Source organism: Pinus tabuliformis, chromosome 8 (genome assembly GCF_031772625.1).
Source record: "Pinus tabuliformis cultivar Carrire ecotype Pingquan chromosome 8, CPIR1, whole genome shotgun sequence".
NCBI lineage: Eukaryota > Viridiplantae > Streptophyta > Pinopsida > Pinales > Pinaceae > Pinus > Pinus tabuliformis.
The window spans coordinates 1,788,753,722-1,788,825,810 of record NC_142294.1 but is presented as its reverse complement, the minus strand read 5'-3'; the positions used below and the strand labels follow the sequence as shown (position 1 = coordinate 1,788,825,810).

Here is a 72,089-nt window from a genome sequence, read left to right as displayed (position 1 = left end):
ACTTTAGGCTAGATTATTCTTCTTGAGTTTATAAATGGTTTTTTTGTCAACATTCTTTCTAAGTCAACATTTTTTTCTTGGATTAGTTTATATGTATTATATGTAATAGTTTTGTATTATATGTAATACTTTAGTCAACATTTTTTTCTTGGATTATTTTATATGTATTATACGTAATATGCACAGTCATCCCATACAAATGCCCCAACTGTAGGCAATCATTGTATGAGGAGATTTATTATACATGGTTGGGCTTATGATAGACCATGTAGCCCACCCAAAGTGCATGTTACACTCATAGATCCTGCCTACAATGCCCATCAAAGTGTTAGAGGCAGTGTTTCTATCTTTGTTGATGATCATGCTACCTCTAGTGGACCTTCTTCACCCATTTCAGGTACACCTCCTATATTTTTAAATCCTCTTTAAACTTTATGTGATTATGTCTTAATTTTTTTTTAATTTCTAAATTGTCTTCAACTGATTTGTTTGAATTTAATGTATATATTATTATGCTTCTAATTTGTTAATTATATATGTCAATTATGTTTATGATTTGCAGGCCCTCAGCAGGCTGAAGCTAAGGATCAAAGTGTAGCATCGATCCCTCCATGGGGCGATGCTACATCTCATATCACATTAGAGGATGTTATGACCTGTCATACATGGATCACAAAAGAGATACATAACATCCTTGCCAATTCATTGACTTGTCGTAGTTTGTCTTTGATGATTGATATCATCAATAGGTTGATCGAGACATACCAGAGGTCATGCATGTTAGAAATTAATTAGCAAAGAAATGAAATACTCAAAATATTTTGAAAACATGAATAAAAAATGCATAAAACAAGAGAGACCCAAATATATGTGGTTTACCCAATTTGGGCTACATGCACAGAGAAACAACAAGCCCTTCCTTTTTCATTATCCAGCAAAATGAAGAGATACAACCTACAACATATCCACTGTAATTTCCTCTTCACTCTCACACAATCTCCTCTCACTTTCTCACTCAGAATAATAATACACTATCGAAATGCAATTCCCTCATATAAATTGAGGGCTGCCTTCTAGGGAAAAAAACCGTAAATTAACATAAATTCTACCGTTAGATCATTCACTTAATGAATGATCTAGATTGACTATGAAATTACAATATTTTACAAGGAAAATTTTCATCTATTTTTAGCTTTGTGGACAACACCTGCCAAGGGGGGGGGTCATTAAAATCAGCATCGCCCCCCATAGACCCCCCCGACGATGATTAAATGTGTGCCGTTGCCTCCCAGTTAGGAACAAGGATCCAACATAGTTGAAAAATATCATTTGAATAATCAAGCTCCACACCCAACATGGCCCACAAAGCCACCTCCTACAATCCATACAAAGGATTAAGAGGCATGAGATTAGAGGACCAGATACTTGGGAGGTGGTGAAAGAGGCTACAAAGAACATTGATGTTTGTGGGGAGTTGTTCAACATCCCTCTAGATTACTCTACTAGACATAGAGGTCCAATTCTATTGAGATATTTTAGGAATGTTGATACAACTCATTTTGTGTATGATAAATTCATTGGAGATTGGGGGAAGTTCCCTCACCATGACCATTTCACCATTTATTTTTCCAAGAATTTATATGCATAGTTTGTGTTACATATGAGGCGAGATTATATTGATACTATTGTCCTTTGAGATGACTCTAGGTCAATTAGTCATGCTAGAGCTTAATATATATATATATATATATATATATATATATATATATATATATATATATATATATATAGATATAGATATAGATATAGATATAGATATAGATATAGATATAGATATAGATATATATATAGATATATATATATATATATATATATATATATATATATATATATATATATATATATATATATATTAAAAATTTTGGATGACCTTAGTTATGAATGATTTGAAAACAGGTGCTTGAACCTATTTACTTGCAGAATTAATTAAAAGGGTTGTTTATTTGTCCAAAATAACAATTTGATTTAAAGTGGATGATTAGTAGAATTTGTTGAAGTATAACTTGTTAAATATTCAGACAGAATATTTAATTGGCCATAAGAATGAATATAAGTAACCAATGTTTACTTACACAACAAAATATATTTAAGCAAATGCAAAGGGTGTGGAAATTAATAGATAAAGGGGAGTTTACAATAACAGATAGCTTCATAAACTAGTCCCTGATTAATATTTATAACTCCATAGGGGATTTAAGACTGACTGAAACTCAGTTTGATCTTACCTAGGTATTTGCATAAAGAATTAAATATATGAAGAAAACATTATGAAATATCACAAAGAAAAACTCACAGGAAGGACAAGCTATAGAAGGAAAATTCAGAATCCTTTTATTAATTGCAGCAAATCTCCAGCTTCGATTACAATTTTGCTCCAAAGTTCATACAAGGGTTCAACCCATAATAACTCGAATGAGGAGCTATTTATACAAAACTAAATATTTGTTAGAGATATTTCTTACAAAATTAGTACAAAATAATAGGAAATTGAAAACTACTAAGTGGTGGCACTATTCTTTAGGAATCTGTTGATGACTAGTCCCCAAAAAGTGTTGCCCAGCTGTCTGTCAGTTGAAGATGAAAGTTACTCAATTACTTCGCAGAAGTGATCCCATATTTGTTCACTTGGTATGGTGAGATTTACCAACTTCCTGTAAACTTCATCTACTTCTGTGTATTTCTCAAAAGTGGGCTTATTTATAAAAAGATGTTTTATTTCATGCTTAATGGTCAAATCAAAATCTAAAGCTTCCAATGCTTGCTTCCCTGTAATGTGCCCTTTTATGCCTGCAAAACTTGATCTATCAGTTGCTATGCTGTAAAGTTTCTAGCAGTAATCCTCCAAACTGATAAGCCTATCATTTGGAGCTACTAATCCCGACAATCCTCTCTGATTAAGTAAATTAAACTTAAAGTGAAACCTTTGAACAAAGGTCCTTAATGCTTGACATTTAGTTTCTAGTTGTGTCATGAAGTTCTTATTTTGGAGAACCTTCTTGATCTCCAAAATGGTTTCTATTTTATCTAAAATCTGTATTGGCTCCAGCTCTATCCTCCTCTTTGAACTAAGAAATCTGATCATATCAATAGCTTCGCTTGGTTTATCTTTAAGCAACTATTTCACTTCATCAATGGCTACTTGATATTTGTTGATGAGTTCCTCCTGTTCGAAGATGATCTGAATGGATGGCCATATTTCAGTTATGGCTTGACTAATGTCTGCCCAAATGCTTTCCTTGGCTTGGGCCAAGGTCTGTGCCATCAGTGACTGACTCTGCAACTCTTCGATCCTTCTATTCAACATGTGTGTTTTCTGCATTTCCTCAACATAAAAATGCCATTCTTTATTTTTTGTGCTTCTAAAGTTTGGAATTTATTATGGAGCCTTTCATTCTCTTTCTTTTGATGGATGATTTCATGTGAAATTTTGTTCAAATCCTCTACTGTCGATGTAGATTCCCATGTGGTTGATGAAGATGTAATAGGAAGAACTGTGATGGGGGCTATAGATAATTGAGTAAATTTCTCTTTTTATTTAAGCAACTTCTCAATCTGTTCCTCCATGGTTTTAATCTGTAAATTTTGCTCAATTATTAGTTTGAGCATTTCTTCCTTATGTTGTTCAGTCTCTGCTATTTCCTTAGTCTGGGGGTCCTCTGTAGAAGGAATTTTCAACTGTTTTCTCAATGCTGCAATATTTGTGTTCTTCCTTCTGATTATATCTTCTGTTGCTTTTACATCAGTAGGGTCATATCCTATTTTAATGACTAAATCCTCCAATGAATTAACCCTATTATCCTTAGCCAGAGATGATATTTTCTAAATTTTCAATTGAGACTACACATTGGCAGAACATTTTTAAGCTTAGACAATGCCATAGAAGTGTTGGTCATGGTTGAGAACAACATCTCATAAACTGCCTATGCATGTCCATTTGGTCAAATGGATGAATCTGATTGGCATTAAATGAGAATATAGTTTTCTTATAATCATAAGAACCTTTAGGAAAAGGTAGTTGAGCCTGCAGAAAGGCCATCTGCATTCTTCCCTTCTCGCTGTCAAAATTTGTCAGTAATTTGTGTTGTGAAGTGGAATTTTTCTTCCAGAACTGTGCATAAACATTAGCTTTTAAAGCTTCATTCTTCTGCTTGATCTCAAGAAAGTTAGTGAAAACATTTGACTCCTTTGTTTCACTTGGTCCAGTAGACTGAGTAATTTCTAGCAAATTTTGTGAAGTAGAAGAGGAAGGAGTAGTAATTACAAGCTCCTCAGTGCCTATAGATACCTGTGAATCATCTAGATTGATGACAATAGGCTCCTTTTGACCTTGAGTTGCAGTAGTAGTAGTACCCTTTGATTCAATCCTTGGTTTCTTCTGGTAGTGGATGAATTCCTTTTCTCCAATTGCTGATGATGATGATCCTTCCCTAGGCCTTTTGTCAAGCTTAGTTTGAGAAACTAGAGTCTGATGAGTAGAAGGAGGCAAGACTTGTTCCTCTGCTTCTTGAAGAGTATTCTCTTCCCACTGTTCTTGATTTCTAAATTTCTCAATCTCAGGCCTAGGTGTGTGATTATAAGGAGTAGTCTTAAGCTCCACCCTTAAATATGAAATAATGTTGAATGGATCGTAGGACCAAGTGAAGCTGGGTTGAAAACCCATCTGTTTTAGTATGGCATCTGCCTCTGAGCCAGCTGATCTGGTGTTGCAAATGAATGACCCAACCTGTGCTTTAATCTTAAACTATGATTTTCTCTTTCCTGAGATGAAATGTAGCTCATCCATATTCATCATTTTCCTGATATATTCCAAAGAGAAAATTCTCATTGGAACATACTTTGGCAACTTATATGGAGCCAAATCACACCCATATACTCTGATCTCTATGTAGTTCTGGTAGAGATACTAGTCTCTTGTTCTGACTTGATCACTAAGGTGCAAGATCCTCTTGATTTCGGGACTGATTCTTGGTTCACTTTGACTGCTGAAAAGCTGTGTTATTGGGTGAATGAAACAGTCTATGAAATCTGCAAATTTGAACTCAATTGAGTTCTTTCTGATCAACAAGGTCCAATGAATAACTGATTGATCTTCTTGCTGCTCATCCTGCTTGTGCAAAACAATGGGCAATTTGTCTCCCTGTTGAAAAATAAACATGTGAAATAAGACAGAAGAGTATTTGAATACTCCTTTAGTTGTGATATTCATAAGCTGCTCATGCATAGCATCAACCAAAAATTGACTGTAGTTATACATGAAGGTAGGCTTGTTTTCTTTTGAAAATATAGACAAATAACCTAAGATAGCCTCATCTACCCATTGATCTGATGGGTAGCCTAATAGGTAGGAAATGAGGGAAATAATTTGCTTGGCTCTCTCTGGAAACATGGATGTTGAGTAAGGAGGATTTTTCTTGGGAAGCTCAACATCTTCAGGGAGAAAAATCTCAAAGATCTAAGCTCTCTGAGGGAATGTAAGTTTATGATATAGGTCAATCAGAGCTACAGGGGAGAAAAAGCTGAGGGAATCACTCTCAGGTATCAAAATCATTTTGTTTATGGCTTTAGCAGTGATGGTTATTAGAATGTCACCATTCTGAGCCACTACTATTCTTTGCAAGGGATTATACTTGGATTGACACCAAATAACAAAATTAGGGAAAGAATGAGCTTGGGGAAACATGTACAGATGAAGGTTTGATTCCCAAAGGTTTATTTCATCCTTTGAATCAAGGTATGTTTACTTGAGCCAATTGTGCATTTCGAGCATGTCAAATTTACACTCAGTATCTATGATTTTGAAGTATCGATCGGCTAACGAGATATGGTCTGGGTCAAGAGGATTAGGAGTTTGCGGGTTTTCTTGTGCTGAGGAAGAACCATCGAAATATTTTTCCTTTTTCTTAGGAGCCAAAATATTAGACAGAAATGGTAATCTAATAGAAAAATGCATCAATAGTTGAGAATTGATTTAGGTTACGGACTTGGCTCAATAATGAATTTGCAGGAAACTGAATAATTTAGAAGCAATGGAATAGTAAGAAAAGCAGTTGTAATGAGGACAATGAGTATTTATAAGGAAATTTAAGCTACCATTACAGCAGAAGCCATTAATAACGGGCTAATTAGAAAATTAATAACTTAACAGGAAAGGATTGTAGCAACGAATAAAGCATTTACAGTGCAACAGGAAAACATTTATTCGGTAATAGATAAAGCATTTATATGGCAATGGATAGCACATCTATTTAGCAACAAATAGCGAGAATGGTTAATGGGAACAACTATGAAAATAGGTGGAGGGAACGTGTCATGGAAGGATTGGACAAAGGTGGCACAAAAGGATTGGACGTTGAGGTGGTATCAGAAGACATAGGAGTGAGAATAGCGGATTTCGGGGGGTGGGTAGTGGTAAGTAGTTTAGAGTGGGGGGGGGGGGGTGCGAAGCGTTGAGAGGGTGACACATAGGTGGGGGGGCCCGGGTGAATGAAACCAATTTTCACACCCCCCCCCCCCCCCCCCCCCACCTTTATCTCATTTCATAGTCGGGGGGTGCGAAGTGCTTCCCTGCAATTGATCTAGGCGGGAAGACTGGTAATCGTCGATTTGAAATAGAACTTTAGCACTTTCTGACAAAAGATTTTGTCGTATATGAATTTGATCATAAAGCATTAAAACATGTTTAATTACAATAGTTAATCACCGCTTAACCAGGGTAATTAATGATAAAATAAAAATTAATCTAATCATGGGCACATTTAGACTAGCTGCCCTTAATACATTAATCAACTATTCTTAACCTAATCTAATCATTACTTAGGCCAAAATTTAAGCATATTAGGCCTTTTATTTATCCTAATCTATCCTAATTTCTGATTTTCAACCAAGATTAAACTATTTGGTTGAATTTATTCTCTAATCTAATACAAAAATTTAAAATGATCTGATCAAGATTAAACAGTTTGATTCAGATAAGAAGAAAAGGTTGTGGCATAAAAACAAACTACACACAAAACCTTTATTATTACAAAATGAAATTTATTCATTAAGTGGAATTTAAACAAGCACACTTGTTCAAATCTTTTGACTTTTGTTTGATGGGGTTTTATTTCATTTTTCCATTTTCTATTTTTTCAAATATTCATTTTTTATTTATTTTTTAAAATACCCTCTCTTGTAAAATAAAACTAACTTATCAAAAATAAAGCATGTTACAAGAGATACTAAATATCATTATTATGGACCTAGCTTGGGACATAACTGTTATAGACATTTTTGGGCACTGCAACCCCAAGCATAAATTTCCATAAACCAAGGGCTCCTAAGTCCCTAAAGGTGTTGTTCCAACCCCTAGAAGAACAAGGTCAACTGATTACAGCATCTCCCAGAAGTTCTCCATGAAAAACTACTCAGAAATGGTCAAAATTGGACCATTTCACCTACTCCATAGGCAAAGTGCGTTGCATCCCACTTAAATACACACAGTAGGTGCGATGCATGTCAAAAATCCCTTCTATGGGGTGCGATGGGAGAGAAGGGACAAATGGCAGGGTCAATCCGTAAGGTGGAGAAGCATGGAATCTTCTAGAAACTTCTCCTGTGACACTTGCCTCTCTGAATTCGGCCAGGGATGAGTAAGAGATCATCAATCTCCAAGTGGAATCAAGAACTATCAGAGGGAAGACACTAATCAAATCTCAAAAGTTGACTCACCTCCCTTGCAGACATCTATATATGGATCCCTCATCCGAGAGATCCGGAGGCTGGAATTTTGTATCTTGTAAGGAAGTGCTGTTGGTTTCTTGGTGCAATATCATAGTGTTGGGTGATCTAAACTTTTCATGAGGTGAAGAAGGGCTTACTTGCTGAGAGGATGATGCTGGGTCAGAATAATCGGTTGTAATTCTCTTTTCTCTTTCTTGATTATCAATAAAGCTATTCAAGTTTTCCTCCATATTCTTGTATGATTGATGATTTATGCATTTGTGTGGTCAATGAACATCTGATCCTATATTGTTTATGATAATAGATCTATGTTCTTGGATAGTGTTATGCTGCTTTAATTCTATAGGTACTCTTTGAAGCTGGGTAGACAAGGAAGCGAGTGGCAAAGACCTACCAGAAGAGAGAGGAATCGAGCAAGGAACCAAGCGCAAGACATAGGTTGGTCTCCTTATTCTTCTCTTATCTATTTCTCATAAAGGAAAACGAAAGTAGTTTTTAGTGTGTTTGTTTCGAAGGTAGCTACCAGCCTTAGTGGGATTAGCAGCTCTGCATAGACACTATTCCCGATAACAAAATGGCGACTCCGCTGGGGAGTGAGTAGATTGTTTTTTCATCTACATTTGTTTACTTTATAAACTTATAGACAGAGCCTGAAGTCAAGCCAACTAGCCTTCGAACTACATTTGCTATGCAAGTGCAAAGTAGATCAACGCTGCTTCAGTCAATCTCTGGGTTTTGTTTATGAATTAAACGATTGATTTACAAGCTTTCTAATTGCCCTCGTGGTGGCTCTAGTAACCTCCTTAGATCTACCCCTGTGATTGATTTACTGATTACCACTTGCTTGGCCTAAATCCCTGAACTGAACTGCAAACTATGACCCGGAATCCAATCAAAGTCTCATCCCTGGTCCAGTGGACTGTCTGTTCTGTGAACTTCAAATGCAGCGGACTTCCCAAGTGTAGTAGGTGTGTTGCATTCCTGTTTCACTGTGTTACAGGTGCGCTGATCAGACAAGGCCTTGTTCCTAAATTTTGGTTTCTGTGTTCACTCTTTTCAGCTCTATTCAGGAGTTTTGCTGCCTGTAGTCAGTACACCTCTGTTTGAAATCCACCTACTACACTCAGGAAGTGCGCTACATTTGAAGTTCACAGAACAGACAGTGCGCTGGACCAGGGACGAGACTTTGATTGGATTACAGGTCACAATTTGCAGTTCAGTTCAGGGATTTAGGCCAAGCAAGTGGTAATCAGTAAATCAATCATAGGGGTAGATCTAAGGAGGTTACTAGAGCCACCACGAGAGCAATTAGAAAGCTTGTAAATCAATCGTTTAATTCATAAACAAACCCGGAGATTGACTGAAGCAGCGTTGATCTACTTTGCACTTGCATAGCAAATGCAGTTCGAAGGCTAGCTGGCTTGACTTCAGGCTCCGTCTATAAGTTTATAAAGTAAACAAATGTAGATGAACAAACAATATACTCGCTCCCCAGTGGAGTCGCCATTTTGTTATCGGGAATAGTGTCTATGTAGAGCTGCTAATCCCACTAAGGCTGGTAGCTACCTTAGAAACAAACACACTAAAAACTACTTTCGTTTTCCTTTATGAGAAATAGATAAGAGAAGAATAAGGAGACCAACCTCTGTCTTGCGCTTGGTTCCTTGCTCGATTCCTCTCTCTTCTGGTAGGTCTTTGCCACTCGCTTCCTTGTCTACCCAGCTTCAAAGAGTACCTGTAGAATCAAAGCGGCATAACACTATCCAAGAACATAGATCTATTATCATAAACAATATAGGATCAGATGTACATTGACCACACAAATGCATAAATCATCAATCATACAAGAATATGGAGGAAAACTTGAATAGCTTTATTGATAATCAAGAAAGAGCAAAGAGAATTACAACCGATTATTCTGACCCAGCATCATCCTCTCAGCAAGTAAGCCCTTCTTCACCTCATGAAAAGCTTAGATCACCCAACACTATGATATTGCACCAAGAAACCAAAATCACTTCCTTTCAAGATACAAAATTCCAGCCTCCGGATCTCTGGGATGAGGGATCCATATATAGATGTCTGCAAGGGAGGTGAGTCAGCTTTTGAGATTTGATTAGTGTCTTCCCTCTGATAGTTCTTGATTCCACTTGGAGATTGATGATCTCTTACTCATCCCTAGTCGAATTCAGAGAGGCAAGTGTCATAGGAGAAGTTTCTAGAAGATCCATGCTTCTCCACCTTGCGGATTGACCCTGCCATTTGTCCCTTCTCGCCCATTGCACCCCATAGAAGGGCTTTTTGACATGCATCACACCTACTGTGTGTATTTAGGTGGGATGCAACACACTTTGCCTATGGAGCAGGTGAAATGGTCCAGTTTTGACCTGTTCTGAGTAGTTTTTGATGGAGAGCTTTTGGATGATGCTTTAATTAGTTGACCTTGTTCTTCTAGGGGTTGGAACAACACCTTTAGGGACTTAGGAGCCCTTGGTTTATGGACATTTATGCTTGGGGTTGTAGTGCCCAAAAATGTCTATAACAGTTGCCCCCTAAAGCATGAGGTCGTTAATCTTTTGATGTCAGGTGAAATGCTTTATCATGAGGATCCAAAGTTTTTTCGAGCTGGGAGGCGACCTGTAATAAGATACAATACAATACATCAACTTCATTTTATTTTCATGATCTAGCTGAGGCGGGCATTCCCATGCTCAGATTTATAAATTCATTTTCATGTACATAGGACAGACAATCGTCTGAGCGTAGACTGATGATTCTGGTAGAGCCATCATCCCTTAGATTGGATGATTATCTGTGCAGCAATGATGTACATTTGATGTCCTTATTTTCCTGAATATATATCGCAGCTCGGATGGATGAAACTAGATCCGGGGTCTTCAATCTCGTTCGATCTTCACTCAAAGTACAAGTCGATCCATGTGAGAGATGTTCTAGAGTCAAACATGGAAAGACATCGCCTGATTACTAGCCAATGATGTAAGATGTTAACAGGCGCGAGAGGAATCACTGATAATGATAATGATCCTCAAGGTACTGCAGTACAATTCACGTGGTGTGAATAAGGGACTTGGCATCGAACACCACGCAAAATCTTTTGGTCGAAGGCCATTGATGTAAACCTGTCGCTGGAAGTGAGAAACTTGCCATTGAGGCATGCAAGCTTCAAAGTACTGAAAGGGTTGTTCCTAGATCGACTTCTTGGATAATGAGATGATGTCGAAAAGAAGCGATCTGTCATAGGAGGGCCTTAGTGAATCCCACATCAATGACACGGAACAGAGCAAATGATTTTAATGGAGGTGAAAACAATCTGGTGATATACGGTTCAGGGTGGCGGTCATGAAAGAATGGAGCGAAAATGTATTATAGTGGGTGAGACACAGGTGAATTCTCTAAGCGACTTCTCTTGAACATATCGGTGACACTGACATGATGGATTGGTAGAATTAACCCCAAATGTGGATGGTGTGATGGAACCATGGTGATGTGACCAGTGAATGGAACAACCCAACCCGACTCGGATGCGGAGTGAAAGTGTCATGTTCGAGAGCGACTTGCTACCAACAAAGTTTCTTCAAGTTTTCTTCCCAATTTTTTCCCCAGTCATTGCTGACCATTACCTCTTTATTTTTGTCAAGCTTGAGGAGGATAACATATTCTTGTTCTATAATTTTCCCTTCGGGCAAACCCATTGCTATGTTTTAACGAGCCTAGCAATAGTGAAACTCATTCTTGTCTGTTATGGACAAGTTTGTCGCTATTAGGTTTTAACGAGTTTAACGAAAAAGATAACTTGGTCCTTTTCAATTTTAGAGAGTCTGAAAAGGAACGTAAAGGAAACTCCAAAAATCCTTTTTCGTCATCTAATCCCTTAAGTCCGAAAAATTATAAAATAATACGAAAGGGATGAATTTTCAATAATTTTAATGAGCCGAACAAGACAAGCGCTCGATCTTTTTGTGTAATAATCCCTCAGGTCCAAAAAGATTAAAATCTAAAGGAGGGATAGCACTTCTGGTCACTTTAACGAGCTGGAGAGGCCAATGGCTCGGCAATCTTTTCATATTTTACGAGTCAGTTGAAAAGAGCTTAAAGGAGACTTGATTTTTGAGGAACGAGTGATAGATTCGGGTAGTAGCTGATTCTAGGTAAGGTTTGGAATTTTCCAATCACGACAGTGTCACAAGGATGGCTAACAAGATCACTCTTCGCAGCTGTTCCTCAAAAGGGGTAAACAATCAAGTGGAGGTGAATGATCGGCCAATACAGAGTGGAGGTGATGATGAGAACACGACCAAGGCTTCAAAGGCTGAAGTAATACATTCACGATGGTTATTTACTGGAAATTGGTTCATTTTTTAATGAGCTTAAACGCTGGGGGAAACACTTGCTCATTACTTATGTTTATTTTTTAACGAGCTTGAATTCCGTGTTAAAACTGCTCGATTAATCCAGTCACATAATAAGGATGTCTCATATATAAAAACAACATTATTTCAAAGCTTTGCCCCACATCCTTTCTTTATGCAAGTTAGGAAACGACCAATCCTACGAGTTTAAAGGGTTAGAGGGCCTATAAATTTAAAAAATAAATGGTCGCTCTTCACTTGCATGCCAAAAGGTTTGCATGCCCCCAGGTATAGTGAAATAGAGTTTCAAGGTTACCCCTCAATTTGTAGACAAAACATTTTTTTTATCGGGAAAGGTCTACCTTTTCAGGTTAACCCTCAATTTGCAAACAAAACATTTGTTTTATCGGGAAAGGCCTACCTTTTTCAGGTTACCAAAGATTGTTCTATTTGTGCCACAAACAAAACACTTCTTCGGCGATGTCTACCGAAGTAGAGAAAGATGAGTGGTGCAGACGCCTCCACTCACATAACTTTGACGAGGGAATCTTATTCTAGTCTAATCCCGTTTTCCTAAACGGACGGGTGTGTCAGACTAGTCAAATATCCTTCGCGGAAACCTACCCTGTATCTGAATTTTTCCTGTCGAAATAGGCCAGGGTGCATGCCCCCTGGGTTTCATTCATGCCCTCCGAATCACTCGCGCTCATCAGGAGGACGGACTGGGGATTGATGAGACATTCCTTGCGTGAAAAGACCATTCAAGGTTGGTATATGACTATTTTCTATGTGTGAACCGGGGAATGAAAGTTGGTCTACGAGCTTGACCACTCTTCCTTTGTGCGGAAAAAACATTACTCTAAAGAGTGAGGATACAATGGCTCCCATGCACTAAATATAGTCTCGTCCAAGGAGTAGATTATAATCCAGGGGTCCTTGGACTACCATTACGTTCATGTGAGCAGTTTTCCTTCTCAATGTTATTGGCACATCGGGAAGGATCCCTAACGGTCGACTGGTTCCTTTGTCAAAGCCTGTTAGATTTCTCATCTCAGGCAAAAGCGATGGCGAACCAAGCGCTTTCCAAGCAGTTGAGGAAATGATACTCACAAAAGCCCCCTAATCTATGATGGTACCGACCATAACCATTCTATATACTTGAGCGATGATTCAGAATGGTACACTAGCCATTAAACCGGGTCTGCCTAGTAGATTCCAGTCAAAGGAAACAACCAGGTTCCTTGGAGGTGGGACCGAATAGACGACCGGGTATGACTCTGACGAACTTCCTTCCTGTGGTAAAGGAATGGGTAGACTGCCCCCATGTTCATCAGAGTCTGTGTTTACGAAGAGAATTTGAACGGTGTCATTCTTGTTCTCTTCGATGACTATATCATCTGAAGATTGATCCTCTGAAGGCACGACTGGGTCAACTGCTACCTCGACCTTTTGAATTTCATCTGGTATGGATTCAGATGGTTTATCTTCAATGATAGGCGCTTCGGCTGACCACAAGGGCGTGTCAGCCGGATTTTCAACTAGTGACGGACTCGGCAAGATTTTCTTGTATCCAGGAGGAAGCCGTAATGGTGAAACCGGACGGTCGTCCAAGACTCTTTTAGCTTCGTCTAAGAAGGGACAACGGTGGATGGCGTGATCGCCTTCACACAATTTCCAAGGAAATTTATACTTTCCTTTTTGTCCAGGGGCTTCACTTTCACTAGCTGACGGTGTATGCTCAACATGATCGTCAGAGGTTGATGACACCGGATTGTGCAAATGAGGAGACCAGTCCCTTAAGATCCAAGGGATGCAAGAACAATCTTGATGGTAGTGGTCTCCTTCGCAAATGACACATGGCGATTTAGGCCTGGTCGGTGCAATGTGTGGATTTTCGCTAGACGATGCTTGGTTGCCCCTTTTCGCCTTTGGCTCCTTCTTCTTCTTCTCTTTCTTCTTCTTCTCCTTCTTCTTCTCAATTACTTGATTTTGGGCTTTACCAGCTTCATCAAGCGAAGAGGAAGGAGGAGTGGAAGAATTGGACGAAGTAGAGGGTTGGGGGGTAACTGTAATATCGTTTAGTTGCTGACTTGATTGTTCAGGAATTACGATGTTCTGAACGACAGAAGTCAAGAAGAGCCATACGGGCAAGCCGATTGTCAATCCTGGAAGAGACAATGTGGCCATATGGGTTGCGCCAACATCTCCCCAAGAGGAGAAGGGACTAGGATTTCCTCCAAGGGGAACTCCTTGGTTGGTGGACTCCATTTTTCTCAACTTAAGATCAATGTAGGAAAGGTGATGATTATTTTGTTTAAAATAAATTTTAGATACTTTGACACAACTTGTTTTTTCAATTTTTAAGAGTCGAGAAAAAACAAAGATGACTCTAGTCGCCTTCGATTTTTAAAGAGCCTGAAGTGACAAGTGCTCAGATGGACCTTTTCCGTTAAGGAGTCTGAAAAGGAACGAAAGGGACTGCTCTGGAAATCTAGACAGAGGGATTACCAAACCAATCGCAAAACTGCAGAATACTTTTTACGGTATAGCAGTCAATCTTCCCGAATTCTGACTTCAATGCATTGCGATCGATAGGGCGGCAGACACAGCTTCCTATGGATAAAGGATAAAGCCTATTGTGGTCTCCCAAAATATACTCGACGGTACGTGGGAACACAAGTCCGTATTGGCACTTATCGTCTCAAAGTGGGGTAATCACCCAACCAACAGTGAAAGCAACAGTTACCAGGCTTTACGACGCCAGAATACATCTCTAGCCTAGACTTCTAGATGTTGTGCGTTAGGTTCCAAAGCATTTTTAGATTCATTAAATTTATTTTATAGTTGATCTTGCTTAAGAAATTTGCCTTTCAGGTTCACCGCGTGATGTAGATGTACAATTCCTAAAATGTAATCTAAGATGATAAACAGTCATTTAATCTTCTTTTTGCAATGAAAATCCTAGCTACTAAGGAAAGAGAGATGGCGTTCTTTCAACAAAGAGCATAGAGCACACACTATGTGCACTATCCTAAATCAAACCAACAAACAGTCTAAATGCAAATGCACATGCATGTATTTGTTTTTAGCCTTCTTAATGTGTGAATGATAAAAAGAAAGCTAAGCGCAAATCTGAATTATTTTCCAAAGCGACAATTACTAACAAGTTTCTTTTCAAAACAAAATGAGGACAATGACAACACTTTGCGATTTGGAATTGAAAAATTGCTTTCAACACTGGAAAAAACTACTAATTCAGATCAAATACAAGAGTAGCAGTGTAATCGACTATCAAGAACAATCAGATTCTCTTCTATGACTGAAAACGACACTTGCGACACTTTCAAATCAAGAAACGACAGTACAATTACGCTACTTCTTTGTAAAGGAGAACTGAAAATGACTCAAAAATACATAAAAACATTTACAGTTCTTTGCACATTGGAGGCGGAATAATAGCAAGGAAAGGGGTTCCAAACAATAATTAGTAGTGCGAGGGGGCTTGTAGGGACCTTGGGCATGTACCAACACCTCTGATATTCTTTACACTACTATTTCAGAGCTTGGTATTACCGACAGAGCTAGAGGAGTTGTTGTAGCTTGGTGGTAAGTCCAGGGTGACTATTGTAGACAACATGCGAACGTCATTGGCTAGTACACATGTTGCATTGGATGGAGAGATTAGGATACCACCACCTTTGCCTCATGACCAACCAATGCCCTTATATGATGATGCATTTCTCATGAGTTTACCTGTTGACCAACTTTTGACATATGCATGTATGTATTGTGATGTCGTTCGTGAGACTTGGAGGGTGCATGAACCACGTGACACAAACTAGGTACATACATATATGAAACTTTTGAATCTTATTATAAAATTATGCATAATTATTTATATTAATTTCTAGTTTTTATTAGATTTTATTTATATTAATAAGTTCATGATAACATGTAGACACATCCCAACTACATGGATGAGCTTATGAGGTCATCCAAGGGGGCACTTGATCAACTAAGTCATCCTTGACTAGAGCATGTTTCCATGGATTCTCCTCCACCTCCACCTCCACCACCACCTCATAACACTAATATGGAGGAGAGCCACTATGTACAACCACATGGACCAACAATTGAGGTAAAGTTTTTTATACCTAAGATTTCAACAATTTTCTTTTTAAGTTACACATATATGCCAATTAATTTGTAGACTAATTATAATTTTTCCTTGCCATTGTGTAAATAGGACCATATGCAGAGTGTCATTGATGCCATTGTTATGTCAACACATGAGTGGGATGTTTGGTTTAGAGGCATTGATGATTTGAGTCCATCGATGTATGCCCCAATCAGTGAGCCAAGGAAGGGGAGCACCAAACCTAAATTCATCAGAACCCCATCCTATATGACTTTCATTTAGAATCGAATGAGGTTAGTAGATTCATGTATATGTAACTAAAAATGTGGTTCAAAATCATTTATTTACATATATTTTTTAATTTTGTACAGATTATGGTCTAATTAGTTTAAATTTGAATGTGTTATATTATAGCACCAACTTAAAGTGGATATTTATATATTTTCAGTCTCATTTCATAGGGCACATTCACAGGTTATACAAACATTGTATATTTTCATACATGGACATTTTATCGATGTACATGAACATTATTTTAGCTTATGGATGCTTATTATTTCAATTTAAAGATGTTCATGTGATATTTGTAATTTCTATATATTTTCATATGGATAGTTTATTGATACATGTATTCACTATTTCAGTTTATGGATTTGTATTAATCTTGTTTATGGATGCTCATTAATTTTTTAAGTTTATGGATATGTTAAAATTATTTTTCTAATTTAAATTTTTTCTATATACTATAACTTTTATTAGTAAAATATAACAATTTTGATTTTCAATTTCATAGACTAAGAAAATAAGTACAATCTTAAGTTATGATGCAAGTCACTTTGATACTTAAAATGAACTAAAATATATCATGTATCAATTTAATATTGAACATGGAAAGAATTACAATCATGCTTCATATTGTCTTGTAGAAAGTATCTTAGATATCATTTTTGGGATTCAACTGCGTTAAGTAAGTCATTCAAACGTATGACCATTTCCATGAGAGGTAGTCGTAACTGACTAATTTCTCATGATTTTTGAATAGTTCACTTAGCACTCATTGCATCGGGTGATGCTCACAGGGGTGAAGAAGTGGGATTGAAACTAGTGAAATGTGGAGAACGAATCACATAGCATCAATCATCACTTTCGGGGCTTGCACCCGGTAACCAGGACTTTCCAGGAGGTCACCCATCCCAGAACTCCTTTGGCTCAAGCGCGCTTAACTGTGGAGTTTTCCCCACAATCAAGCCCACTTAGCTTGCTACCCCATTTGCAAAACCTTAGCAAGTATTGTGCCTCATGAACCATTCAAGTAGAGATCCCTTGACTCTTTTTGAATTTAAGTATGGGGGATTTACGCAGTGCATTATATTAGATATCATTTTTGGGATTCAACTGCGTTAAGTAAGTCATTCAAACGTATGACCATTTCCATGAGAGGTAGTCGTAACTGACTAATTTCTCATGATTTTTGAATAGTTCACTTAGCACTCATTGCATCGGGTGATGCTCACAGGGGTGAAGAAGTGGGATTGAAACTAGTGAAATGTGGAGAACGAATCACATAGCATCAATCATCATTTCCGGGGCTTGCACCCGGTAACCAGGACTTCCCAGGAGGTCACCCATCCCAGAACTCCTCTGGCTCAAGCGCGCTTAACTGTGGAGTTTCCCCCACAATCAAGCCCACTTAGCTTGCTACCCCATTTGCAAAACCTTAGCAAGTATTGTGCCTCATGAACCATTCAAGTAGAGATCCCTTGACTCTTTTTGAATTTAAGTATGGGGGATTTACGCAGTGCATTATATTAGATATCATTTTTGGGATTCAACTGCGTTAAGTAAGTCATTCAAACGTATGACCATTTCCATGAGAGGTAGTCGTAACTGACTAATTTCTCATGATTTTTGAATAGTTCACTTAGCACTCATTGCATCGGGTGATGCTCACAGGGGTGAAGAAGTGGGATTGAAACTAGTGAAATGTGGAGAACGAATCACATAGCATCAATCATCACTTCCGGGGCTTGCACCCGGTAACCAGGACTTCCCAGGAGGTCACCCATCCCAGAACTCCTCTGGCTCAAGCGCGCTTAACTGTGGAGTTTTCCCCACAATCAAGCCCACTTAGCTTGCTACCCCATTTGCAAAACCTTAGCAAGTATTGTGCCTCATGAACCATTCAAGTAGAGATCCCTTGACTCTTTTTGAATTTAAGTATGGGGGATTTACGCAGTGCATTATATTAGATATCATTTTTGGGATTCAACTGCGTTAAGTAAGTCATTCAAACGTATGACCATTTCCATGAGAGGTAGTCGTAACTGACTAATTTCTCATGATTTTTGAATAGTTCACTATTCAAAAATCATGAGAAATTAGTCAGTTACGACTACCTCTCATGGAAATGGTCATACGTTTGAATGACTTACTTAACGCAGTTGAATCCCAAAAATGATATCTAATATAATGCACTGCGTAAATCCCCCATACTTAAATTCAAAAAGAGTCAAGGGATCTCTACTTGAATGGTTCATGAGGCACAATACTTGCTAAGGTTTTGCAAATGGGGTAGCAAGCTAAGTGGGCTTGATTGTGGGGAAAACTCCACAGTTAAGCGCGCTTGAGCCAGAGGAGTTCTGGGATGGGTGACCTCCTGGGAAGTCCTGGTTACCGGGTGCAAGCCCCGGAAGTGATGATTGATGCTATGTGATTCGTTCTCCACATTTCACTAGTTTCAATCCCACTTCTTCACCCCTGTGAGCATCACCCGATGCAATGAGTGCTAAGTGAACTATTCAAAAATCATGAGAAATTAGTCAGTTATGACTACCTCTCATGGAAATGGTCATACGTTTGAATGACTTACTTAACGCAGTTGAATCCCAAAAATGATATCTAATATAATGCACTGCGTAAATCCCCCATACTTAGAAAGTATCTTTTAGTGCTTGATCAACATGTATGTTATTAAAATTCAATTTTAAAAATAAATTATTTTAATTATAAAGTCATCCATATTATAATAAAAACTATGTATATGAAAACTTTTGTGACCCTCCCATATACCATTGCATGGACAACGTTTTTGAGTATTTCAATCAATTTCTTATCTCAAAGTTCAATTAAAAAACACAAATAGGATTGAAATAAGTTTTATTCAATTTTAAAAGATGTCATATAAACAACAGACATGTTTTATTAATCATTATTTCTCTTGATATTATCTACAAGAGTTTAGTCACAACATGATATAAGCCAATTGGAGATTTAAAAGTTACAAATACAAGTTTTATTCGATTTTTTTTTTGAGGTTATCTATAAAATATTAGTCATAATGCACATCGTCAATAATTTTTTTATGCTTACACTAAAATCATTGCAAAATGTTAAACTAATTACTTTGAAATTAATGTACATCATAGATCTAGTTACATCAAATCAGAAATCAACATCTTCACTGAAACCAATGCATCGAATGCAAGAAATCAAATAGGATGAGGAATCAACATCTACACTAGACACGGGTTTCTCGGCGCATTATTATACTCTGCGGTCCCCCCCGGGACACACTGGTGCACTGGCCCCCCTACCTTTCTACTGGACGGTTCCCTGGCCGATTCTCGCTGGAATACTCTGCACCGACAGACAGCATGGGAGACGGAGATCTCGTTGACTATGAGGCGGACCCCACGCCTCACCAAGACATCTGGGCACATACGAAGAGGCCTCTTATGAAGCCTCAGAGTGTTGAACTGGGCTATGAGACAGGTGCCTCGTCACAACAGCCACATCTGCCGCTCATAGGGAAGAAGAAAATATCAGACTACAACTTGGTCGGCTCTCCGGCCCTTGAATGCCCGCCCCTATCCCCTGCGACGTTACATTTGTTGGGCACTTTCTTACAAAACTCGCCTTCTTTCGATACTCCGCTTCTGATTCCCAACCGCCCTGCCTTACAACAGCCCCCATCGCCTCCGCCCCCATCAAACTCACAATCACCGTCCGTTTCATTTATGCCACAGAACCAACAGCTCCCTCCCCGCTCCTCCCAATCCCTTCTTCCTGGCACTAGCAGTTTTGTACCTCGCTCTCCGATACGCTCGGGTTATTTTACTACCCCACCGCTTCTGGTTCGCTCTGTTGGATCCGCTCAGCACAACTCATCAGATCCGTGCCGTAAACTTCTTAAGGAGCACCCATTTGGAAAGCGCACATAGAAATTGCAAAAAGGCAGGTGCCTTCGAGCTATAGACTCAGACTTCAACATCACCTTTGGGGCTGAAGCACCGCTACCGGATGTGATGGAAACCGCTCGCAAAGTCCTGGTCGGTAGGGTTAGGGGCCGCACCTACTCTGTGGAACGACTCAAGCTCTGGGTGGAGGAGATTTGGGGCACTCTACTCAAAGAACTTCCAGATATCATGGTTCTCACGAGGGGCTGGTTTGCATTACATTTCCATAGGCCCGAATACACCCAATGGATCCTCTCCCAATATTGGCATATCGAGCTTGCACCAGTCATGCTCAAGCATTGGGATCCTCTCTTCGACCCGGAACGTGAACAACTGGGGGCTGGACCCATCTGGGTTCGCCTGCCTAGTCTGCCCTGGCAATTTTGGACCCCATATGTTTTTAAGCGAATTGGGGACACTCTAGGTACCTACCTGGAGCACGACAGATCCTATGAGAAAACGGGAATCAGGACTATGGATCGTATACTTGTTCATTTGGACACCAGGTCGGGATTAGAGGAGAAAATCACTTTGCACCATAGCCATGCCTCGCGCAAACAACTGCTGGACTACGAAGGTGTACCATTCCGATGTCGAAGATGCCATAAAATTGGTCACCTCTATAAGGATTGTCCACTGAATTCGGGGGTGACCTCTGAGGATACTAAAGGCCCTCGATAGCAGACTACAGTGGATCAAAATACTGGAGCGAATAATCCTACGGAAGGGGAGCAGACTCAACAGGAGACTCCATCCAAGAAGACGGGTGATAGCGGCAAAAAGCACACTAGAAGGAAGGCTTCATCTACACCAGGGCCGCCACGTACTCGTTCCAAGACTGCGGAGGCTGCACCTACTCATCCGGGTAATGCTTTCATTCCCAATGGTTCTCACAATTTTTCTGATGCTATGCAATCCGTTGTTTACTCTTCTTTGCGAACCTCCCACACAGAACAAGCCCCCCTCCCCTCCATCCTTTGTACCATTGCTCCCCCTCCCCCCACCTTCTCTACCACACCTCCCTCTCACCATTTGGAACTGGGTCTCCCTGAATCCTCCTCCTCTCCGGTCGGATCCGGATCACATCCCTATCACCTTAGACCCCGGGCACGATCTAGAATACTGGGACTGGGGTCATCCCCTGGACGCCTCCGCAAGCCAAAGCGAGGCAGACCATCTAAAATCAACTCAGCAAAGCAAAATGCTGTTGCGGACGTCGCCAAGGGGCGACAGTATACCATTGAACGGGCACTTAGAGCTATTGAGCCCCTGACCTGCGGTTCCCCATGATCTGGCTCTCCTACAATTGCAGGGGACTAGCCAACCCCAAAAAACGACTGGCTCTGAAAAGGCTTTTGTATGAATCAAGTTGCGATATAATATTCCTACAGGAAACCCTTTGCACATCTGAGGTGGCGGTGTGAAGTCTACAAGCTCTGCTCCCTGGCTGGATTTTACATGGATTGGATGCGTGCGGACGATCTGGAGGTCTGCTCATTGGTATAAATCCCAGAAAAAGCAGGCCACTCTCTGTTTGGGGGGGCAGTGGCTTTCTTGGCATGGATATTTTCATGGGCGATTTGGGCATCCCTATCAGGATTATCAACATCTATGGGCCCAACCAGAATAGGCTTTCATTCTGGCAAAACTTTCTGAATGGCAATCATATCACTCAGAATACAGTGTTGGGGGACGACTTCAATTTCTCCTTAGGGGTTGGAGAATCCTGGGGACATCATGCACAGAGTGACCCTATTGTGGATCAAATGAATATGTTATTTGATGCACATCATGTTGTGGATATCCCCATGAACAAGAAGCTCCCTACTTGGCACAATCAGCGTACAGGTGAGGCTGCTCTGGGGCGGTGCTTAGACAGATATATGATGCATGAGGAGTTGATACAATTGTTCCCCTTGTACAGACAATGGGTCAGCACTGGGGGACTATCAGATCATCATCCGATACTACTACAGGTCAGCGATAAAAAATTGAAGCCGCGCTCCCCCTTTAAATTTTTTGCTGGATTCCTCCAAGAGCCAGATTTCATCAAGATGGTCTCGGATTTCTGGGCATCACAACCCCCCCTGAGGGAACAGAGGAAAGCGATGGATTTCTGTGATAGACTGAAGAAGCTCAAAGAAATGACTGAGACTTGGGCGAGATCAAAGCGGAGCAGAGATGAACAGAGGCTGAAGGACACTGAAGAACAGATAGCTCTATTGACTGATGAGAGGGGTGCTGGCTATCTCTCCGATGACTCAAAATCATTACTGAATCAGTTGCTTGGGCAAAAAACAAAGATTCTACAAGAAAAGGAGGAGCTCTGGAGACTCAAAAGCAGAGCCATTTGGCTCAAAGCTGGAGACAGTAATACTAAATACTTCCATAACCTCGCTAATGGCAGAAAGGCATCAAATACCATTTGGAAGCTGCCAAGTGAACCAGATGGTTGGGCTACCACACATCAGCAACTTGCCAATTTGGGGGTAACACACTTTAAGCATCTATTCACTGCGCCGAATGTTATCAATCTACCAGACATCATCAATCTTGCAGGACATTTTCCTCGGTTTGTTGGACATGAGGACATTGAAGATCTCAATCAACCGGTCACTATACAAGAGTTGGAAAGTACTCTCAAATGGTTTAAAAAAGATAAAAGTCTGGGGCCAGATGGTTGGCCAGTGGAGTTCTACCTTGCCTTCTATGATCTGCTGGGCGGGGACTTATTGGAAGTCATTGAGGAGAGCCGGATCACTGGGCACATACATCCACCCATGAATCAAACCTTCATTGCCTTGATACCCAAATCTGATGACCCCACATCCTTCAATGATTTTCGTCCAATCTCTCTTTGTAATTGCCTCTACAAAATTATTGCCAAAATCATTGCCAACCGCATTAAACCTATTCTGTCCACACATATATCTGCAGAACAGTTTGCCTGCCTCCAAAATCGTCACATCCAAGAGGCCATTGGCATAGCCCAGGAAGCCTTACACTCCATAAAGTTGAAGAATCTCAAAGGAATATCTCTAAAGATCGACCTTGCAACGGCCTTTGACAAGGTTAACTGGCTCTACCTAAAGATGATTCTCACCCATTTGGGCTTCCCCCACATGCTCATAAACTGGATTATGGGATGTATAACTACTGTCTCCTTTGCTATCCTTATTAATGGTTCAGCCTCTGCCCGCTTTCACATCAACAGAGGTATCAGGCAAGGCTGCCCTCTTTCCCCACTACTCTTCCTTATTGTCATGGAGGGGCTTAGTAGGCTCATTGCCGCAACAAAAAGGAATGGAGACTTCAGTGGACTCAAAATTACTGAACAGTACTCTCTTACTCATCTACTGTTTGTTGACGACATCTTAATCTTCCTATATGGAAGTGTCCGGGACACCATTGCACTAAATGATATACTTCAACTCTTCTGTAAAGCCACGGGCATGGAGATCAACAGGGAGAAATCTACCAGATCCATGATGGGATGCACATATCAGGAATCTCAGCTGGCGAACCAGCACTTCCCCTTCTTGGAAAATAATATGCTGGATGGCATCAAATACCTTGGATTCAGACTAAGGCCGGATGGGTATAAATCTGAACACTGGTCATGGCTTATAAACAAAATTGAAAAAAGGATCAACTGCTGGCATCATCGACTACTGTCAAAAGCAGGTAGACTACTAATGATCAAATCTGTTCTTGAGGCTACCCCAGTCTACTGGATGTCCCTCACATGGATACCAAAAAGCATCCTTCAAAAAATCCAACAAATCTGCAACAGGTTCCTGTGGAATGGCAATAAAAAGGGGAAGATTTTTGCTTGGACAAGATGGTCAATGGTCTCCACACCCAAGAGATGGGGAGGGTGGGGACTAAAATCTCTCTCAGAGTTTTCTCAAGCATTAACAACTAAACAGGGCTGGTCACTTCTCAAACTCGACAGTTTATGGGCGGAAGTAATACACCAAAAGTATATTTGGCCCTCCAACATCATTGACTGGATCCGCAGACCCACTTGGAACCGACAAGGCATATCTGCGATCTGGAGGGCCACGCTAAAAGCTATGCCACTCTTTCGAGATAACCTGCTATGTAGAATTGGCAATGGCACACAAGTCCGTATTGGCCTAGACCCTTGGCCTGGCTCAGGGAATGCACATCTACTGCCGGAAGGATTGGTCCGTTATCTAAACAATAGGGGCATAAAATATCTTGCACAGATTGGCGATATTCAACGATCTACTATCTTCACACAGGCATGGGTCACGGACCGTCAGTGGCAACTGTCAGATGAATGGAACACATACTGGAAAGGCTACATACAAGCTCTTACCGAATCGCACATCAAGCTACATGAGGAGGAAGATGAGCTCATTTGGGCGCCTGCCAAATCTGGTATTTACGCACCGAAGCTTGGCTACTACAAGCTGATCGAAGCAAAGAAACCCGACATTCATAAAAACTGGTGGTCTGATATCTGGCATCTACAAGCACAGCCAAGGGCTCGTCTTCTAATGTGGAATATTCTTGCAGACAAGTTACCTACTGGCTCCATCCTCAGAAAACGGGCATTTGCTGGACCAACTTGGTGTGTCCTTTGCAGAAAAGAGGAGGAAACAACACTACACCTATTTCTTACCTGCGAGGTCACTAAGGATCTGTGGTACCAGGTCACACAGACCCTCAACATAAACACAGTTTGGCAGGGTGCAGATATTCTCACAGCCTGGGATCAGTGGTGGTCTGCGGTGGCTTCAGAAAAGGCTAGGAACTTACCGCCTGTGGTATCCTGGTACATTTGGAACAGGCGTAATGCCATAATCTTTGAGGACTGCAGGGTCAATTGGCATCTTCTCCCGCCGTCCATCTGCGCGGCATACACGGAAATTCCATTTGAAAATAAACTTAATACACCCAGGAACATTATGCCTGAAAATATCAACAGAGACATGCCTTGGGCATATTTTGATGGGGCTGCACCAATGCAAGGATGTGGGGGGGGTATATTATTTCATCTATCTGACTCACACTTTTTTCACCTGAGAATGGGACTTGGACCGGGTACCAACAACCATGCTGAACTTATTACACTGAGACATCTACTCTATTTTGCTATATCCAAAAACTGTCGGCAACTACAAATTTTTGGGGACTCAAAGATTGTGATTGATTGGGCAAATAACAAAACTATCTGTCATGCATATTCATTGAAACACATCTTGGAAGAAATTGTTTTTCTTAAAACACATTTTGACCAGATCACTGTTTCTCACATCTACAGGGAAAGAAATGCAACTGCTGACCGGCTCTCGAAAGAAGCAGCGGATCGACCTCTAGGAGACTGGCTGATTGAGGAATACAAACCAGAGGGGATGCACAGGTTTTTTCATCGACCATATATAGACGGCCTCCTACAGGGGGACACTCCCCCCATATAAATTTTGCTCTACATGTTTCTTATTGTATATAACAGCACAGTACAGATCGGTTTATATTTACTGTATGAGGGATATACTCCTCAAAACTCTGTTTATTTTGGTTTTTTGTAAGACACTGTTATTTCTATGAGGGATACAGAACCAACGTATCCTAGTGGGTCTTTCTTGATGTATTTTTGATATATTTCTGAACAGTGGTGAAAACCACACTACAACATATGCCCTTGGCATCAACAACATGTAATTTCTCTCTTAATAGAAATTATGAACTCTCTTTCTTCGGAAAAAAACATCTACACTAGAAAATAAATGCATCTACTGCAGACAATCAAATAGGATTAGAAATTAGCATCTACACTAAAATCAATGCATATAATGCTAGAAACAATCAAATGGGATTAGATATCAACATCTACATTGAAATCAATGCATCTAATGTTAGCAATAAAATAGGAATAGGAATCAACATGCATCTAATGCAAGATCAATCAAACAAGATTATAAATTAACATTTTTAATGAAATTAATGCATATAATGCAAGTAATGAAATATAATTAGAAATCAAAATCTACACATAAATAAACGCATATAATGAAAGAAATCAAATAGGATTAAAACTCAACATCTGTACAATTAAATCAATTCATCTAGTGCAATCAATTTTATTCCCTTTCTCTCCCTGCTCCATTTATATAGATATATCCCTCCATATCTCCTTATTTGTATCTCTATCTCACCTACCCTGACACACACACACTCTCTCTTCATATCTATCTATCTCTCCCTCCCTACCTTTATCTTTCTCTTCTTCCCTCTCTCCCCCTTCCATCTATATCTCTATCTACCTCCATATCCCCTTCTTAACCTCTCTATATCACCTCGCAAACATACACATTGTCCCTTCCCCCCCGGCCCCCCTCACCCACCCCCCTGCCACACACACACACACACACACACACATATGTATGTATGTATGTATATATGTATATATGTATATATACCTCACTCTCCCTCTCTCTCCATCTCTCTTGTTACTCCATCTCTCTCTCTCTCTCTCCACCTTTATCTCTCTATATGTATTTATTATTACCTCCCCCTCTCTCCCACTCCATCATTCTCTTTATATCCCTATCAAGTCCTCTCTCTCTTCCTTTCTCTCCCACCTCCCTCTATCTATCCCCCTCATCTCTCTCTCTCTCTCTCTCTCTCTCAAGCTTTGTCCTACAACTATATTAACTATCTACCTCCATCTTTCATTGTCTCCCCCCTTTCTCTCCATCTCTCCTTTGTCTTTTTATCTCACCCCCAAACATACACACTCTCTCTCCATCTCTCCCTTGTCACTCCCTAGATATCTCCCTCCACATTTCTCTCTCTATATGTCTTGAACTTCTTCATTCCCTATCTTTTCCTCCAAATCCATCTCTCAAGCTCCCTCTCTTTCTCGGAGAATCTCTCCTCCTCTCCCTCTCTCCATATTTGTGTCCCCCCCCTCTCTTACCCTTCTCTCCCACTCTCTCTCCTCTATATTTCAAAAATTTTAAAATACTTTGACAATTAAAATATTATGTTTAAATATTTATTTTATTTTATTTTGATGTCGTACAACATATTTTATTTTTTATTTTATATAATACATATTTAAAATGCAAGATTTCAAATGTGTGTTGTACATTCACCTAGAGGGAAAATGATAATTTTCCATGGAAATATTATCTAAAATTTTCCAAAATATTAATGTTCTAGTTACCTCCATCAGAGATACATAAAGCACTTCATGTCTTCTAATTGAAACTGTTTAGGTTTTATTTCTTTAGGTAGCTTTAGGTTATGATTACTTTAGGATTTTAAAAATATTATATATTTTATTATTTTAGATTTATAAAAAAATCAAGTTAAATAAAATTAACATATTGAGTCAACTTGTATGACTCTTTTTGTGTTAATGACTCTTTTGTTGACACCTACAACATATATCAACCACATTTATTAATGTGGTTGTGCTAGTATATATTATCATATAAATTTTTTTACATTATATTAAAGTTAGTAATATTATATTAATCCAAAATTAATAAATCTAATATTAAAATTAAAATCTATTAATATTAATTTTTTTATATTAATTTCAAATTTCATAATAATAAATCTTTTTAATATTAATATTAAATTTAATAAGGTTTCTACATGACATGATAACAAAAATTATAATAAAGTTTGGGATTTTAAAATGTTGCAAAAACTTAAATTTTAGATATTTATTGATTCTAAAATCTAAATTATGGGATTAACAATTTTTTTTATATATTGGCTCAATTGAGCCATAACACTCGATAGAGTCCCTATTAATCACGTAAATGGCTCGATCGAGGGTTTATGAAACCCTTGATCGAGCTAGTTGAATTTGAGATTTAAATGCTCGATCGAGCCTATGAAGTCCTAAAATCCACAATTTCAGCACTCCTTCTGCAAAATTTCTTGCAACACCATTTTGTACCTTAGTGGACTTAGGGAAAACTTTGTCCTTAGGTGGTGGAGTTGATCATGTTGGATTCATGAAGGAATCCTCTATCCAATGACATATGAATTTGACATTTTCGAATTCATATGATATTTTTCATCTAATTTCTTTTAAACATAATGCTTGAATTTTTTTTTGAACAATTTTAAAGAGGTTGAATAAAAAATCAATATCATAAAATATACGGAACAAAAAAATTCAAAAAATACCACTACCTTTGTTTAGGAGTCTTCTCCAAAAGGGTACTCTTAGTTTTTCAATTTGAAAAAAAACCTTACGCAAACACATGTATCTGCAAAATGCAATTAAAATATTACTTCACCAACTTCGAAAAATAATAAAAAATATAATTTTGCATAAAAAAGAAAAACTTATCTCTCTCCCTGTGTGTCATGCTCATATATGTATACTTTAAAAATTACACATTTTAGACTACGTTTTGCTACGTGAACACAAACATACCTCTTAATATGTGTGAAAATTTGCAAGAACAAGCATTTCATTTAACGAAAGATTGACATATTATACAAAACTAATTTTTTTTGAAAAAATGTCATTAGGTCAACAATATAATTCTTGACAATTTACGTTTTTACTCCAAATCAAAATTCACAATGCTTATATGAATTTTGACGGCTTCAACTCAATAAAATAGGAAAAACTTGTAATATCATCGCCACATTTGGCGCAAAAGTGTAACCCATCTTCATGCATTCGCCCATTTGATAATTATGTCAGAGTTACACGGGTTGAACTATACCCTCATACTATTTCTATTATACCTATTGAAATAGGTCATAATAGACAAATTCCATTAAGACTTGCTTGGGGATTAACAATTCATAAGTCCCAGGGATTGACATTAGAGAAGGCAATTATTAATATTGGAAGGATAGAGTGACAAGGTCTTCCTTTTACAATGATATCTCGAGTTAAATATTTGGATGGCCTTTAATTTCAAACTCCTTTTTCATACGATCAGTATGAAAAGATGGAAAAGTGTGCCGTTTTGTCTAAAAGAATAGGAAAATAAGAGATATTAAGATTAAATACTAAGTGATTTATGTGTTTTTCAATATTTTCTTCATATCACATCTGAATGATATGATAAATGTATTTGTTTCCCAATATATTAACAATTATTTCATTTTATTGATCACTAAACATCGTTACATTGATATTATTTGTTGCTATTTGTATTTCTAATCATGTAAATTTCAAAGTATGATGCACAACTCGAAAATATACATAATTATGTTAATATGAAAATGTGACATTGTTTCCCCAACTGGAACTATCCTAGATCCATCTAACTTCGGATTTATCATCCACTGAGAGGGATCAAATCCCTTGAGGTGAAAACCTTTCCTCAAATTTTAGACTCCAAAAAGAAGGTTTGCACCTTGAGGGGCTTTATCCCTATCGACGCATGATAGATCTAGAGTTAGATGGATCTAGGATGCTATAACTAGTAAAATCATTTCTTTATATTTATTTTTGATGGCCTGGTCATGTACTCATGATGTCTTTGAGGCTGTCGCAAGAGGGGTGGATCATCAGATGTAACAAGAAAGAAATGTTAAATTGATATTTTTTGTTATTATTATTACAAGTATTACACTATTGGAATGGCTTCCTTATGCTCCTATTTTTGTATAGGATCCTGATATATGACACTCTCTTCCATTGAAAGCTGGCTTGTGGTGTTTGTATGTTTTGGTGTGATCTCTACTAAAAAATCCTATATAAGAAAGAAAATGTTTTTCCAATTAGATAATGTAAATAGAAAAAACAAACATTCATAATTGAACTTATGACATAAAAAAAATCACTTTAATTTCTAATGTGAATCAAACGAACAAGTTCTTTGTTTGTTCTAACCATCAGCTTATTGACTGTTACGACTGGGTCGAGAGAAATGAACATCTCATCATGATCAAAACAATAAAGATCACTGTTGTCATGTCCCCCAGACTACATATTTCAACAAAAGGTTTTTTTTTCTTTGGTTATCTAAAAACATAATCAATCTCACATTAAGTAACAAATAATATCCTACCTTCTTTTCAAACCTTACCAATATTTATGAAATATATCTTCATCGAAGCAAAAAAATTATTTTCCTGTCGTAATCATTCCTGGAAGTAGTGAAATAAATAAAACATTTTCTTTTCTTTTCATAAACATTCTTGGAAGTAGTGAAATAAATAGATTGCAATAAGCTATCTTGCATCTAGTATAGATAGTAATGTAAGAAGTAAAGAAGAGATACAAATGAAGTTTTGTTGATTACTATCAAACAAATTCTACCAAAAAATGGCCATTAAAACTCACTTTATAGACCTTTGATCCTACTAAAGGAGGCACCACTCCCATGCAATTTTCCTTCCTTGACTTGTGATGAAGTGAAGTGTAGGAGAAACACATGAATTCTACTCTTCTTATTGTTGAAAATACTTTTGCAATCAAGTTGGCCAAGAATCCCATATTACATGAGAAAATAAAACACATCAAAATAAAGTACCATCTGGTTCAATATCATGTAGAGGGAAAGACTATTCATTTGATACTTTATTCCACAAATCAGAAAATTGTTGACATATTGACTAAATCACTTGAAAGAGAAATTTTTTAAAATTTTAAAATGATGTTTGGAGTAAAAAACACCCAATCAAATTAACTTGGGAATGTTAGATACATAATACTTTCAATTTGTTGTTGTTGTACATAATTCAGAGGTACATGAAATGAACAGTCTTAAGAAAGAACAATAGTTCCCCCATGGAATGTGAAGAAAGTAGCACCATTTGTTTGTATACATGCATGATTTAAGCTACTGAATATCACATAAATGTGGAGTTAATCCTCTTTCCGTCCTATTTTTCTTAGATTCCACGACACATACATTTCTATATTACCTAGTGGTTGTAAGGCCTAATTATCTCATACCGGCATCTATATCGACATCTGTTGCGTAAGTTTATAGTCCCGCGCCCTTGTCTACCTCCTCGGGTCACGAAGACTGTGCTTCGAATGGCCAGTCAGATAGCTGGCCCACCTGCATAGGGCTTCAAGCGGCTTCCATTTACTTTGCCTAGGAAAGGTTCTCCATTTAGTTTGACTAGCTGGACCGCACCTCCGTCCGTGATATCCTTAACCACGTATGGTCCCAGCCAATGCATTCTGAATTTTCCCGAAAATTTTTCAAACTTACTGTCACATAACAACACTAAGTCATTTACCTTGAAGGTGTGCAACTTGATATGGTGGTCGTGCCAGGATTTTTCACGCTGTTTTTGTACCTTCTGATGAAATCCAACCAAAAACCATTCTTCCTCAAGTTCTTCTAATTGCACAAGCCTTTCCTCCAGAGCTTTGCGGTCCGTCATCCCTATGAGCACTGCTATTCGTAGACTAGGTATGATATATTCCATCAGCATGATAGCTTCTATGCCATAAACTAACCGGAAAGGTGTATGTCCCGTTAGTTTCTTACACATTGTCCTATAAGCCCATAGCATGGTAGGTACGCACAGGTCCCAATCATTTCTTTTCGCGTTGCACACTTTGGTTAGCGCAGTCTCCAGTATTTTGTTGAAAGCTTCTATAGTCCAATTGGCTTGTGGGTGGTATAGTGTACTTTTCTGATGATACACCTAGAATTCTTCTGTGAGCGCGCTAATAGTTTCGTTCAGGAAATGTGTTCCATGATTAATCATTAAGATTTTTGGACAACCAGATCAGGTCAACACGTTTTCGAAAAAAAACTTCGCAGCCGTAGCAGTTGTGCAGTCTTTGACTGGTTGTGCTTCCACCCATCGTGTTAGATAGTCTGCTGTGGTGATGATGTAGTGCGCACCCATCTTTCCCTGAGGTTTGATTGGTCCCACAAAGTCGATTGCCTATTTTTTGAATGGATGTAGTGTCATTTGCGGATTTAATGGCATATCGTCCCTTCGCGATGGTTTTTCAATCCTTAAACATAAATCGTAGGCCTTATAGTGCGCTTTCGAATCCTGGTGCAGGGTTGGTCACCATAATCTTGTGCAAAGAATATTTTGTTCGGTCGTGCGTCTTGTATAGTTTCTTCCTGCAGCACCCCCATGTGCTTCCCCAAGGATCTGACTTCATTCAAATTCAGGTACGTATCTTCGCAATATCTCATCATTGCCCATTTTATATAGGTGCCCCGCGATGACAGAAAAATCTGCTACGCGCACCACCTATTTCTACTTTTGTTGGACGGAGTATTCCTTTGGCGCGGTCCCTGTTGTCAGAAAGTGGATTATATCTTCGAAGTGTCTGCCCGCGACATGCAAAACAAAAATCTGAGCATCAGATAGTCCCTCCTCCAAATTAGTGGTTTCCTTGCCCGTCTCAATGCGCTACAAGTGATCTGGTCCTACGTTTGGTCATCCCGGCTTTACTACAACCTCAAAATCATATTCCTGGAACAATAAGAGCCACCTGCATATGCGGCCGCCCAACACAGGCTTATTGACCGGATATTTCAGTGCAGAATGGTCGGTGTACATCTTAAAATGTCCTTCGAGCAAATAGTGTCGGTATTTTTGGAGTGCGTACACCATCACCAACCCTCACGCTCGGTGGTGGAATAGTTCTTATCTGCTTTGGACAACCTCTGACTTGCAAACGCGATAGGGTGATCCAAGCCTTTCCCGCCCTCCTGTGTGAGTACTAATCCCAGCGCGATACACGACGCATCAACATGGACATGAAACTCCACATCCCATTTTAGGAAGACCAGAATTGGCATGGAGGCCAATTTCCCCTTTAGGACATCCAAACTTTTCATGCAATTGTCATTCTAGCAAAATGTAACATCCTTTTTCAATAGTTTTTCCATCGGTGCGGTGATTTGGGCATAGGTTTTGATGAACTTTCTATAGTACCCGGTGTGTCCCAAGGTAGCGCACAGTTGTTTAACACTTCACGGTGCTTCTAAATTTAGAATAATGGCAATCTTCGCAGGGTCCACCATCAGTCCCTGTTTGTAGACCACATTTCCTAGCAGGTTTCCAAAGGGAATGAGGAATGTGCACTTCTTAAGGTTTAACGCAATCTGGTGTTGTCGAAAAGTATCCAACATCAAGCGTAAGCTTGCTACATGGTGCTTAACTAATCTGAAGATAGTCCAATCATCTAGATAGACCTCCAAGAACTTGTGGATCTATTCTTTGAACATAGCAACAACAATGCGCGAAAATATGGCTGGCGCGTTTTTCAATCCAAACGGCATAACAATGTATTGAAAGCAGCCCCATTCTATTGTGAAGGTCATTTTTCTCCTGTCTTCTAGCGTGATCTTGATCTGGTGGTACCCCGAGAATCCATCTATGAACGAGTATGCTTCTTGTCCACCAACATTTTCCAATACTTCATCTTTGAATGGTGTCGGGAATGGATCATGTACACAGGCATCATTCAACTTCCTGAGGTCCACACATATCCTTATTTTTCCCTTCTACTTTTTCTCCTGTACTACTATAGGACTCACCCAGTCAAATTCTTCCACTGGCTTAATAATTATGGCTGAGAGCATTTTGTCTAATTCTATGCGGACCTTTTCCTTGTATTTCAGATTCAAGCGGTAAGGCCTCTGCTTGACTGGCTTCACATCTGGTTTTACGGTGATCTTCATCATCCCTAAGTCGTCAACAATCCCTTTTAAATCCGTAATTTTGGTTGGGAATAAGTCTTGGTATTCACGGAGTAGCTAAATGACCTTATCCACCATGGCATCATCCCAATAGTCTCCAAGCATTGCATACTTTGGTTCCACGTCTGTCCTAATATTTACCTACATTTTAGTGGCGCGGTGATGTCGGGGTCCTGAATCAATGGTCCTTGAACCTCGCGATAGCCTTCCATTTCTCGAATGTTAATATTTTTTGGTTCCTCATCATCCTCCTCAAAATTTACACTATAACACTCCAACGCACAGCTTAGCTGTGTTGCCCATTTTGGCTGAAGCACTTCTATTGGCTCCTGGGGTATTTTGAAGATAACTTCTTTTACCACTTGTAGCACATCATCAACTATATCCCACCAATGATATTGAAACGTAAAAGTTAACAGAAAGCCCTCGCACAAGATATCCCATTCACTTGTATGATGGGAGAGCTCCGTCTCAGTATACCAATTCATGGGTATGACATCTAGGGTATGATAGAACAAATGAACCCATTCAGGCTGTGGCTCTTCCCTGTAGACCTTGGTCCATTTCACAAGGTGTGTACACAGATCATCCCGTCCGTCATACTTGTCTGCTAGCCACATCTGTGGTTTCCCAAATCGTAGGTGCATCATCCTTCTACATCCATGCGAGTACTCAAAGCTTCTCTGATGCATACCCCACCACCTGGCGGGCATAGCGTGCAGTGCCCATTTCAGAGCATCGAACCAATATTGTTCTGGCACTGTGCTTTCAAATTTGTTCAAGAATTCATCCACCATTGTCAACCCATCGTACATAGGCAGATCCCTTACCTCTGTAGTCACGCAGCGCAGTGATCTTATCATCATGTTGCAATTGAGCGTGGTTACCTCGTGTAACTAGTTATACTAGTTACATGAGGTAACCACGCTCAATTGCAACATGATGATAAGATCACTGCGTTGTGTAACTAGTTACGCGAGGTACCACGCTCAATTGCAACATGATGATAAGATCACTGCGTTGCGTGACTACAGAGGTAAGGGATCTGCCTATGTATGACGGGTTGACAGTGGTGGATGAATTCCTGAACAAATTTGAAAGAATAGTGCTAGAACAACAGTGGTTCGATGCTCTGAAATGGGCACTGCACGCTATGCCCGCAAGGTGGTGGGGTATGCATCAGAGAAGCTTTGAGTACTGGCATGGATGTAGAAGGATGATGCACCTATGATTTGGGAAACCACAGATGTGGCTAGCAGACAAGTATGATGAACGAGATGATCTGTGTACACACCTCGTGAAATGGACCAAGGTCTACAGGGAAGAGCCACAGCCTGAATGGGTTCATTTGTTCTATCATACCCTAGATGTCATACCCATGAATTGGTATACTGAGACGGAGCTCTCCCATCGTACAAGTGAATGGGATATATTGCGCGAGGGCTTTCTGTTAACTTTTACGTTTGAAGATCGTTGGTGGGATATAGTTGATGATGTGCTACAAGTGGTAAAAGAAGTTATCTTCAAAATACCCAAGGAGCCAATAGAAGTGCTTCAGCCGAAATGGGCAACACAGCTAAGCTGTGCGCTGGAGTGTTATAGTGTAAATGTTGAGGAGGATGATGAGGACCCACGAAATATTAACATTCTAGAAATGGAAGGCTATCGCAAGGTTCAAGGACCATTGATTGAGGACCCCGACATCACCGCGCCACTAAAATGAAGTAGGTAAACATTAGGACAGACGCGGAACCAAAGTATGCAATGCTTGGAGACTATTGGGATGATGCCACGGTGGATAAGGTCATTTAGCTACTCCGTGAATACCAAGACTTATTCCTGACCAAAATTACAGATTTAAAAGGGATTGTTGATGAATTAGGGATGATGAAGATCACCGTAAAACCTGATGTGAAGCCGGTCAAGCAGAGGCCTTACCGCTTGAATATGAAATACAAGGAAAAGGTCCACATAGAATTAGACAAAATGCTCGCAGCCGTAATTATTATGCCGGTGGAAGAATTCGACTGGGTGAGTCCTATAGTAGTACAGGAGAAAAAGCAGAAGGGCGAAATAAGGATATGTGTGGACCCCAGGAAGTTGAATGATGCCTGTGTACATGATCCATTCCCGACACCATTCAAAGATGAAGTATTGGAAAATGTTGGTGGACAAGAAGCATACTCGTTCACAGATGGATTCTCGGGGTACCACCAGATCAAGATCATGCTAGAAGACAGGAGAAAAATGACCTTCACAACAGAATGGGGCTGCTTTCAATACACTGTTATGCCATTTGGATTGAAAAATGCGCCAGCCATATTTTCACGCATCGTTGTTGCTATGTTCAAAGAATAGATCCACAAGTTCTTGGAGGTCTATCTAGATGATTGGACTATCTTCAGATTAGTTAAGCACCATGTAGCAAGCTTACGCTTGATGCTGGATACTTTCTGACAACACCAGATTGCGCTAAACCTTAAGAAGTGAACATTCCTCATTCCCTTTGGAAACCTGCTGGGAAATGTGGTCTGCAAACATGGACTGATGGTGGACCTTGCGAAGATTTCCATTATTCTAAATTTAGAAGCACCGTGAATTGTTAAACAACTGCACGCTACCTTGGGACACACCGGGTACTATAGAAAGTTCATCAAAAGCTATGCACAAATCACCACACCGATGGAAAAACTATTGAAAAAGGATGTTACATTTTGCTAGAATGACAATTGCATGAAAAGTTTGGATGTCCTAAAGGGGAAATTGGCCTCCATGCCAATTCTGGTCTTCCTAAAATGGTATGTGGAGTTTCATGTCCATGTTGATGCATCGTGTATCACGCTGGGATTAGTACTCACATAGGAGGGTGGGGAAGGCTTGGATCACCCTATCACGTTTGCAAGTCAGAGGTTGTCCAAAGCAGATAAGAACTATTCTACCACCGAGCATGAGGGTTGGTAATGGTGTACGCACTCCAAAAATACCGACACTATTTGCTCGGAGGACATTTTAAGATGTACACCGACCATTCTGCACTGAAATATCTGGTCAATAAACCTATTTTGGGGGGGCGCATATGCAGATGGCTCTTATGCCATTGTTCTGTTTCCTTATGAATCTGATGTGCAGGAGATTTCACGCTCCCACGAAATCTGGTCATCCGCTGTAGGATTCACCCAATCCTGTTCCCAAGCGTTTATCTTGTAGATACAGTCTAGCTCGTCATCACGCACTGGCTCTGTGTAGCACGATCCTTCCGTAGGGTCTAAAGGTACCACTACACGCAGTGCCTTTTTATCAAAAATCATTTTGCGCTTCTTCAGGTTTATCACTCTGTTCATATCAATGGCCCAACATATTCCTAGTAGTGCAGGATAGGGATTTCTATCATCGACAATCTCTATCACTTCGAAATATGCAAGCGCACTCGCACCTTCGATTTCTACTATTATTCCTTGCAATCTTCCCATCGGTAGGATATTCTATTGGTTCGCCATTCGTAATTGAATAGGGGACCATTGCAACACGAGCCCACCCATGCGCTCCCATGTTTGCTTTGGTAGCACATTCGCATCCAATCCTAGATCCATAATTACTTTATCCATTTCATACTCCCTAATTTGTGCAGTCAATCTCATTTCCCTTCCTATTCACGATGTGTGCTCTCCGAGCTTCTGGACTACGTGCGGTTCTCTCGACCGAGCGTACCCTTGTAGTCCCTTCACAACCTTTTTGTCACGCAACAGCTTCATACATGTCTCCAGAAAGGTAGTGATCATTGAAGGATCCATCTCTGGATCTAGTTGATCCTTACTACCTAAAGTGGAGGCCTCCATGAAGCTCTTCTTACTTCCATGAATGTCTCCTTCGCGCGCTCCAAATCAAATTCAGGTTCCTTTGTAGGAGCCTTGGGATCACATGCACTTTCTTCAGGATGCTTACCTTTGTCATCTCTTGTCGTGATACTGCCTCGGAGCATGATGTTTACATTAGGGTCCTCTTCGCGTGGCTTAGGCCTCATCATTTGCAAAGTCTAAGTTAGGGGAGGCTGGAGTATTCCTTTATCGCGCAGCCTCATTATCAGTGTAGGGCAGTCCTCCATCTCATGATCAAAATGAGTACAATATAAACATGATGATCTCATCGGATTTGTACAATTGCAGGCATAATTCCCTGGCCCCCCGCAATTGTAACAAATCAGCTGTCCGCGACCCCCTCCTGGTCCCATTCCACCTCGACCTCATCCACGCCCCTGAAAATCTAGCATGCGCCATCCCTCCATTTGGATTGAGGGCTCGCGTTTTGAGCTGCACTCTGTAAGCAGGAGCCTGATCCATCATCAATTCATAACTTCTACAGGTGTGTTCATCATGGCCTACTGACCTGCAGAAATTACAGAACAACTGCTGGGATGTCTGTGTATACTTCTGTAATAGATGACAATTATCTGTAGCATCTTTTCCTCCTATTTGATAAATCACGCACCATAATGTAGGCACCGCGCTCAGTCCTGCTTGTGCCTCTAGTCTTAATGGCATCGGCCCTCCTCCCACCAAGTAGTTCACGAAGACTGGACAATTGTCCTTGTCATGCCCCTGTCCTTTGCATTTTATGCACCATACCTCCTCGTGCACTTCTGGGCAAGTTGTCCTATCCCATTTCAAACTCTGCATTTCCAGACATAAATTTTGCAGTTGCACGTGGATTTTTTGGACTCCCATGCTAGGATCTTGTATTAGGGTCTCATGTAGTCTCATTGCAATCTCCAAAGCTTCGGCCTGGGTGGATAACTTCTGCTGTGACAATGGCATCCTTAAATGCGGCGTTAGTGACACTACAAACCATGCGTGATGCTGTCCATCCATAAAGGTCATGTTGACTTCGTCAATCATACTCTTCAGTCTCTGATCTAGATCCCATGGGGTCTCGCCTGGAAGCATCTCTATTTCCTTAAACCTTATAATCGATTATGTCTTTGATTTTGGCCTGCTAAATTCCCTATTCAGCGCAGCTTGGATATCTGCGATCCCCGCGTTTGGATGATCATTAGAATGCTTAATGTACCATGTCAGTGCGCAAATCCTGCAACGCGCTTACCAGCGTTGCCTTCTTTATATTGTCATCCACGACTCCTTGTGTTTCCCATACAGCTTTTGCCATGAACCAAAATTGGTCTGGATCCTCGTTCCCTACTACTCTGAACACCGGCAATTTTATTGTGCTTGCCATATTGAACTGTGGTGGTGGCAGAGGTGGTGTGGGCAGAGATGGAGGTGACGATGGTGAAACCAGTGGCGGTTTAGGTGGGGGTGGTATGCGTGGAATTTTCTGTCTTATCAGACTGATCGCACTTCTCAGAGAAACTTTCGTGAGTTCTTCCTCACTTTCCTATCAAGGCGAAATCAAGGGGCTATTTTCTATCCCTGCGCTACCTTCGTTTCTATAGATCCTCCCACTTTGGTAGCCCCAAACATCAATCTATAATAACATCTTAATCCAAGTGTTCAAAGATTTAATGTACCTACCTCACGGTCCTTTGAGGAAGCATCGTTCCGCCTCGCTATAGCTGACTGTCATGTCTACCGCGAACTTGATGATAAATCCTCCTATAATTCGATCGAGCCAATGGTCCACAGTGCGCGCGATCTTATCTTCCAATGGTTCTAGTATGCACAAAAATTCTAGAGTCCACACAATTTGTTTGTTGAGACTACACCTTCCATGATTGTCTGCTAACTTCGCGATCCACTCATACAACTTAGAGGGGAAGGATGCGAAGAAAATTTCCTGGATTTCCATATATAAGTTGTGCTCTAAACACTATTCCTTTGATACTCACGGATTCCTATTTTCCTGGGCCACGAACTAGTGAATCTTTCTGTCCAGCCACCCTTCAATTTATTTCTATGTCGGATTCCAATGACACGACATCAGACATCCCTTATATAGATCCCGATCCTGAACACAAAACCATTTATTGGCTTTTTGGGGCCTGACCTAGGTTCAGAGGTGATTTAGCCAAACAAATTCTAGTACGATAGGCCCTTTCGGCAACAGTCTGCGGAGCGTAGACTGAGGTCTCACCTGAAGTAGTATGGGAGGGTGCTAGAACCAGGTTTCTAAACCCTGGGGATGTTTGATGGGTTCAAGTTGTCCGCGGTTCGATCCTCCGCGCATGTCGCTACGCTCACTTACCCGTACCTCACAGCCTCTGATGTTGTCTTTGCGCAGCCCTACTCGGGGGCTGAACAATGTTATTACCCAAGTCCTTGCTAGTAACCCTATCTTATTTGATTAACTTAGCTTATTTGTATGCTTTCGGTTATCCTTAACAATATTCACAATTCATACAAATGCATGCAGTAAATAAGTAGTATGATTACAATTCACATTCAACAGATAATAATCCAAGACAGATACTGCAATGCAGATAAAACTTCTCTTTATTATTCACTTCCTTCAGCTACAGACTCTATTCCGCCCTACGCACTCAGCTGTAGAGGTCTGCGCACCTAGCTGCGGCCTCTACTAGGCCTCTGTGCAATTAGCTATAGAGCCTCTTCCTACTACTACGACCCAAGACAAAATTAGACTCTTCTTTTATGCTTCACTATCTCATTCTATCCCTTAGATTCTATTCTCATCTTCATATCTTTACAACTTAGAGCCTCACTCTATTTATACAATCCCATGGTCCGCGGACCATGAGTAGGCCGACATTACATTATTATCACTCAAAACTTGGGCTTTGAACCCCAAAACATGTTGTGGGGGGATTCCATGCCCAACAGCTCATAAGAAAGCTTTAAGTCTTCCTCTTTGGTAGCCTCATTGAATTGTGACCCCTGCAATTTTGCATGAGAATATGTTTTTTTATTCTTCTATGATATTAAATTAAAAATGTAAGAATTTATAATTTGGATGAAATTTTTTTCTATACTTACAATTTTTATGGCTAATTTTGAGTAACCACCCAGGCCAACATGATGCTTCCCATGTTTAGCTATTTTATCCATTATGGCTTTGGATGTATCTGGGAGCCTATATTGACAATATTGAAAAACTTAATTAGATGCCACAATGATGATAGAGCATCATAATTACATTATTAAAAGTCCCTCATACCTTTCAGGTCTAGGTGGTTTCTTCCCTTCTTTTCGAAGCACCTTCATGTCTTCATTTGCCACGAAGGATTTTTGCTCCCTCTCTGGAATCACTAGAGGGCACTCATATGACCTGGTCATTTCTAAATTACACCTATACTAGTCCCGTATATGTTTTCAATGTAAACCTACCTTCGAGGTAACTCGAGTTTTATTGAAGGTACCCTTACCAAACAAACCAACCATCCTGTTCATAAGTTTATCCTTCAACTTAGAGATTCAGGATTTCTAGTTTATGTGAATGGTGGGCCCAAAGATTTTTAAGGTTAGGCCAAGCAAATTCCTATAGCATACATCATTTCCTGCAAAAATATATTATCATTAGTTTAAAATAATAATAGACAATACGTTAATTTCAATCAGTTTGTACTTAATATTTAAAACACTTCTTAAATACCTGGAAGTTTTTCTAATTTCATGGGGACATGGTCATCATCTACCAAAAATGTAATCGATAATGTTCCTGTGCTAGTAACAAGGGAAGATCCAGGAAAGCTCACTTCAAATTATGTGATGGGATCATGCTCTACATCCACAACATAATGTGCGGATACTGACATATGTTGTTCAAGGGGTACATATCCTGGCATGTGTGGTTTAGTAGGTGTATTGGTCTTAGTGAGCATCACTCATAGGAGGAGCATCGACATTGCTACCAATGTTAGCCCCCATAGTTTTAACATGAGGATCGTACTCCCTCAAAACACCCGTAAAATAAAGATTTTTTTTTTAATAAAGGATGAGATAATTAAAATCATAAATAAATTAATGGGATAACTAAATGAGTTGCTCATCCCATAGTGACGATTTTGGCCCATCACAGTTTAATTTGGGCTCCTATCTCTTCTATTTTCAGCTCAATCATAATTAAATAACCAAGTTTCTTGCTTAATTTCATTTTAAGTGTCTTTATTGTTTGGATCATATCGATGGACAAAAAGATTGCTTCTTCACTAAGCAGTTCCTCAGTTGCATCTATGGACTACTCTGAGGTTGATTCCTTCCCCTTGTTACCCTGTTTATTAAATAAGTGTAATTTGTAATTTTATTCCGCCATCCTCAACTATAAAGATTCAAATATTTGAATTTTATGAAACATTTTAGATCAATAACAATTTCCTTTTTGACATAAGAGGGTAAGTTTAGCCAATTAAATAATTTCTCGTAAATATTATGATATCTTGAAAATTCATTATGACACATTAAAAAAAAATAAAAAAATTCATCCACAATTATTCATCATTATATTAATAAGAAAAATACCACTGAAATATGTCTAAATATATATAGAAACTCCATGTTATATCTTGTATCAAAGAAACACGAATTATTTTTGTATGGAATTCTAGGGTTACCTCAAGTCTGAAATTGGAGTAAGTGCTATAGGATGCCTTGGAAGGGACGAAAGGCTAGAAGAGCCCTAAATAGCATGCAACATCTTGATTTAGTATGGTATCATAGATAGAATCATATGCTAGTAGCATGTTTAAAAGTATACTTGGTTGAGTTTCTTGAAATCATCTAGTATTTTAATAATAAAAAACTTGGGAGGAAGTCGTTTTGCTAATATGGATCATCATGATCTTATATGAGTCATCAGCTTACAAGGCTCTTGGAAGAGGAATTATGACAGGACCAATATATTTTCCATATTGTATAGAAACAATACTTTGAAAAGGATGTAGGAAACAAATAATTAGATGACTATGTGAAAGATTAAGAATTCATGTTTCAATTTACCTTTGGAATAAAGGATCCATAAAATCATATAAGGAAGGTTTGTCATATGCATAGTGAATCTTTCATTTAGTTATATGATGCCTAAAAACAATACTATTCATGAGCTACAAGACATGAGAGCAAGAGCCATAAATAAGTGTGAACCATACTATAAATGTGAACTATGACTAATCATAGATTAACACTATGCCAATAATGGAAATTAGAGAATAAACATTTCCATAAAGCTCTGAGTTGATCAAGAGGTCTCTAGGAGCTTGTATTTTATGTTTGAGTCAATATGGCAATCAAAGAAAGCCAGAAATGACTTCACATATATAAGTTGATTCATTCAAGTGAAGTAGATACAAGTCTTAGACATTGAATGATTATAAATGTTTGAATACCATGTGAAATGCAACACATAAAGGTACCAAAAATTCAACATATAGACTAACCATATATTTAATTATTAGGTTATTTTCCATTAGCATGGGAATCATTTTCTAGCTGGTGGGATTATAAAATTTTCCTCTTCATTTCCTACTGACATCAAGGGACTAACTAATAGTCTGGTTCTGGGTAAAATCCAATCGACTCTATGTATATAACTAGCCATATTTTCCCCCCTGCATCGCACCTAGGAGCATGTTCATATGCTAGATACCTATTTTCAGTTTGTTTCTTCAGATTTCATTCATGGTACCCGAGGGGTGGTTCCAGTCAGTCCAATAATCATTCATCCATGCAAAATAATTCCACATGATAACATTCCAATACAGATGTGGTCATATTCTAAATATCTATATTTCTTTACAACTTTCCAAGCTTTTGTTTCATCTTTAAGTTAATCCTGAATTTTTTCTATAGCATTAATTACATTCTCAATGAAGTAATCTTTTGGGACCCCTCCATAAGTAAGCAATGCAATTAAGTATCTTGAAAAGGATTTTGTTCTCAACTTATAGTTGGTTCCACAAATTTCCAAGGAGTTGATACTTGGGTAACAAACATAATTTTCATCTCCTTCAACTTTGATTATCGAATCTTATAAATGGATCATTTTACATGGAAATATTATTTTAACAAGAACTGTTCCTTTGAATGCATACCCATTATAGAAAATATGACACTAAATGAGCAAGGGGCAGGCCTATGAAATCTGATTGCTTAAATTTTTGCCTTCAAATACATTTTTTGGACATTGTGAAGCCAGATATTTAGATATAAATCCACTGCCATCAGTATGTATTAGAAGCTATCCATTCAAGTCATAAAACTCCTTTTTATTCTCATAAAAACATTTATATCCACCACACAGATAAAATTTACATATGAAATATGACCTCCAAAGGGAATGGGTTTTGAAAGAATCAATGTAAATTGAGCTATGTACTTCTTCAAATAGGTGACAATAGGTACATGCATAAACAAGCATTGTGCCTCATGGATAGATTTTTTAAACAAAATGTATGTACTTTTTTTATCAACTTCTGTAAAGGATTTGGTGCAAATAAAGTAACATTTAATTGATGATGACATGGGATTTTTCTATTTTTCCTTTTCACCATCCTTGATTAAGTGTTATAGGGAGAAGACAGGTTTAGGTCTTAACGTAGGTGTGACAGGTGGTGTAGTTGGGTTTTCATGATAAGCAACAAGGGCATCTCTAAACTGAGGTAGCTTAGGATAGTGGTGCTAGTAATGGCCATAGGACCACCAATATACCTCACTAATTATTTATTTCCCATTTAGAGAGATCTTACTTATGCTAGATAACAAGAATTCTGTCTATGTTGGGCCTAAAGAAACCTTGTTACCTCTATTTCTTCAAGTGAAGGTACCTATAGTTGTCCAAAGGTGAGATTTAGTATGATGGTAGAGTTGGTATAAGCTGTGAACAATTCCTATCCTATGGATGTAGAAAGGAAAAGGTATCGAAAGGGGTGATGGGTATGAGAGGATCTTTATAACACAAACCAAGGTCAATGAAACTATGAATGTTTTTTGTTGTTGTTGTAAACAACAAATCATAGTAATTGAAAGCACTAGATCTCACAAACGAAAAATACTCAACTTTTATAAAGACCTTCAACCAGTTTGGAGCTTGTTGGACTAGACATGACCTTCTATACCTATAAATTTATCATTGTTAACCATTTTTGTGTTAAATTCTAACCAGAGTAGTTGTAAGCCAGTGTAGATTACATGTTTAGCAAACAAAGCTTACAATAATTCGAATCGACTCTCTCGAGGTCCAAAGTTTTAGTTCAAGAGAAGAAAGAAATAGTGAGCAGAAGATATAGACCTGGGAAAGAAACCAACCGATAGACAACTCTAGCAAAGAGTGCCTCCATCGAATTTGATCTTCTAAAAAATACTTTTGGTCATACAATCACCATAAAAAAAACATTCCCTGAGAGAAGGGATGAGTTCCATTACTGGATTGATTATTGGTTCATTGGTTGAAAAATGTGGGAGGAGGAATTTGTGGTTTTCATGGATGATGAGACATTATGGGAGGAGAATGACAGTTTTCATGGATGAAAAAAACCTCTTTCCCCCCACCTCCATCTTCTTGAATAGTTTAACATCAAATCGAAGCCCACAACTTAAACTCTCCAAATCCAATCCAATAACTTGTTGGATTTTACTACCTTAGATAAAAAATAGATCAAAATGTAATCCTACAATATCGATCTATGCTGTGTTATGTGAATCCAAGAATGGTTATAAGAATGAATAGTTGTGTATTTCAAATAAAGTTCCCATGTTGAGAGAAGAATCTAGAGCATCATAGAGGTTAAAGATCTATATGGGATCAAGTTGGCATAACAACTAGGTTTTCTACCTATATGACTCACCATACATGCATTCCTGCCACTTATTAAAGAATCTATCATTATAGTCAATGAGTAGAAGAAATCCCTAAATGATGTCCAGATATATACAATAACAAGAGGTAGCCTTCATTAACATAAGGATAATGCCTTACCACCATATTTGTCAGTGCCTCTGTGTCACCACCTACCCACACTTGCCATGACCACTTTCCCTCATGTTGTCGGATGCCCTTTGTTGTCGAATGCCCTTGTGTCCGCATTCCCTGCTTGAACACCCCTACTTGATTAATGCTCTACTCCATGATGGGTTTATGTTTGATGAAGGGTTTATAATGTTTGTTGGTTTTTCGAATCATGCTCTAATACCAAATTACTCATATACCTATTATATATATATATATATATTATTAATATTAAATATATTATACATTAATATCTTTTAAAGGATATTAAATATTAATATTTCATGAGTATATATGGCTAGGTGATTAGGAACAATTATATGGTTATAGGATAATGAGGCATATTTAAAAATTTGAAGAAAGACATGAAGATGCCATGATGATACTATTTCTACTTTTTTAGGGTATGAACTACAAGGTTGGCTCAGACACTCTTGTAGTCCAAAGAGTATACCTTCTCTCAAAGCTTCAAGTGAAATATTTCTTAGGAATTGTAGCTCAAGGCACTGGAAATTTTGATTACATCCATTGAGAGCTATTGGAAACCTTAGAAAAGGAAGGTTTGTTCATTTACCTTGAAGGAAATCATATTGAAATACCTTCCTATGAGAAATGTACTATTCTAAAGGAAGGTTTATACTTAGAATTTGCAAAATATGCCCCTATTAACAACACAAATGAAGGTCACCATGAAGACTATGATGACAATATTATGCAATATCTTGGTGATGATGAGAGTAGCATTGGTTTAGGGACTGATGTATATGATTTTTATGAGGGAATTATTCGTTTCCTTATTGAACATGGTATTATATATTTAAAACATTTTAAATGATCCAAAGAGGGAAAACTACTAGCATCATTAGAGAATGCTGTATAGAACCAAAATTTAAGCTCATAATATGATCTATCACTATTTTTGGGGTAGATTTGAATCATTTTAATGATATTTATATTGTTGGCCTCATTTTAAGTAGATATTATTCAAGAATATAGTGCAATAGTTGAGATGGAGAAGTCATTAGCTTCAAATCATGGCATAGACATAGATAGAATGTTTTATGTGGAGCTGGTGCTAGAACAACTAGAAGGATCGTAGCCAACTAGTTAAGGTTCCCTTTATTTCCTTGAAAATTAAGGAAGGAGTTGCACATGATTTTCAGGATTTGGGAAAGTGGAAAATAGTTCTTATAGTCCTTATGGTGAGGAAACACCAACACATAGGTCTATAGTAATAAAAATTTTTGGGATTGAAATTTTGCATTCTCATGTGACACAATTGTTGGGATGGGGTCCCGGGGGTCATTTTGGTCAAGTTTTGGGTCAATTTTGTAATATCTTTTTGTAACAAATGTAAAGCCTCCACGAAATGTGGAAGAGGAGCACGAAGGGAATTTAGTCGCTTGGGTGGGTAGGTGATAGAGTGGTTTTGAGACCCACCCATGGTTCGCAGACCATGGTATTGTAAAGAAAATGCTATATATAGATGATTCATAGCGAGTCTTAAAAAGTATCTAATAGTGAAGAATCATTATAAGGGCAAGGTGCTAAGGCAGGAAAGGTTTGTTTCCTGTACTTAGGGAAAACAGGAAGGCTCCTATAGCTGACTGTGCGAATACCTTGGTAAGTCTGTAGGCTGAGTGTGCAGGCCCCTGTAGTTGAGTGCGCATGGAAAAGAAGTCTGTAATTAAACGATTAAACTTAATAAAGACTATTTTGAGCTGATTTGGATGCACTTGTGTCCTATTATTAACTTCTGCAGAGTTTATGAATCTTCGCTCTGTGTTATGATTTAGATGAATTAATGCTTGTTTACTGCATGAAAGTGGTGGATCTATAATTTTTATGCATGCCAAGTATAATTAGGAAACTTTGCGAAGATCTGGAAGTCATTTAGATAGATTTATAGTAGTTGTCTGTTTGGAAGGATTAGAGGTGTGCGAAGGTAGATCTAAACCATAAGGACTGCAGGAACACATCACACAGGCCTCTAGATGCAGGAACCTAGTTCTAGCATCCCCCAATACTTCTTTGGGTGAGAATGTAACATGCGCTATGTGGGTTGTTGTCGAAAGGGCAAGCAATTATGGTTTCGTTGGTTGGTGCAGATAAAACTGAAGTTGGGTCAAGCCCCATCAAGCCAACAAATGGTTCCGATTCTAGGACTTGAACTCAGGTCTCTTGGGTGAGAGCCAAGTATCCTAACAAACTAGACTACAATGGACAATGGGCCTCGCAGTGGAAGGCCTTACAACAGAGAAGCTGGTAGAGGAAGTGTAGAAAGCTGTGGCGTAGGGTACTGCTGACTTGAAAGTGTTGAAGATGGAGTTCAACGAACTCCAAGGCAATATTGCTGTGTTAGCTGAGTGACTCGAGGGCAAGTCACCCAATATATATTTTGGGCCTATTGGGATGGGGCCATATTTACTAGGTAAATCCTCTCTGCAGGCAGAGACAATCCTTTAGCAAAATGAGTGGGACTAGCAGCCTAAGTGAGAATCTACCAGACACTTTCCTAGGTTAAAATTGAAAAGAGAAACAAAGAAGATTGCCTACCTCGTTCTGATGCTATCTCGATATCCTTTGTTGAATACCTTGAATCACTAGCGTCAGACACTCGTTCTTGCTGCTCACAATGTTTATGTACCTACACAAGAGATCAAGACACAACAAGGCATGCAAATACAAACAACATATTCAAAAGAAACCTACTTAACTATTCAAGGCATGTTAAGATAGATGATAAATGAGCATACACATCAATGGAAAATGAACCAACAATTGTATATTAATAGAAAATAAGGGGAAGCATACAAACAAGCCTTGATGTTGATAGGATCTCCTTGAATAAATATCCAAGTCCAAGCTAAGCTCTCAAAGGACTCCTTCTCTAGGCCACATGAGTAACATATAGGCACAATCTTAACATAAGGGTGCAAACAGAAATAGACCAACCATTGGGGAATGGGAAAGGATGAATATATATGATCTGTTAATGAGATCTAAGATAATTAATAAGGTATTATAGACTCATGTGCATGAATGTGCCTATGCTATTTTGTGCAATGGATCGATCAGATTGTGAAATACATAGACTTTGAAGCAGTTAAATACTATAACAGAAAAACACATGAAAACACAATAGATTTAATAAGGAGTTCACCCAATACTCCTGGGCTACATCTCTTGGTCCAACCTTCAGTGGTGGCCTCTCTATTAAGTCTTCAAATAGAGTTTTTTACAATAGTGAGCTTAATTTGAGCCTCACACACAACAGATGAAATTACAAGAGCTTCACTTGAATCCCTCAAGCTTCCTCTGAGTACACAGACTCCCTCACAGCTCTCAATCTCTGTCCTAACTCTATCTCGCACTTGCTTGCAACACCGCCCGTCTGTTTGCTCTTTGTTTGTGCCTTTTAAAGCCAATATGGGCTACTTGTTCGTTTCATCTCCTCGTCCTTCAGTCTCCTGGGCCTTTGTCTGCTTGAATCCCTCTTATAACGTTTCCCAAGTATGGCATAATGCCTAAAACGGAGGTGGCCACCGATTCTCCAATGTAAGAGTGTCTGGGTCCTTTGAAATTTGTCAGATTCCCAAATGCGGCCATTTCTTTTTATCAACACAAATAAATATGCATAAAACATGGAAATTCCACCAAAAACATGATATGTGGGACTTCAAAAATCCTTTAATACACTTCATTCCCCTATCGGGTCTGCCCACAGGTCACTATCGCATATCGGGAGGAACCATTCCTTTGTATTTGCAAAAATGTTCTAAAACATTATAAAATCCCTCATTCCGGACTTGAAATATTGTTCAATATTGTTAATAAACCCTTTCGGTTCAATGACATCACATTGGCGCTTTTTCTTTAGCTTTTCATTTATTCAACAAAAATGTGATTTACAAAGGAAAACTCAGTTTTCCGGACTTCAAAATATATGCAATTCCGCCTATTTTATTATTGGGTCTGTAATATCGCTACCACAACTGTCATCGGCCCCGCTCCCTTGCACATTTCCGATGTGATGCGACGATGCAATATATCACAATCGCTTATTGCAATAACCCTTGGGGCATTTGTAAGCACTTCTTAAATCCCTCGATAGCGATCCTGCAATGTAATACGGGCTGTCGATCTGCGTGCTTGATCAATGGTCCATATTAACTCCGCCAATCGCTGTCACCATATATATGTGTTAAGCACCGATATCAATGTTCACCATCGTAGTTCTTGAGTAGATCCTGCCGATCTCTGCTGAAGGTTACTGCTGATTACGATCTGCCAATCGGATCTAGGGATTTAGTGTTGTGTTAAAGCACTGATGGCTATGTTTACTCTATGTTCACGGGTTTTGGGCCTCTCGAAAATGTTTTTCTTCATTCTGAAAGGTTTTCTCCATCATGCTACGAGTATCCCTTTTGCGATAATTTGAATAATTTAAAGGATTTTGGGCCTTGGGCATTATTTTAAAAAGGTTTATGAAGACTTAGAGAGTTCTCTTGGATCCATTTGGATCACACCTTCCCACTAAAAAAGGCTTTTGGACCACCAAAAATTGGCTTTCAGGCATTGCTTAAGTGAGGATACAACTGCATCACTTACCCAATCTCTATCCATTTTGCACTGTTGGGTTTTGAACCTTTGAGTCTAATCCTTAGGTACTCGATATCCCCTCTGCGTGTAGTCCTCACCTTCCTGTCCATAACTGTATCTTCCTATAGCTTATTAAGGTATTCAGGCAACAGATCATCAATGGAAGGCAATTGACTTTACTCTTTAGGATCTTCAATTAATAAAGGTTCAAATAGTCTTAAATTTTCTGCATTTACTACTGAATAGATGTGCATGTATGCTGGTAGATCAAGGCAGAAAGAATTCTCACCAATATTCTCAAGTACCTTAAAAGGCCCATACCTTATTGGCTTCAGCTTCTTTCCTTCACCTTGCATTCTGTCATTGCTAATATATAGCCAGACTTGATCACCAACTTGGAAGCTGTGCTCCACCCGATGTTTATCATGCCTTGCATTGTATTTGATTGGCTCTTTTCTAGCTGTTCTTGCACTGCCTGGTGAATCTCTTGGATTTGTTGAATGAATCTGGTTGCTTTATCCACATCACTATGTCTAGCAATTGCTATGTCTTTTTCAAAGAAAAAATCCAAGGGAGACCTTGGTATAAAACCAAAACAGGTCTCAAAAGGAGATATTTGTGTAGAAGAATGTTTAACACAATTGTAAGCATGTTGCACATAACATAAGTGTTCATCCCAAAGCTTGGGATGCTTGCTGCAATAACCCCTGAGCAACTGGATCACTGTCCTATTGACTACCTCTATTTGGCCATCTGTATGTGGATGAAAGGCTGTGCTTTTCTTCAGTCTGGTGTCCATTAATGCCCATAGACTTGACCAAAACTTCCCAACAAGTCGGGAATCTCGATCAGATACTATGGAAGTGGGTAACCCAAAATGCACCTAGACATGATGAAAGAACAATTTCACTATTTGTTTAGTTGTAATCTGCTTATTACAAGGTATTAAAATACACATTTTGCTGAACCTGTCCAAAATAACATATAAATAGTCATGTCCCTTTCTAGATTTTGGCAATCCCCCAACAAATTCCATGGAAACACTTTCCCAAGGACGGGAAGGAATTGGTAGTGGAGTGTACAAGCCTAGTTTTCTATTGCTGGGCTTGCTTTTAACACACATGGTACACCCTCTTACATATTTAGAAACTGTTTCATGCATTTTTGGCCAATAGCAGTATCTTTGCAGTTGTGAAACTGTTTTACTTACCCCAAAATGACCAAATATCAGAGAAGTATGTGCCTACCTAATTATGTTAATTCTCTCTATTTGTGGAATGCATAGCTTTTCCAAATGATACAAGAGTCGGCCCTTAACATAGTAATCTAATTCTTCTACCTTTTTGCCATTACTTAAAGCTACATATAGATCTTTAAAGTCTATATCTTGAGCATATTGTTCAATGTAGCTTTCATGCATTACTGAGATATGCTTAAGTATAGTAGATGCATTTATGATTGGTCTGGACAACATATCTGCAACTTTATTGTGTATGCCCTTTTTATATCTGATGACTAAATGAAATTGCTGTAGAAAACCCATTCACCTATAGTGTCTTGATTGCTGCAATTTAGTTTGTGAGTGGAAGTACTGAAGTGGCTGATGATTAGTATGTATTATTGTTTCTTTGCCCATTAAGTAATGTTTCCACTACTTCACACTCTGAACTAATGGCACAATTCTTTATCATATGTAGGATAATTAACTACTGCAGAATTAAAAGTCTTAGAATGGTAGCATATGGGTTTACCATGTTGCATCAACACTGCTCCCATGGCATAATCACTAGCATCTGTTTCGATCTCAAATGGTTGTTGAAGATTTGGCAATGCTAGTACTGGTGCTGTACTAATTTTTTCTTTCAAGGTGTCGAAGGCTTTCTGCTGTTTGCCTCCCCACTGAAACACCTTGTTCAATCCTGTCAAAGCATGTAAGGGAGCTGCAATCAAGGAAAAGTTAGCAATAAACTTTCTCCAATATTGTGCTGCCCCTAGGAAGCTTCTAAATTTGGTAGCAGACTTGGGTTTAGGCTAGTTTACAATGACTGCAACCTTAGAGGGATCTATCTTCAGTTCACCACCCCTTGCAATATGACCCAAATAATTCAAATATGTTTTACCAAATTTACACTTTGATAATTTAACATAAAGATTTTCTTTTTTCAAAACATCTAGAGTCTACTTTACATGCTTCAAATGTTCTTCCCATGTTTTACTGAATACAAGAATGTCATCTAGATATACAATTACAAAATCATCAATAAAAGGCCTGAGTACATCATTCATTACTCTCATGAAAGTGGAAGGAGCATTAGTTAAACCAAAAGGAATAATTGTCCATTCATACAACCCTTGTTTTGTTTTGAAAGCAGTCTTCCATGCGTCTTGCTTTGCTACTATGGCATGATGGTAACCACTATGTAGGTGCAACTTGGAAAAGTAAACAACCTCTTTCAGCTAATCCAATAGATCATCAATGCAAGGAAGGGGATAATGATTCTTGATCATTTATTCAGTGATCGGTAATCAATGCACATCCTCCATGAACCGTCTTTCCTTCTCACCAACACTATTGGTGATCTGCATGGTGATGTGCTTGGTCTTATGAACCCTTTCTCGAGTAGCTCCTGTACCCGCTTCTTGATTTCTGCATTCTCTAAAGCGGATAACCTGTACATTCCGATGTTAGGCAGTGGAGAATTTTGCTGCAAATTAATATCATGTAGAATTTCTCTTTTGGGTGGTAGACCTTTACGTTCTTGAAATAAGCTATCATATTCTGAAACAACTTTTTCTAAATCAGCTTGTTGTTTAGCATCACAACCTTCAAATACATTGGTTTTATCAGGTTTCTTTTCCTTTACAACCATCACTAAAAATTGCTTGCATGAATTTACAATCCTTTTCATCTGCCCTGAGTTTATGAGAGTATAATTATTCTTGAGTTTATGAGCTCTTACAATATATTCTATTCCATATTTAACAAGTTGATACTTATTTTCAGCTCTATAGAATATGGCTTTTCTATCGTACAAGTAAGGACTTCCTAAAACAATTCCACATATATCCAAGGGAACAATATCTAACTCAACCTCATCCATAAATGTTGACCCAAAAGAAAACCTAAGTTTACATTGTCTAGTCACTTGTAGTTTTTCTTTATCACAAACAAAACCTAATGGATATGGATTCTTGTGAGGTGTGGTTAGCAGTCCCAATTTCTTTACAATTGATTCAAAAATTAAGTTTACTTGTGAGCCACTGTCAAATAAAGTATCAATCTTTTGATGCTTGGAAATAACTCTAATATGAAAAAGTTCATGTCTTTTCCTCTCATTCTCTTCATTATCAATAGTTTGTGCAAAATTACTAGTAGATGCTTCAGAATTTTTACCTTTTATATCTGTGGCTGCGGTTGTTGTTTCATCACCTGAGTCTGACCCCAAATATTTTTGTATGGCAGCAGTAGTCTTCTTCTTCTTGCCATCGAACTTCTTGGGTTTCAACTCCAGATGTAGAGACCAACAATGTTCATCATCATGTCCATCGTTCTTGCAGTGAGTGCATGAAGGTTTGGACTTTTGTATAGTATTTGCCTTCCTCTCTTTCCCTTTCTGCTTCCTCTTTTTCTTGTTTTTGCTTGCAATGGGTTTTGATGATCCTCCAATATCTGGGTTCACATTCTTGCCTCTAGCCTCTAGATGGGTAGCTTGAACATATACCTCATCTATGCTAGTAGGATTAAACATGAGAATGGTGTGCCTCAAATAACTATGTAGACCACCTATATACTTCAGCAAAGTTTCAGGTGAGTCTAAAGAAATGCCTAGAATCAAATTTCTTTTTCTAAACTCTTGGGTGTAGCTTTGTACACTTTGCCCTTTTAATTGGCGAAGAGTTTTCCAACTCATCATAGCTTGCTGCATATAAGCTAGTGGATAGAATTGTTTTTTAATTGCAGAAAAAAATTCACTCCAGACAGAAAGAGTTTTACCATGCTTCTTCAAATCAGCTTGTGTCCTGCCTTCGCACCATACCAAGGCAGTTCCTCTAAGGCGTAGGCTGGCTAGCTAAATTTTACTTCTATCTGAATCAATGCTCTGCACTCTACAATACACATCAATCTGTCTAATCCAGTTATCTAGCTTCTCTGCATTTAACTCTGCATCATATATTGGCAAATAAAATTTAACATCTAATTTAATCATAGATGTTTTCTTCTTTTATTTTCAGGGCTGTCAGGAGGTGTGGGCAAAGGAACCTCTTTTCCTTTCCCTTTGCCTTAAGAATGGTCATCTATAAGAGATTTTTCTATTCCTTTGTCTTGTTTGGAAGTGGAAGAATCTTCACTTCGACCTTTCTTAAATTCTCTATAAATTTCTTCTACCATGGCTCTCATGGTCATGGAATTGTCCATGAACTGAGAGTCTGATTCCAAGGGGATTTCTTTTGTCATTTTCCTCTTAGGATAGACTCTACCAATTTTTGGGTTAGTTTCAACCAGTTCTCCTTCTCCTAATTTAAGCTTTGACCTAGTTAGCATTCACAAACAGTCCATCACAAGCTTGTCTAGCCTTAGCAACCTAAAGATCTGATACCATTTGATCTGTTAATGAGATATAAGACAAGTAATAAGGTATTACAGACTCATGTGCATGGATGTACCTATGTTATTTTGTGCAATGGATCGATCAGATTGCGAAATACATAGACTTTGAAGCAGTTAAATACTATAATAGAAAAACACATAAAAACACAATAGGTTTAATAAGACGTTCACCCAATACTCCTGGGATACATCTCCTGGTCCAGCCTTCAGTGGTGGCCTCTCTATTAAATCTTCAAACATAATTTTTTACAATAGTGAGCTCATTTTGAGGCTCACACATAAAAAATGCAGTTACAAGAGCTTCACTTGAATCCATCAAGCTTCCTCTGAGTACATAGACTCCGTCACAGCTCTCAGTCTCTATCCTAACTCTGTCTCGCACTTATTTGCAACATTGCCTGTTTGTTTTCTCTATGTTTGTGGATTTTAAAGCCATTCTGGGCTACCTGTTCATTTCATCTCCTTGTCCTTCAGTCTCCTGAGCCTCTATCCTCTCGAATCCCTCTTACAACGTTTCCCAAGTATGGCATAATGCCTAAAGGGGAGGTGGCTACCGATTCAACAACGTAAGAGTGCCTGGGTCCTTTGAAATCCGTTGGATTCCCAAACACGACCATTTATTTTTATCAACACAGAGAAATATGCATAAGATAGGGAAATTCCACCAAAAACATGATATGTGGGACTTCAAAAATCCTTTAATACACTTCATTCCCCTATAGGGTGTGCCCACAGGTCGCTATCGCATATATGGAGGGCCCATTCCTTTGTATTTGCAAAAATGCACTAAAACACTGTAAAATCCCTCATTCTGGACCTGAAATACTGTTCAATATTGTTAATAAACCATTTTGGGTCCATGACATCGCATCAACGCTTTTTCCTTATCTTTTCGTTTATCCAACTAAAATGCGATTTACAAAGGAAAACTTGGTTTTACAGACTTCAAAACATATGTAATGCCACCTATTTTATTATCGGGTCCATAATATCACTGCCATCACTGTCATTGTCCTTGCTCCCCTGTACAGTTTCGATGTGATGCGGCGATGAGATATATCGAAATCGCTTATCGCAATAACCCTCGGGCCATTTGTAAGCGCTTCTGCAATCCCCAGATAGCGATCCTACAACATAATACGGGCCATTGATTTGTTCACTTGATCGATGGTCCATATTAACTCTGCCAATTACCATCACCATATATATGTGTTAAGCGCCGATATCGCTGTTTGCCATTGCAGTTTTTGAGTAGATCCCACTGATCTCTACTGAAGGTTACCGCCAATTGCGATCCGCTGATTGGATCTGGGCTGTTGATTGGCCAGATCTGACGGCTCCGATTTAACGTTGTGTTAAAGCGCCGATGGCTCTATTTACTCTGTTTTCACAGGTTTTGGGCCTCCCAACAGTGTTTTTCTTCATTCTGAAGGTTTTCTCCGCCATGCTACGGGTATCCCTTTTGCGATAATTTCAATATTTTAAAGGATTTTGGGCCTTGGGCATGATTTTAAAAGGGTTTATGAAGACTTAGAGAGTTCTCTCGGATCCATTTGGATCAATATACACTGGGAAAGGGAGTTAGGATCTCTCCAAAGATAGGATTAGGCCCTCATCTCAAGGAGTTAGCTCATAGGGATAAGACCAACATGCCAAGTTGGGAGAACTTGACCTCATCTATGTAGAACAACCTCTAGCTCGCTGCTCTGGAAGCTTCTAGATCACAAAGCTTCTCATCCTATTTGGAAAAATTGTCTTTTTGGGATCATCGTGGGTATACAAGTAAGAATATCGATGCCATCATAGGTCGAGTATAACACAACAGGCAACCATTGCGGTTTTTAGTCTCATAAGTGTGATGATCCTAAAATTAGGGTTTAAGAGCTATTTTCTTCAGGGGAAGCTCAAGACATTTTCCAATCAATGTCTTAGGGAGGATTTGAGTTGCATATATAAATGAGTACAATGCTTAATGGTAATGTTTTAGGCACTTTGGGGTATGTCACAGGGAAGTGCAGGAGGTGGGACAAAATACTGTGTAATAGGTCCCTAGGGTCATTTTGGTCAAGTTTTGGGTCAATTTTGTAATATCTTTTTGTAACGAATGTAAAGTCTCCGCGAAATGTGGAAGCAGAGCATGAAGCTAGTACGAGTCAAAGGGACTTTAGTCCCTTGGGTGGGTAGGTGATAGAGTGGTTTTGAGACCCGCCCATGGTTCGTAGACCATGGTATTGTAAAGCAAATGCTATATATAGATGAGTCATAGCGAGTCTTAAAAAGTATCTAATAGTGAAGAATCATTGTAAGGGCAAGGTGATAAGGCAGGAAAGGTTTGTTTCCTGTACTTAGGCGAAAGGGGAAGGCTCCTACAGCTGAGTGCGCAGAGACCTTGGTATGTTTATAGGCTATGTGGGCGGGCCCCTGCAACTGAGTGAGAAGGGAAAAGAAGTTTGTAATTAAATGATTATAGTTAATAAAGACTATTTTGAAATGATTTCAATGCATCTGTGTCTTATTATTAACTTCTACAAAGTTTACATATCTGTGTTATGATTTACATGAATTAATACTTGTTTACTGCACAAAAGTGGTAGCTCTATAATATGTATGCATTACAAGTATAATTAGGAACCTTCACGAAGATCTGGAAGTCATTTAGATAGATTTACATTATTTGTCTACTCGAAAGGATTAGAGGTGCGTGAAGGCAGATCTAAGCCATAAGGACTGCAAGAACACATCACATGGGCCTCTGGATGCAGAAACTTGGTTCTAGCGTCCCCCAATACTACTTTGTGTGAGACTGCAACCTGTGCTACGCAGGTTGTTTTCGAAAGGGTTAGCAGTTAGAGTTTTGTTGGTTGGCACAGATAAATATGAACCTGTGTTAGGCCCCATCAAGCCAACAATAATGAAGACAAATATACACATGATGAAATATATATAGTGACCTTCATTCCTTTTTTTACTAGTGATCATTTTGAGGAACATCTTGAAGCAAGGATAGTAATTTTGGGACATAATGATCCCAAATCATATATATCTTATTTTTATGGTTCTCTCATCTGTGATACTTATGAACCTGATGGTAAAAGGGAATGCAAAGCTAATATTTGCATGGATAAAATTTCCACTGGTTTGTCGGCTTCCTCCCCCTCCCTTCTCCTACTCATCTCCCCCTATCACAATTTTTTCTCTTCTATCTCTACTCTTCCTTGTCTAGTCCATAGATCTCATTCTTGTTTACCTTAAGGGTGATCTTGGGCCTCTCTATAATGGAACCCAAAAACCTTTGAATAGAGGTAGGAAATCCTTCCTGTACTTAGCACAAAACTAAGCTAAGTTTGCAATCCACTCTATAAAATAAAGATCCTTCCTAAGGGCCCTTAGATCTTAAGGCTCTATTTAGTTTCAAAATGAAAATCTTTTCTTTAAACTATAGGGGTATTTCCAAAAATTCCAAAATTATAGCAATCAAATGATTGATTGAGCTAAAATACTCACATATAATCTTCCTTTAAGAATCCATGATTGAATAAGACATTAAATCTCTTCTACTTAAGACCTCTTTTCCTCAATGGGATACTGAAGCAAATGATGATGATGACGACAATTACGATGATGATAATGAAAAATATGACGACGTTGATTTGAACGTAGGTTTGTAATCACATTTTAATTTGAACTTAGGTTTGTCAATTATGAACTCTACAAATTAGCCATTTTAACTTAGGTTTTTCATTGGCCCCATTCAGAGGTCACTCTATACAGGGTCAAAGCATAATTTCCACTAATTAGTAAATGGAAAACCTTGGAAATTATTAGACTAACCAAAGTTTAAATTGGAGATGATGGTATAAGCCTAAATAAGTTTCTCTTCATTTCAAGAATAATATATTCTCTATTTAACAAGGTCAACCACGTGAAGGTTGAAGCTCATATGGCCCCTCCCCACCTTCACAGAACTCTTAATTACATGATACCTAAACTATCTACTATAATATATTTGAAAGAAATAGGGTAACAATCAAACATAAAAACTAGGAAAATACGCATTTAAGGTGAATGAAAGAGAACAAACCAATTTAAAACATATAAATACATACCTCGTACATTTCAGCATTTTGATATCATTAATCTTCTTCCTCATCCAACTCATCATATATGAAATCCAATTCAAAATTCATGTTCGAAGGATTCACCATATCAACATTGTCATCATCATATATATCATCATTCGGAACATGCTCTTCTACATTTGGTTCAACTTCTTCAATTTCTTCATTCGACACAACATCAAACATATCATGTAGTTCATCCAAATTATCATTGTCTCGATTAACAAATATTTGAAATTATTTGACACATTCATCTATAACATGAACCCTCTTCTCCTATACATCATCTTCTTCTTTAACTTCATCTAGTTCTTCTGCAACATTATACTTTGTCTCCCTTCCTCTTGGATCATATCTAACAACATGTGACCAACCTTATTTAACTAGAACATCTATGTAAAATACCTATTCGCATTGGCTTGGAAGAACATAGAGCTCTGATCTTGGCTCAAAATTCCTTGTATCAACCATGGAAAATCTGTTAGCATGCCCAATAATAGTTCTATCAGGGTACATTCATTGATTCGTAGCCTAAACCATTTGACATTGAACACAACTATTTTGAAGGATTTAAATTCAAACTCAAGTATATCATGCACATACTCATAGTATCAATCTTTAGAGACTTCTGGATGTCTGTCACCTCTAGAGGCAATATTGATAACCTGAAATACTGTAATTATCCCATTAACATAAATTTTCATGTTTTCATCCAACCTTTTGATATGAAATTTGTGGTAGTTGCACCACATTTTGTTTTGGTGTTTCAAATGAAATCACTCAAACTCATAAAAAAGGCATTGTCAATTGATAAGACTATTTATACTTAGAGAATTTGTAATATGCATGAATATAATTGTAAAAAAAACTTAGTAGTATGGGTGAATATGCTTCCCTAGTAATATTTTAAACCATATGCTAAATCATTTTCCCTTTGTGTAATATTGGTATCTCTACTCTGTTGAGCTTCTTTGGCCAATGTAGACACAACATACCATGATAACCTACCATTATCGGCTTGTTTGTATCATTCAATCCATACCTTCATCCAATCAATATTGTTCGCAAAGTATAAATGTATTGCATCCCACTCTCGATCGACTGTATTAAAATAAAACATTGAACATATATATATATATATATATATATATATATATATATATATATATATATATATATATATATATATATATATATATATATATATATATATATATATATATATATATATATATATAAAATTTATTACCATGTTATATCTTCATAATAATGGATTATGTAGGGATACTAAAAAGAAAACAATTATGATATATGTAAAAATAGAAAAGTTAAATGTACCATAAATCTCCACTATGTACTTACATCTCACTTTCCTCATTCTACCTTTCCCCAATAGGTGCTCCCCTTCAAATTTGTTCATGGAGTTGACATCCTAAATGTGACCCAGTACATTAATACTTTTTCCTATTGTAGGAATATATTGACGAATATAAACCATGGTTTAATATATCATATATCCCTCTACCATAGAATCCTCAGGACGTGATCTTTGTCTGACCAAAGACTTTAGTGATTTCAAGTGCCTCTCAACCATCCACATTGATCTTATGTGTACAGGTCCACACTTTTCAATCTCCTTGATTTGGTGTATGAGGTAGTTTTCGTATGCATTGGAAAATACTTGAGGTAGATACTTTTTCATTTCACACATTAGACGAGGAATTTGTTTCCTCCAATACTTTATATATTCTTTATCAATTTCTTTAAATGGAAACCATATAAAAATGAAGCAAGTAAATCACAAGTTTCAACAAAAAAGTATATAGTACATGATGACAAGTAAAACACATGTAGTCAAATATAAGTTGTACAACAAATTATTGAACAAATTACACTTTGCACATAAATCTCCACTTACCTCATGTATTTTCCAAGATCATATATAACTTGTTTGACATTGTTGTCAAAGTTGTATGGGAGAGATAGAGGTAGAACATACTATAACAAAAATAATGATCGATCATTATTTATTCCCAAATTAGTAGAAAAAAACTCTAACAAGATGTTTCACCAATGTACAAATACATACACCAAAATAATTACCTTAATAAACACATGTCAATCATGAGTTTTTACCCCTGCTAATTCACCTTTCTTTGTTAGGATATTCTTTATGCTTGAAGAAAATCTAGTTGGAAATTTATTTTTTTAAATAACCTCTTTAACATCCTTTCTTTGTTGCTCTATCAATAACCACATAAGGTCACTTATATTTTGGTTGTATCCATCACTATTTTAATGAATCGCACTTTGCAGTACATGATTGGCCTCCTTAATGTCATTACAAATCTTGACAATTTTTTATTTGTCTCTCCTTCCATCTAAGATTCACCATAAGGTATTTGTTACATTCTTCCCAATGTGCATTGTATCAAATAAATGAACAATTTCTAGGTGCTCATAGTAGGGGATTCTATTGAATCGCTTGAGATAACTTTTCGTTCTTCGTGGAAGTGCCGTGCTATTAATTCCTTGAAGACCTGCAAGGTGAATCATAGTTAAAGATATTATAACAATAATATAACCTAACAATTAGTACATTGAAGAGAATTACATAAAAATATAAAATAATCCATACATATCAGGTATATTGATAAATAGATAATTCAATCGATAGCTTGAGAGACTCTATTATATTGAAACTTCCATGCACGAGGTGTCATTCTCCATGGTATTAATCCATTTTCTTCTTTCCCAATGGAAATATGGTTTTAAGTACTTCAATGCCTATGGTTCGTAGAAAGGAAGTGCCTATACTCATCAAACACCTCCTTCCTAAGCTTCTTGAATGACGAGATTTAATCTTAGGACCACAAACTGGACATGCAAATTTAAAATTTATTTGAAGACCCACAAGAGATGGAATAATTTATATATCAATTATTTTAAGTATGTACAATGAAGGGATTGTTTAAAAAGCATACATCAAATTAACTTCATAAAATTAAACACTATTCAGGTGTAGGGTAATTTTATAACATACCACAAAAATGTGTTAGCTCTAGGGCATCGTGAATTGTCTATACAAACATTGCATGGACTTCAAATTCCCTTTGTGCATCTATTGGTCTAGAGATATCATATAGAGTGAAACCGTTCCATAACTCCACTAACTCATTGATAAGAGGCCCAATATATACATCTATATCTTTGACCTAGTACTTGCCTAATGGATTGAACATACAATATATAATTACTACATATATGATTAAATAAAAAATACATAAGACATAATTGAACATATATGATTAAACTAATTAATGCTTGGAACAATATTTTGTGTGAAAAATAATTATTCTAAAGAAATTAATACCTGGAAAAATCATTATCAACATTATGTTCTCCCTCTTTATTGACTTCCACAGAGAAATGTTATTATTGATAACAAAAATGGGCCATGCTGAGTAAGTAGATTTGAGCTCTCCAAATGGATTGAAACCATCAACTGCTAATGAAAGGTTAAGATTTCAAGTTTTTGTTTTAAACTTTGGCCACCTTTCCTATATATTCCTAAATGCAGATCCATCTACAGACATTCGAATAACACCATCTTCAATTATATTCATTACATGATAATCCATAAGTTGTGCTATGCTATTTCACCTAAACAATTGTCACATACATGGAATTATGGGAATATAATGAAGAACATCACGAGGTAACCTTTTTAATTACTTTATCAGCTTGATATCTACTCTCATTACATTTTGGACATTTATCTTTTGACACATGTTCTTTATAATAGAGAATATCATCTTTAGGACATGAATGCATATCTTGATACTCCATTCCAATATCTTTCATAATGGCATGTAAATCTTGGTATGTACAATGTAAAACATTTGATGGTGGTAACAAAAATTCACCTAACAATATACAACATAAAAAATAATAGTTCTGGTTAATGTACTAAACAATATTAATTGTACATATTGCATCCAAATGTTACAAATTAATTGAATGACAATCATTGAACTAATTACACTAAAAACAAAGGAAATGTTTATTTCTTTATCATGTATATAGTACTAATTAATGTCACAAAATATATTACATAACTTAGGAGCTATGTCACACATGTGTTTAACAAACCATTCACCACATTTAAGTTGACCAACAAAAATACAAAAGAGAGGAGATGTTTTTGAGCCAGCATAAAGAGGTTCAATTTACCTCTCAATTACATGTTTATCAAAAGCATGACAATCATATTAGTTGCCATCATCATCCATTTCAACATCATTATATGTCTCATGGATCAATCTGTTTGTTCCATATTCTTCAACCGTGTTATCAACATAATTATCTTCTTCCATAGGATCATTAGCTTGATCCTTAATATTTGTTCCATGTTCTTGAATAGGTGCTTGGACTACAATCACCTCTTCCTCATCGAGAAATGCCCTAGGCGGCCCATACTATACAATTACAATAAATAAAGTAGTATCAGTACATGTAACAAATATTTAAATGTCGATACAATCATTTACAAATATAAAATAGGAAAACAAAGACAACAAAGATAAATACAAAGAAAACTTAGGTGAGAGTGAGAAAAAAAGACAACAAATCAATGATGATGCTTGTGCAATTGGTCAAGATTATTTTTAAGAATATGTTGAAAAAATCTAGAAAGGATGTTAATTTTCTTGACATGTAGGAAGAGAGTCACTTTATGAGATATATACTCACAACCATAATAAAAAAACATATTGATATTGTTTTGTATTCATCAGTATAATGCCATATTCTTTCTTGATTTCACTTACAGACTAGAAGTTTTAAGAGGATGTCTGACCAGCCATGAGCTTGGGTGAGAGCAAGAAATAAATACAACAAATCAATATGATCATGAAGCTTGTGGAATTTAGAAACATGTTTAATACTATGTTGAAACAATTTAGGAACAACCTGAAAATTATCAAACCCTTATCATTCCATAACATTTACAAATGTACTCAAAGTACAAGACTTAAACAATAATACCAATGAATCCAGGAAATATAAATTAAGTTCAAGTAGTAAAACATGAAGGTAAATACTACAATATTGTTCATGATGGCTTCCATAAGACAAGATAATGGGAGGGGAAAGGGCATAAAATGTATTTTATCCCCAGATCCTATCAAATCTTCAATTATGACAAGTGGAGGGTGGATCTTATATTATCTATTTTAATTAAAAAAATTATTTCTAAAGATGTTGTGGACTTTTAATATTATATGAAAGGTATTCTCACTGTTACACAGTAATTTGTCACTATCTTCACTCCAGTCTTCCAACTGTGCCATGTGTCCAAGTCATTCATGCTCATGTTAGACAAATGCTCCATGATATTGCCAAATGACCCACTTTTCCAAAGGTTTCTACCTCATTGTGTCTGTTGGCTAAATAAACGCGTTGAAGGGCGCTCCAAAATAGTCTGGAAGCGCTGCCATCGTGGAAGTACACCTGATTCCCGCGATGGTAAGATTTTATGTGTCAACGCAACTATCGCTTGTAATATTCAACGATGACTTGACTAGCTGCGTTATTCAATAGCGATGTCAGCGCAGAAGACCAGTTATGTGCCGGCGATGATCCAGATTGGGCGAATTTGTTCCAACAGTTGGCCTTCCAGATGACTCCAGACCTGGTTATTGGCCTAGTTTATGTCATCCTCCTTTCTCTGGTGTGGCTGTTCTATCATTTGTGCTACCTTCCTTGGAGATAAGGTCACTCTTCCACCTTTCATGGAGACTCCTTCTCCTATTTGAACTCTCACCATTGCTATGTGCTGCTAGTTTTGGAGTTCTTAGTTTTTGGGAATGGTTGCTGATAGTGCTATTAGTGTTTGTGAGTTTGCTAGATAGCTGGTGTGAGTGTGACAAGTGTGGGATTGTTGATAGCTTGAGGAAGGTTGTGAAGTGCCCTTAATCTTGTGTAAAACTTGTGAGTGAGAGAGACTTGTGTATTGGGAGATCCATCTTCAAAGAGTGAATTCTTGAGGAACATGCTGACTGGACCCCTCTGAGAAGGCTTGTGACGTCAAGACTTTGGTTGTAAGCTTACTCTTATTTCATAATTGATGCAATCAATGATGTTTTCCTATGTCTTGTATGTAATGTACTTGATAGCTCATGACTTCTTGACTTTGTGAGTAAATAGATCATTTTTGTTCCAGTTACGTGCTTTGTTGTATTTCCTTTGCATTGTTTCAAGTTGATTACTCATTAGGAGAAGGAAGCGGAAGCTGGAGCAGTGCAACGGAACTCCATCGGCCACCAGTTGAGGTAGGGCTCCAACTATGATTGTTTAAGGAAAGCTATTGTTGATCTATCCTTGTTTGTGACTAGACCTACTCTAGGGCTAGAGGGGTTGCCTCTATCCGCAGAGGGAACACTTTCCTGCATCACAAATTGGCCACTCCACTTTCTCTTGTCTATCCTCCTCCTTCCGAGCCTGTTTGTGCTACGACTATTCCAGACCAACCATTAGTCGAAGAGAGTGTCAACTTAGGTTCACCACCTATTGATCACTCTGTTTTGGAAGAGTGTCATGCTCATGTTCTTCTCGTCTCGTCAGATTCTCCTAAGTTCGAGAATGACCCTCCTATCCCTACTGATCACGAGATTCATTCTTCAGTTCCTGTAGAGTATGGGGGCAATCATACGATTCCCCCACCAAGTAGTTCAATTGTTTACTTTGACTGGAGTCATTTGACTACATTCCGCCTTCCATCCCATGTGCCTTTCCAGATTACAGTACATGCCTATGACAAGGTAGTACCTAGCACTATCTTGGATGAGGGTGCGTCTGTCAGTCTTATGCCTTACACTACTTGGCAAGCTTTGGGATCCCCACAGCTTGTGCCAGTCACACAGAATCTATTGGCATTTGACGGAGGAACTAGTCAACCTTTAGGGATCCTCCCAAAGCTTCCTGTTACTTTGGGGGGGCAAAACCATCTATATAGACATCATGGTTGTCCAAGGCACTTTAGATTTCAGTCTTCTCCTTGGCTGTGACTATGTTTATGCCATGGGGGCCCTCGTCTCTTCACTTTTCTGTGTGGTCTATTTTCCACACGACGGAAGAATGGTGACCATAGATCAATTATCGTTCTTTAGTCCCCCGGTGCCTCCTGTGCAGTTGCCATCCCCTCTCGATTCTTTCTCGCAAGTAGTACCTTTCTTGCCACAGGTCAATTATGTGGCTACCTGTTCCGTCTCTGAATTTGCTGCTGATCATGTAGATGGTCTCGTACATCATGTACTAGGGGCGTTGGAACCAGATCTGTTAGTGGTGCATCATGACATGTATTCCTCCCAGAGTGTGTCTCTTCCATCCCACGAAGACCTCTTGGGAGCCATTTTCTCGTGTGACCCATGAATAGGATTCCGAGGATAGTTCTGATCTTGTGTCAACCTCATTAAAAAATGAAACAAGGTGTACGAGGATAGTTTGTCCCTATGTCAACCTCGTTTAAAAAATGAAATAAGGAGTGTTGAGAAAAGTTCTTGATCTTGTGTCAACCTCGTTAAAAAAGAAACAAGGGTTATGAGGTGTTGTGGCCACCAACAACCCCCCCTCTTTGTTTGGTATTAGCAATAACACCAAGCAAATGGGGACCCTTAATAAAAAATCCAAAAAACATTTTATGAAAATTTTTGTATTCAACTCCTTAAAGCTGTATCGCATCGCGAGAAGAGAATGAAACATTTTTCAATGAGCATAATAAACTGCGAAGAAGTGACGCGAAATTCATCGCATCGCATACATTATGAAGCGCCCTTAAATGAAAAATCTTAAGAAATCTTCGACGGCCGATATGCGACGTCACATATCGCAACATCGCGTAAGCAGCACACAATGATTGAATGACTAAACGCGATCTGCGATAAATGCGATCATGAATTTCTGCGATGACACATCTTGACGACGCGATCTACGATGCTACGATGCGAGTCGCAGAAATCACCCATCACAAGTTTTCCTCGGCGCAGTATTCAAGGAAATCTGTCCGTAAACCAAAATTGGGCGTGCGCCTTAAAAGAAATTAATGAATGTACGCCAAAGTATTCAAGAAGGAAAATTTTGTGTTTTTCGAAGAGACAGTTCATTATGGGTGTCATGATTATGCATTCATAAGAGCTTAAAGCTTTCATGTCAATATTTATTATCATTACTCTTTTCCTTTGCGTAAACTGTAAGACAGGAAATAACTTGAAGCAATGTGCAGGAAACATCTAAGGAAAAAGGGAAAGCGTCAATGCTTGGAGAACAGAGAAGAGATCCCTTCATAAACGGATGCCGCCTATAATAGGACCATAGATTCCAGAGTATCACTCAACAGATGCTGATGTCAATAGGCCATCCAATGCCCAGAGTCAAAAGTGCACAAAAGCAACATGTTTACAAAAGATCCTGAAGCTTATGCCCGGTAAAGCAAAAAGAAAAAAAGCGCTAAAGAAGGAAAACGCTTCAGAAAAGCTCGGAACAAAGAACGGAGGCAGTTTTCGATGCAGAAAATTGTTCAGAAAGCAAAATCCCTAACTTGTTCAGTCATTCGCAAGGCCGGAAACCGAAATAGCAAAAGCAGAATCGATTTGAGAGAAATTTGGGTTATTACCAAGTGTACACGCAGTGAATACACCCAGCTAGAGGAAGATTCTCGAAAATATCTTCTAGTTTACCAGAAAGTGGTGCCAACACTTGTTATTTCTATTTTCATAGCTCAAACGAAAGCAGAAGGCGACCAGCTGACTCTTCCCAGGCGAATGTTGCATGATTGCAGCACTAAGGAGAAAATACAGAAATGGTTAGGAATTAGATTCAATTTTTAGAAATAGTTTTGCTTTAGCAGAAGGGCGGTCATTTAAAATTGTATCCTAAATTTATGTAATTAAGTTAATTAGTTAGCAGTATTTAAACCCTTCTCAGGCATTAGGAGAAGGGTCCAGAAATTTGTCAAAAAACTTGTGCTCAGAACATGCACTTTTGCACCCTTGGAGGGGGTTTTGATGAATGGATGGATCAAGGTTTATTAATGTTTTCATTTGATATCTGCTACTGATTTTGCACTTCTGTACTCTTAGTAGATGTTAGAGCAAGGAGAGATAAATCATTGTTGCTTGAAGCTTATGATTGGAACCAGTCATAAATGGTACTTTTATCTCTTGACTATTTCTGTTTATATTCTTAAAGTGATATACAGTTTTTAGTTGTTTATATGTTACTGCATGAATGTATGAGTTACCATTTGGCACTTTTGTACGGTGGAGTCATTTATTTATGTTTGATATATGAATAACTTATTATGCGATATGCTGTTCACAACTGTTTTGCCTAACTTTTTATGCAAAGTGGTTTATCTTAATTGATTTCTTTTCTTATGATAGATGAATGATCTTTATTACCAGTTATTGTTTGAAATCTCTTTAGATCGCATAATAGAAGAAATACACCCCGGGTTAGCGTAGATTAGATGTGTTGTTTCTCATTAGATTACAATATCATAGAGTTAGTTTAGAAGTTTGAATTAAAGTAGCTTTAAGTACTGTTAGATCAGCATCATCCAACTCTACACACACACACACACCCTTAGATTGGAAAACTGGTCCCATTATCCCCAGTCGGACCCGCTATACCAAACGGATAAGGCGCTGCCAACCAAGGTCTGGACCGGGTGGGTATCCCCCTTGTTGTCGACCCGATTTTCGGGGCTTCAACATATTTGGCGCTAGAAGGAGGGCCCGAACTATGAATGGCACCTAAATCAAAATCTAAATACCATTCTGAGAGTAAATCACCCTCATCAACTCCCCCGACTTCCCCAGTACGTTTAAATCCAGAGTCAGAAGTCGCTCGAGTATTAACCGCTGCTACATACCCTAATATTTCATACCAATCTACCATTGAACCCCCTGAAGTTCAAACTCTGATTCGCAAACTCCAGGGATTTTCTATTTCTACACAGAGGTCTGATAAATCTCAAAGCAGCGTGACTTCACAGTACAATCCTGCTCATCCCCTGACCAGATTAAAGAGTGAAAAATTTGGCATCCAGCCAACTGAATTCCCTCTCCCCACCAGGAAAAGAGCAAGGAAAACACCACAAGAGTCTGATAGTGAGACTCTTTCATCTACATCGTCCATTTCAACTCCCTCACCGCGAAGTCAGCCACCCACATCTTCATTCCAAACCACTCATCCATCTTCCACAACCCCTCTTCTTCAATCATCTAAGATCATAATATCTTCATCTTCCCAGCCTCAGGGATCATCCTCTGCACTTTCATTTACCAGCAGCTCAACGATGGCCCAGTCTCCATGGAACAATCCTGGGGCAGTTTTAATGCCTCCACCCCTGAGCCAAATACCGGCCCATCTTGAGAAATGGCTACCCAAATTCAATCCAGAAGCAGGCATGCTAGCTGAAGAGCACATTAATAATTTCATGCTTTCTGTCAATCTCAACGGAGTTACCAACGAGGATGCTGTTGTCTGGCTTTTTCCCTATACAATGCAAGGAATAGCCGGGTCATGGTACTTTTGATTACCCTTCGGGTCTATCACAAGTTGGGTCATTTTTCAAAGTCAATTCCTTACCAAGTTTGGTGATGACAGATCAACAACAACGTTAATCAATGACCTATCCAATCTTAAAGCCGAGGCTAGAGAACCCATCAAAGATTTCAATTTACGGTTTAATAAAATCCTCAACAAAATTCCCACTGCTTCCCAACCTAGCGAAGAAGTACGATGTGAATGGTATATTACGGCCTTACCATCAAACTTAGCAATCTTCGTGGATAGGGCAAATAAAACAACCTTAGTTGAAAACCTAACAGAGGCGATAGCAGTAGAGAAACACGTAGTAGCCCTGGAAAAGAGATCTGCGATAGAGGAACGCAAATCTAAAAAAGTCACCTTCAAGGAAGACTCCAAGAAGAAACAAACGAAAGACCCTTTCGATTTGGAAGGATTGCAAAAATTATTAAAGACCATGTCCAATGAGATGATTGACATAAAAAAACAAGTAGCAGAAACTTCTTCAAAAAAGCCCTACAGAGCTTTTAAAAGAAGCCCTTGAACGGATGTGAAACCACCCAATGCTATCTCAAATGTCGAATCCGAAGAAGAGGAAGAAGAAGAGAGTACCACTGAAGGGCAGACCGATGACGAAGAAGTTGTGGAACTACAAGGAATGTGGTATTTCATCCTCCCACAAGAAGAAGATCAAAAAGCATTTCCGGTTAGGACACGAAGCAAAAATCAACTTGATCCTCCCCAAACTACCCCTAAGAAGAAGGGCGCAAGACCTGCAACAAAAGATAAAGTCGCAACAAAGAAAACGACCGCTAAAGCGACTCAATCTAGCCCAGTCCAACCAGATCAAACACCTCCATTAAGAACACTGATAGTGTCGGATGAAATGGAATACAATATTATTGATGACATGAAAAAGACTAGGGCTAATATCACTCTTTATGAATTGAGCAAATTGAAACATCAACAGAAGATAATGATGAAAGAGTTACATACCGTGCCTACTACATCTTTGCCTACAGCTGTAGCTTCCCACAACATGGGAAGACCTCCAACCAACACGATCAATAAGATTGATCCAAATGACATCGCCTTGATTGGAGGAAGATCAAGGTCTCACACTCCCCCTTTTCTTCTCACTTATGAAATTTTCAATAAAAATGTGCACAATTGTTTGGTAGATTCTGGTGCTTCAACGAATATTTTACCCAGATCAATATGTGCCAAGTTGAATGTTCAACCACAAAAATCCGTAGTGCGCATAGTTTAGCTTGATCGATCTCAAGTCGAAGTGATTGGTGAACTTAATCAAGTGACCATAAGATTGTCGTCTAACCCGAAGGTATGTCAGGTTATTGACATTCTAGTAGCTGATATCCCAGAATTCTATGGCTTGATTCTTAGCAGGGATTGGTTCGAAAAACTCCATGGATACTTCTCAACCGACTGGTCGCACATGTGGTTACCCTACAATGGTAAACCAAATCAAATAAAGGTTGAACGAGAGTTACACCAGAAGTACATAGTAACGAAATTGGAGGGAGAAAATGAAGCAATAGCATATAACAACAGTATCATAGGAAATTACTCGGTAGATTCTTTCCTCGACAATTTCAATTCTCATACATCACCTTAGAAAATTCAGTTTTGTCCCAAGTCGAAATTTTTTCCCAAACTGATAATTCAAAGTGTGTTAATTTTGTAGATAAACCTGTAAATACATCTTTATTTTGGAAATTATATTTTGATGGCTCTAAATCTAACGAAGGAGCAGGAGCAGGATGCGTTCTGATTAGTCCAGAAGGAAATAAGACCATGCTTACGTGCAGACTTGAATTCGATTGCACAAACAATACAGCGGAATATGAGGCCTTGGTGCAAGGCCTATACAAAGCAATCGGGCTGAATGTCAAGTATCTTCAAGTCTTTGGAGACTCTGAGATTGTCGTCAAACAGGTACGTAACACCATACATTACCTATCAGGTCATTTGAAACACTATCAATCTTTAGTACAAGATCTGACTGAGCATTTTATAGCATTCAATATTTCGTCAATCCCAAGACTCCAAAACGCGAGCGCAGACC

At 38.4% G+C, this 72,089-nt stretch overlaps 2 protein-coding genes across 2 annotated transcripts; both read left to right on the top strand.

Moving 5' to 3' along the window:
- The first annotated feature begins 20,594 nt into the window (after positions 1-20,594).
- Positions 20,595-21,206, top strand: LOC149243355 (uncharacterized). The gene has a single exon (XM_089371195.1). The coding sequence runs from the start codon at positions 20,595-20,597 to the stop codon at positions 21,204-21,206; it is 612 nt and encodes a 203-aa protein (XP_089227321.1).
- An 878-nt stretch (positions 21,207-22,084) lies between these two features.
- LOC149243354 (uncharacterized) lies at positions 22,085-47,183 on the top strand. Its single transcript, XM_089371194.1, has 3 exons — positions 22,085-22,815; positions 22,933-25,538; positions 47,062-47,183. The coding sequence occupies exons 1-3, from the start codon at positions 22,085-22,087 to the stop codon at positions 47,181-47,183; spliced, it is 3,459 nt and encodes a 1,152-aa protein (XP_089227320.1).
- Positions 47,184-72,089: the final 24,906 nt, after the last annotated feature.

Bases quoted from the DNA above. Each gene is read 5' to 3' on its own strand.
- LOC149243355 (XM_089371195.1), top strand. From the start codon at position 20,595: ATGGAAACCGCTCGCAAAGTCCTGGTCGGTAGGGTTAGGGGCCGCACC.
- LOC149243354 (XM_089371194.1), top strand. From the start codon at position 22,085: ATGGATATTTTCATGGGCGATTTGGGCATCCCTATCAGGATTATCAAC. The intron at 22,816-22,932 runs GCAAAAAACAAA...CGCTAATGGCAG, and splicing joins TTACTGAATCAGTTGCTTGG to AAAGGCATCAAATACCATTT. The intron at 25,539-47,061 runs GTATATTATTTC...CATTTTAAGTAG, and splicing joins AATGCAAGGATGTGGGGGGG to ATATTATTCAAGAATATAGT.